Genomic DNA, 70,410 nt, shown 5'->3' with positions numbered 1-70,410 from the left:
AGAAGTCGAATAAGTTTATCTTGAATATGGAAGATAAGAGGTCACGTGAGAACTTTTTCAAAAATGGTCAGATAAGCTTAACAAACACGTTGGAAAGATCAAACATTCGGAATACTTCCCATATCTGATATTTTCTCCATCTTATCTTGATTAACAAACACTCCTTAGTAGGTTGGAATCCCAATTTGTGAGGCCCATCATCATACAATTAATTCAACAACTTGTTTTGTTCCCCATAAGAAACAGAATTTTTTTTTCATAATTGAATATATATAAGATAAAAAAATAAATATACACAATCAACGCTAAAACATACTCCAAACACAACAGCAATAACCAAGACAAAGTTAACACACACTACATTCAAGCGTTAGGGCTCCACATTCTGAATAATAAGAAGTCTAGAACTCACAAAATACTATTAAATACATTTGGGACGTAGGTGCCAAATGCGAACAAAAGCTAACCCCTACAATGACAAGGAAGACTAGATAGTGGAAAGATAATTTTAAATCGCAATCTGAATCAAGTACACCAGTTAAAACTCTGCATGCTTTTAACCATTGAAAACAACTATTGTTGTGCTCACACTATATGAAATAAATAAGGGAATTGTTGATAAGTAAAAATAATTTAATTATTAAAAATTATTATTTTAAGTCTTTATTATGATAGAATATTAACGCATGCATGTATGAACACATTAGTTTTTTTTTTTTTTTTTTGGTGACACCACGCGAATGACTAGTTGGTAGTATTTGAATGGACATTTGTTGTGCTCCATCATCAATTAAAAAATATAATATTTGATCTCTAATGTACAAAAAAAATAAAGATTTCGTATATTAACTATTAAAAATTATTATTTTAAATTATTACATTAACTAAAAGTAAACAAAATTATTATTTATGCCACATACAATATATACATAGAAAAAGAAAGTGTCATGTCATAAGAAAATCATGTTAGCGATATACATTAGGTTAAAATTTGCATTGATGGAAAAAAAATCAAATTACCCATAGCTTAAATAAAATCCTAAATCCCAAAATTTAAATATCTAAATCACTAACCCAAAAAATATTACATTTTTTTGTTCTCAATTACAAAATATAACAAGACTAATCTTCATATTTTCTTTTTGTTGAACTTGATTCCATCGTTGTCTCACTCTTTTGTTTATATCCTCTTTTGTGTCTTATGATAAAGAGTTAAAATAACAATTTTTAATAGTTAAAGTATGAAATCTTGACTTTTTATACATTAAGGATCAAATGCTATATTTTTTAATTATCAAATGAGCACAATAAACCAATTATCCTATTCAAATAGAGAGTGATTTTGTGCACCCACTTTTAATGAAGGTGCACGTAACCTCTATCAATTTTGTGGGCCCCTATTTCTCTGATATTTTTTTCTCTTATGCTCTCTCGTTTCTCTCCTATCTCTCTTTCCCCTTCTTTTCCAGCAAGCCTCTCGCCACCTTATTGCGCACCTATCGTCGTTGCATTCTCCCTCGCCGCGGAAAGGAAGGATGCATGGTGAGGGAGGATGCAACGATGAGCAGATCAGTGGTGGGAGAAAGGTGGTGAGAGCAAAGAAAAGGGAGAGAAAGGGGAAATAAGAGAATAGAGGAGAGAAACGAAGACCCTCTTGACTTTTTTACCCCCCCCCCCAAAGTGACAGAGATGACGTGCACATCCATTAAAATAAGTGCATAAAATCGTACTTATTCAAATACTGTCAATTAGTCATTTGTATAGTGTGTCACTTACAAAAATAAATATAATTATACATACGCTAACATTCAATAACGATAAAAATTTTAAATAATAATTTTTAATAATTTAAATACGAAATTTTAATATTTTACATATTAAAAACATATACTATGCTTTTTACTTATTAAACCTTTTCAAGTTATAACTACTTTCTCAGGTAAATTATACCCAAGGTCACCAAACTTTGGTGTTGTTTGCGAAGTGATCATTATACTTCAATTTTTTGTAAAATTATCACAAAAATTTAAAATATTTTGTAATATAGTCACTAAATTGATTTTTCAGCAAGCCTCTCACTAGAGTTGGTGATGTGGCGTTGATGTGATAAATAATAAAAGTCACATGCTAATTGTACAATAACAATTAATGAAAATCTATCACGTGTCACTAACCCAAATCTCCAAAAACCCTTTTTCCTTCCCTCATCTCTCTTTATCTTCTCTTTTTCGACAACGATTGCTATCTCCTTATGATAGTTGTTCACCACGGTTGTACTTGTCGTCCTTGTTCGCCTTCAACCCAGCCACTGATGCCTCCTTCTTCTTCTCTGTCTCTGGGTCTTCATACAAATGTTAACCCATTTTATATGAAATCCTTAAAAAAACTAAATTTAGCTTGAATCCCTCCATTTTATCTTTTTCTCCACAAACCCAAGATCCGAAGATAGCAAAAAAGTGGTAATGTGAGATGACAGTATTCGGACCGAACCAAAGACTAAACATTCTAGATTCACACTGAAAACCAATTAGGGTTTTCTTTAGTTTATATCTTCTGGGGTTTGACTCGTAATTGACTAATTCTGGCATTTGTGAGTCGGAAAAATCATCAAGAAATCGAGAGAACTAGCGGGACTGTGTTTGAGTACCTGCCACGCCAGCACTATCTGACTGAAGAATGAAGAAGCCTTTCATTCCCAGCGACGACATGGACACGAAGGCTAAATCCCCTCCATCCCATCTCTCTCTCTCTCTCTTTTTCTCCTTCTTTACTTTGGAAGCCATGCACTGAATTCAAATCGGGATTTTAGCGATAAAAACCGGATGCTCAAGTGCCGCATGGCTTCTTGAAGCAAATCCCGAGTTATGTTGCATGGAAACAGGAGACGTTTTCGATAGGAAATGAAAATGCAAAAACAACATTTTTCTAAAAAATTAGGAAACGGAAACGCGGAGTAAATTGTAAATTTAAAAAATATAAGAATTTTTTTGTAAATATAATTTTTAATATAGAAAAAAATATAAATAATAAATATAAGTTCCATAATGTATTCAAACAAATATAAACATAAAGTGCACAATACATTCAAACAACCATCAACAATATTTAAAAAGTTATATTATCCTTACATGACTTATATTTTATGCACATGAAATATATTAATTTATATATTTAAAATTTAATTTCTATATCTATAGATAAAAATTTATCCTTACTATTTAAAATCACATAAGCAATTCATAAAATTTAACTTTACGACTGTTTTTATGGTTGCTCTACATATGTTAAGTCTTTTCTTCTCATTATAAAACAAATAATGATGAGTGAAAGAGTGAAGAATGATGGGTTGGAGGAATCTGTGGGAGAAAAAATATTAGATATTTGGGACTAAGAATTAATGAGGATTTGATTCATAGAATCTTGATCTGATTTACATTTCTTTCTACAGAAGGAATAAAAAGAATAAACAATAACAAATAAAATCAAACATATGAAGAAGAAGTATTTTTTTAATTAATATATGAGGAGACACTCATAATATAATAATATATATAGGAATAGGATAGTGGTTGATTCATTTTATATATGGCAGAAAGCTCGATCCACAAACAGATTCAATTTTTTAGGCTCTAGTGCTGTAATCGTGCGCCAGAAATGCGTTTCCAGCCAAGTTATTAAAATTCTGAAACGGCTCACAAGTTTTTGAAAATTACATAAACGGCTCGAAAAACGTTTTAGGCCATTTTTTGCATTTTCAAAACAAGAAACGGTTCGAAAATGCCGAAACGACATCTTCGGGTCATTTCCGTGCTTCACAAATCCCGAGCATGTTCTTGAATTTTGTTCAACCCGAGCCTTGGGTTTAGGCTTAGCCTTGGGTTTGGGCTTTTATATCTCAAATGTTGGGTTTCGACACTTTTGGGTTGCTCATGGTATATAAATAGTTGCCTCCAGAAAATATGTTTAAGTTTATTTTTTAAGGTTTAAAAGTAATTTTGAAATTAAAAATTATCTCGATTGTTTTTATCTTACACTGTAATACCTTTCTACACATACTCTATTGCTAAAGGACCCCGAAAGAGTTGTACACATATCCAGTATTTGTTAATTAATATATGGGGAAGAAAAGGTTAAATATGAAAAGTATTTTGAATATATTTTTTTCAACTTATCTGAGTTTTTTTAAAAAAATTCTCACGTGACCTACTTCTTTTCCAAATAAATTTATCTGATCCTCCCTCTAGATAAATTTATATGATATTTTATTGATATGCTCAAATTATCCATATGCCATTTGTAAGATAATTAATATCATTTAATATATTTTTAAAATTTAAATTTATTAAGTCTAGGAATTTAAATTTGTTAAATAAATAATCAGTTAACAAATACTTATTTACTCATTTAATGCATTTTTAAATTGACATATGTTTTTTGTAATTTTTAAAATTTAAATGACATTATTCTTTTCACCAATTTTTAAAATTTAAATTTTTCTCTCTATATTTTATTATCTAATATAAATTCCTTTCACCAATTTTTTAAATTATTTTATTCAATTTTATATTTTATTATCTATTATGAAAATATATTTTGACAATTTTTAATTACCTAAGTGAAATTATTGTAATTCCACCAAAAATTATTTATATTTTTTGAGTCTTTTTAGAATCTATTTTTGAACATAGATTTAACAAATAAAACACTAATTTTAATTTTAATTTAATTTTATTTTTTTGACAATTCTTGTTAATCATAAAACACTATTTTAATTATAAATTTGTTGTTAATGTTAACATACAATTTTGAATGAATTTGGTAATAGGGATATTTTAGTAAAAAAAAACCTTATCTTAGTGTTTATCATATGTATTAACAAACATATGGAAATAAAATATACAGTTATCGATAGATTTAAAAAAATTTAACAAATAGTCTAATAGAAATCTTAGAATGTTTTCCAAACTTATCTTGATCATTTAATATTTTAGTTCGGAAAGTATTCCAATCTTAATCTTGATACTTCTTTATCTTATTTATTTTAATAAACGATAACATAAGAAATACTATTTTTGTCAAAGAATAAAAGTAAGGGCTGGTTAAGAAATAATCCAATCATTTTCTCGAATTTGTAATTTTATTCAATTCTTTCAATTTTGTCAATTAAATTCAAATTGACTCAATTAAATATAAATTTATCCATTAATTTAGAGAAAGTGTGTTCATGTTAATTTGTCAGGCTGGTGTTATATAATAAAAATATTTGTGGGACCTACATGTACATAAGTAAAAAAAATATAACTTATTGCATATAATTTGTTTATTTTTTTCTTTCATTTTTTTATTTCTTTTTACAGCTTATATATATATATTTTACTTATGTATATATACAAATCCTATAAATATTATTATTATATGACATATGCCATGCTAAGTTAATATGAACACTCTTTCTCTAAATCAAATTAACGCTCCTAATTGAGCTAATTTTGACTTATTTCTCAAAATTAAAAGGATTGAATAAAATTATAAATTTACAAAAAGAATTTAATTATTTTCATGATTAGCCCTAAAAATAATAATTAAGATAATATATTGTAATAGCTACCCTTACAACGTGAGCACATACTTAAATAAAATACCTAAAACTATTATTATAATGAATGGATTTTGAATTTAGTGAAGGTGGTTGAAGAAAGAAAGGGACTATAAAAAATAAAAAATTATGAGAATAATTCACTTAGGGAGCATTATTGAACAAGAGTGGTGACAAGCAACAATGATTGAAGAAATGCACTCCCATGGCACCCTCATTGTTAAAATTGCAATGAATAGCTCTTTATTCTTAAGCAACAAGCCCTTCACTTAAAAGGCATCCATAATCTTATAAATAATGTCTATGTTGACAAATGTCCATTTATTGGGTTAGGACTCCAAATTGTAAGGCCCCATCATACAATTAATTCAACACTCTACTCCATCATACAATTAATTCAACACTCTGCTTTCGTTCCCTATAAATAAGGGAATTTTTTTCTGTAACTGAAGATATATATGTAAAAAAAAAAAAAAAAAATGTACACAATCAACGCTATAATATACCCCAAATACAACATTAACAATCGAGGAAAGCTAACACACACTAGATTCAAGTGCTAGTGCTCCATACATTGGAGAATAAGAAGTCTAGAACCCAAAAAGCACAACCAAATACATTCAGGATGTGGGTGTCCAATGTGAACGAAAGTCGACCCCTACAACCAAACCACAATCTGAATCTAGTGCACTAGGTAAGACTCCTTATATTCCTAACCACTAAAAACAACTATTTTTTTTTTTTTTTTGGGGGGGGGGGGGGGCGGGGGTAAGAATTAAATTAAAATAAAAAATACCATAAAGCGTCAACAGTTTACACTAAGGCATACCTTAGGCACAAAAACATCAAACACTCCACATCGGGACAAAAAAAAAACTAGCAAAACAAATAAAAGAAAAGAAAGAAGGAAATCCTCATGCCAGATCCATGAGCATAGGACGAGCATCATCCAAACAATGCTTAGCCCGAACAAGGGCATTCAACTTCTTCCTTTCTTTCTTGTGCTGCGACTTGGTCTTCATAGAAACATAGTCCAAATCAAAATTGTCAGCTTTGTTAGATGTAGAAACATCCTCCTCAACTTGGTCACCCTTGCCTCGATCCTCAACAACCATTTCACTATTCCCACACAACACCCCCACCATAATCCCCTCCATATCCTCATGTGATGGAATATCCCTATCTTCTTCCATAAGCAAACTAAATCGATTCTCAAGTCGTGACTCATATCTTGAGGACGAGTAGAAATAGCCATGGATGCATGCTCCATGATTACTGGGAGAGACCCTTTCGATGTTATCTTACCTGACATATTTCTCGCTTTCTTGCTTCCCAGAACATGGCCACTAACACTTTCCTTACCTTTTTGGGTTGGGGAAGCCGACACCAAAGAGGACTAGTGTATGGGTGGGGTTGGAGAAGGAACCCTGGGACAACTTGAGACTTTGGAACCAAAGACCCTACAATGAGAACAAACAAAGGGCATCCACTGATATTCTACTAGCATTCTCACTAAACTAGGCTCGTCAATACACTCATCAATACCTTTGTAGAGATTGATATGTTGAGGGAATTAAGAAAATACATTTGTTTCAACACAAACCCTCTCAAAACCCATTCGAGACCGATCCTCAATAGTAAAATCTATGTGGATCGATTTACCAAACACATTAGCAACTGTAGGAATCCCCTCTTCATTCCAAACCTCTAAAGGAATATTAAAATTTTTAACCCATAATGACAAAGACATATGCGTATCTTGGGAGAGATCCATACCCAAGTCCCAAATTTTTAAAATTAACGGCCTATTAGCAAAGTGTTAAGGGCCACCATCAAACACTCTCATCATATTTTCCTCCCCATTAAAATGAAATATAAAGCAACCCGAATTGTTTGAGATTATCTCAATAAGGTTGTATTGATTCCACAACCTCTTCACCAATAACTGCGCCATAGGGAATGACAGACGTTTGTCAATAAAATAGCTCACCAAAGTGTTGCGCCAATACCGAAGACCTTGCTCAATAACTTCATCTGAAAATCGAACTGAGGGGTACTTTGATGGAAAATTCATGGGCAATCGAAGTGAGGGGCACTTTGATGGAAAATTCATGGGCGAATAATGGCCTATTTTTTTGGCAACCGATCCCTACTCAGAGTAACCAAATTAGCCCATGAAGGTTTTAAATTCACATCAAGTTGAGAATTAGCATTTTTTGTCCCATTAAATTTCCAAGACATGCCCTGCACATCGGTCCCATGAATGCCACAATCAGACTGGCCCAGATCCTTCTTTGAAGCACTGTTTGTCGAATAAGCCACTCCCTTAGGCCCATCATCTAGAAATGGCCTGCCCATTTTAACACCAACCCCCATAGGGCTTTCAAGCTTCTAGGCTAAATTGGACGCAGGATGAGCACCACCAGCCCATGACATTGGATTCCTTGAAGTGGGCCGAACTTGAGCATTTTGATCACCGACCTCTTCTTCTCCCTCTCACCCACTCGATTCTACAAACAAATATTGACCACCCAAAGCAGTAGAAAGAAACTCAGTCAATGGGGTAATGGCCCACCTTTGCAATCACAAGAGGGAACAAGAAGATGTTAAAATGCCACCATGGATAATGCTATTCGACCCCCCGAAATGCCACCCTCAACTAAATTACAAATTTATCCATTGAGCCAATTACTAACATACCTTCAATTCACCCTTCATTTTTCTTCTCTCTATCTCTCTCTCTCTCTCTCTCTCGCTATCTCCCACGCGACCCTCCCTCATTCTCTCGCCCCCGTGCTTGCTCGCTTTCTTTCTTCCCCTTTTGATTGTCAAGCTCGTCGTCTCCCACGGTGAAAATCGATATTCGATCGAGCCCAAGGGACTTCGTCATTTCTTCTTCTCTCTCTTACTTCCTCTCGTTCTGGTCATTTCGCTCTCTCTCTCTCTCTCTCTCTCTCTTCCTTCCTCTTGTTCCTTTCTCTCCCGCCCGTGCATCTCATTCCTCTCATCCATTGTAGCTTCCTCTCGTTTTGGGTATATTAGTCGATGGGGATATGGGTGTCAGGTGGTTGCCTCTGATCGCTGAAAATCACCAACCACGGTGGCCGGTGGCGACTGACAGTCTATTTTTGGCACTATTTGGGTTTGGGCGAAACTTTAAGCTTAGGTACCGAAATTCAGTCATTGGATCTTGCTGGTTTTTGGGTACGTTGGTCGATGAACCCTTGGGTATAGGGTAGTTGCCTCTGATCGCCAGAAACCATTGGCCACAGTGGTCTGTGGTGGCTGTCAGTGCATTTTTAAGTTTGACCAAAAATTAAAAATCAGATCTACTAAAATCTAACGGTTAAATCTATCCTTTTTTTTTTTTTTTGTATGCTAACTCTTTTGACTTGATGTTTTTAATTATAGACTCTGATCATGAGAATCTTCTAGCATCGGTGGTTGCCAACGACTGTTGGAAGTACATACATTCATCCATACATTTTGTACTTATTTTAGTTTATATTTTGAATGTTGATATTTAATTATGAATTTGTATTGAAGATGTTGAAGTTGAATATTGAATTTGTATTAAATTTGTGATATTTGAATATTGTGATGGTTAAAATTGAATTGAATTAGTTGAAATTTAAATGTTAATAAATTGAATTGGTTTGTATTGTTTTGTGAATTTTGAATTGAAATTATTAAATTTATTTAAGAATTAAATGGTAAGTAGTTATTGTTAATTTTATTTGAATTTAGATATTTATTAATGTGTATATATATTTTAAATTTATATTAAGTAAAATTTAAATTATGTCAATCTTTTTTTGATAATAAATTGAAGATTTTAAAATAAAAAAATAATTTTAATTTATTAATTATATTTAGATACGTATATAATATAATAAAAATAAATTATGTTTTACATTATAAATAAATTATATTTTTTAATATTTATTTTAACTACTTATATCAAACTTTCTATATAAGAATTTAAACTTTTGAGTTTATGGACCTTAGTAAGATACTCGGGCTTACCTCACCCATGCAAGATTAAAGGGTGGGATGTTGGCTTTAATGGATTGGAAATGATATTATTAATAGTCTCACCCCAACCCTAAAATGGCTAATGCATGGATTTCTTAACATAAAAATAGCATAATTTAGCATATTTGCTATGAGTTGAATACTTGTCAATATTAATTATTTCTTGTCATACGAGATCACTTTTAACTGTAAACCACAGGATAAATTACATTAAAGATCACTAAATTTTGATATATTTTTTATTTTAGTTATTAAACTTTAATTCTTTACAATATGATCATAGAAGTTTAAAAAATTTTGTAATGTGATCACATATAAGATTTTTCAATCACTCTATAGTCAGAGTAGATGACGTGGCGTTGATGTGACAAATAATAAAAATTATTGTGTAATAACAATCAATCAAAAAGTGTCACGTGTCAAATAATATTTTTATTGTTTACAACATCAGCGCCACGTCACCCACTTTGCCTATAAAATGATTGAAAAATCTTATATGTGAGCACATTGTAAAATTTTTTAAATTTCTATAATCATATTATAAATAAAATTTAGTGACCAAAATAAAAAATATACCAAAATTTAATGATCCTTAGTGTGATTTACCCGTCAACCACGTGTAGTGTTTAGATTTTAGATCAAATGTATAAATGATCTTACACCATAAATTACACAATCTTACGCTATAAAAAAAGAGATATGACGTTTTTCACGTAATAATTATTAGAGACTTACGACGTTTTTTTCCTCACTTGCATTGTTTTAAAATAATTTTTTTGTCATAATTTTGTTAAACACGAATTTTAATTATTAATAATTTTCATTGACTATCATATTTTTACCATAATTTATACTAGAAAAATAAATGTGCATGGAGTTAATGGTATCGATATGGTTCAAATCAAATGAAACGGACCAAGAATATTCTGTTAAATATATTAAAAATATATCTAACTAAATAATATTTATATTTTTCAAATATTTTTTTAACCATCAAATTACTAACAAAATTTTTGAATATTTTATATTTATTTATATATGAAAGAAACAAACAATAAATGCAATAAATATTTTTACTTAAAATTATATAATTATATTTAAATTCTTATATTGAGTAAGTTTGATTTAAATAGTTAAAATAAATATTAAAAAATATTATTTATTTTATCTTGTAAAACATAATTTATTTTTTATTATATTATACATATATCTAAATATAATTAACAAATTAAAATTAAAACTTTTTATTTTAAAATCTTCAATTTATTATCAAAAAAAGATTGACATAATTTAAATTTTATTTAATATAAATTTAAAATATATATACACATTAATAAATATATAAATTCAAATAAAATTAACAATAACTATTTACCATTTAATTCTAAATAAACTTAATATTTTCAATTAAATAATTCACAAAACATTTACAAACAAATTCAATTTATTAACATTTAAATTTCAACCAATTCAATTCAATTTTAACAATCACAATATTCAAATATCACAAATTTAATACAAATTCAATATTCAACTTCAACATCTTCAATACAAATTCATAATTAAATATCAACATTCAAAATATAAACTAAAATAATAACAAAATATATGTATGTATGTATGTATGTATGTACTTCCAACCGCCGCCACCAACGCAACCGATGACCACCACTTGTCGAAGATTCTCACAATCAGAGCCTACCATTAGAAACACAAAGTCAAAAGAGTTGACATACAATAAAATATAGTAGATTTAACGGTTGAATTTTAATAGATTTGATTTTTAATTTTTGGCAAAACTTAAAAATGCATTGCTAGCCACCATCGGCAGTCGTGACCGGTGGTTTTCGACGATCGAAGGCAACCACTCAACACCCAAGGGCTCATCGACCAACAAACCAAAAAACTAGCAAGATCCAACAGTCGAATCTCCGTAGATCTAAACTTAAAGCTTAAGCCAAACCCAAATAGCGCAAAAAAATGAACTGACAGTCACTGTCGGCCTCCGTGGCTAGTGGTTTCCAGCGATCAGAGGCAACCAATCAACACCCATATCTCTATCGACTAACAGACCAAAAAACTAGCAAGATCCAACGGCCGAAACTTCGTAGATCTAAGTTTAAAGTTTCAGTCAAACCCAATAACACGTATATACGTATATGAAGTCGCACGGGCGAGCCTAAGAGACATAGGAGATGAAGTGTAAGCACCCCTGCCTGGATATCCCCAACCACCCAGACTACCCGAACGGGAGCGCCTACGGGAGGAGAAAAATAATGAAACACGAGACAAAGACCACCCCGGCATGCATACATGAAAATAAGAACAGCAGAAGCAAAGCTCAAGACATGCATGCACTATGGGTACCTCGCTAACACAGCGGTCACAAGATAAACAAATACACACAACCTCCTGTGCCGACATACACAAGACTCGAGAAAACACCTGGCACAGTATGAAATAATAGAGCAAATTCTACTTAGACATCAGAGTGGATAGGGATTGACGAAACTGCCTGTACACCACACCGACTCTGCCGTTAAAGCTGACTCCCTTGCCATGGCCCACGCTGCGACTACCTGGAATGATGGAAAGCAAAGTGAGTCGAGAGACTCAGCAAACATAAAGAAAAGAAAGGCTGAAGGCTGAACATAACCAGAAAACTCTCCCCAAAATAAACCCCCAGGTACACACAAGTCATGAGACGCTACAATACAATAGTAGAGCATAATAAAAGCACGTACCGGTCCTTGGGGCCCACATAAGACACTTGGCACCCAAGTCCCATACTAACCTGCCGCTGCCCTGAAAGGCAACAAATATCTGCACAAACCTGCGCGCGCTGTCCCAGGCCGGTACTCCCGTCACCTGTATCCGTCGGTACTCCCGACAACCGAGCCATAGGCTCCCTCGGAACGGTACTCCCGTTCGAGAACTAAATACTACCAGTATCCATGCAATGCACATAGAAATGCAATGGCATAGTGAGCATCAACGTGATACAAGGCGCCCATACATCCAGGCATCAGGCCATGCTCCGCCCACATAGTAAACCACACGCCATGCATATGCTCGCGCTGGATGCAACCTAACCAAACTAGAATGTCCGTGTCCAAGCATTCTCAATAAATGGATATCCCATTATGCATCCCGTACCCATGTGCATATCAAATCATGAACAGTAATACAATGTATCTAATCATGTAGTAAATCACATACCGGCAGAGCTAATCAGCAGTGCCCGGCACCGGCCAACGGTCAGTGACTAGGAGAGTCCACCCGACGGTCCACTTTAGGGCCGTACAATAGTCTACCCCAACGTCACCAAACGGTTGACCCTTGCCCCACTGCTAAATAGCTCTAACCAACTTATAAGTAAATCCGAGAAAAATCGTAAATAAAACCCGCACGACTAGGAATCTAGTTTCCCAACTGGGTTCAGCATCATTCTGAAAGGAATGGGGGCGGTACAAACCCCCGTAAGCTCACAACGAATAAAATTATAGAAGTCTCGAATTTAATTTAAATTAGAACAAATGAATAATAATTTAACAAATAAGGTTAGGAGCCGAATTAGAGTAAAGGAGGTGATAAAATACAGGAAATCACGGGGTCTTTCACGGGAACTAAAAGTCAGGAAGAAAGGGTTAAGAGCTTGCCTTTACACGGCCGTTCCTTGCTTTTCTTGCGCACCCGCTGCGAAGTAAAACGTTTAATAGCGATTAATAAATCCATGACTCGCATTAATTAAATCTAACCGCGTAATATAAATAATTTAACAGCCTAAAATCTCACGTAGGCGCACCACAATTAAAATCCCAACGAGTCTCATATTTATTTTAAATTAATTCACACTAATAAAATCCTCGAAACCACCTTAATAAATTAAATTTAAATCAAACGACTCAAAATTTCATAATTAATAAACAAGCCGAAACAGACGAAGGGAGCGTATAAAATACGAGAAATCACAGGGTTTCTCACGGAAATTAAAGAATACGAGGAAAGGGTTAGGAACTTGCCTGAAACTAGCTGACTCCGACCTCTCTCAAGCTCCTGAGGTAAATTAAATCATTTCCTAGCACATAACACATCCGGGACTCAAATTAATTAATTTTAATCGCGTAAAATTTATAATTAAAACATAACATGCTCCTATTAATTTTTACCCACGTACCTGATCACTTCCCATGCCGACAAAATCCCAAAATCCTATTATTTTTCCTTATTTTTCTTTTCTTCTCATTTTCTTCTTCTTCTTCTTCCCTTCTTCTCCCGTGCACTGCTCTACGCGCCTTCTTCTTCTTCTTCTTCTTCCTCTTCCTTCCTTCCTTCTTTCTTCTTCTCCTTCCTTTTCCTCTCTTCCCCGCGTGCTCCTGTTCTTTTTCCTTCTTCCTTGGCGCGCACAGCGCCTGCGCGCTCCAGCAACCAGCCACTGCCGGCCTCCGTTGCCGCCTCCGCGCACCACCGCGCACCTGCTGGCCGCTGCTGCTCGCGTTGCTCCGCCCCCTGCTGCTGCTTCCTCGCTCGGCTGCCATGGCCGAGCTCACACGGAGCTTCCATGGCTACCAGCTCCTTCTCTTCCTCGTTCCATCTCTCTTTCTCACTCTCTCAATCTCTTCCTCTCCCTCTCGATCTCTCCCTCACTTGGCCGAGCAGTCCACTGATCTCTCTCTCTCTCTGTTCTTCTTTGTTTTCATTTGACAGAAAAGTGGCCACTTTGCTTAACCCTTACGCACACGCGCACAGCCACAAAATTTTAACAAATTAATTAATTTAAATTAATTAACTAAATTTAATTTAATTTAATTTAATCTTTTATTGATATTATTGTTATCATTATTATTATTTTTTTTCCAGAATTTTGGGATACTACATGAAGTCTCACGGGCGGGAGATCGTGAGAGAGACAACCAAACTCCAGGGGATAATGCTTGCGTCAGGTCGACCCAAGGGCTATTAGAAGGGAGAAAGAGCGACAACTAGAATGAGCGGAAGGATCAAACGACCAGAACAAGAGAGAGTGAGAGGAAAGTCGCCGAGAAAGCAAGTAAGAGAGAAAGATGAGGCAAATTTTGAAATAATGACTTTTGGACCATTCTTTATATCGCGATATCTTGGTGTCGAGATATTGCGATATCTTGAGGGTGGCACTCGTGGGGTGGGGCTGAATAGTATTATCCCTCCTCCATAGCCTTTCCATCATGGTCGTCACGTGGTTTTGTAGCATCAGTCAAACCGATCAAATGGGAGTAAAACGGCTAATATGGCTCCTTGATATCTGTCGAAGCTTGCGGCCCATTAGCTCCCGGATCCTGAGCAACCCAGATAGACTCCGCACCACCTTCGCTGCCGGCCAAGTTCCTTCCAAACTTCAACTGCTCAGTGATTCCCACCGAACTATTTTCCCCATCAATTCCAGAATCTTCAAAGACCAGATTGAGGATCTACATGCCTTATTCCTAGGCCTCCGGTGAGATGTCTTCACCATCTTCCGACGCAGTGGCAGACTCCTCCGAGTTGGCCCCTACCGAAGCCACCAACGCATAGCTTCATCACTCGAAGATAATAAAAAGTCAATAGCTGGAGAAGGGTCACGAATCACCTCCTTAAAACCTCCAGTAACCGAAACCTGAGACCCAGCTTCCTCATGACCCATACTACACTAATCGAAATTGCTGTAAAGTCAAGTATAATAGGTGTTGCTCATCCGGGGACCAATCTAGCCATGTGAAATCAGTAAAATACCCCAGCCTCGCATCTTGAAACATCTGCTGCATCAACCTATTATGCCGATGCTTCTGATTGGCAACCGACTCCCCTACCACAACATCCCTCAAGCCTGCCGCTCGACCATCCCAAGAATCCAAGAACAGTTGCTTCGACCCGTCTCCCTCTAAATCCTCTCGAACACTTCGAGCATTGATAGGATGTAGCAAAATCGAGGATCCCACCAATGCTTAATTCGGACACTGCCCTAGCGTGAAAACCTTTTCCACCATCTACAGTCGCAGTCGAACCAGGCCAAATCTCAGTCGAAGACACAACAACCTTCAACGAACCACCACCACTAGCATCTTGTAGACTAGGGAAAAGCAAATCCAAAAGATCAGAGCCTGCGATCCAGGCACGCGACCTTGACCCACCCTTCAAACCGCCATTGATTCCTTTCTTGGCCGAGGCAACACCCCTCGATACTGATCTTGCCGGCGAAGCCGGCTGAGATCTCGTAAGAAATAAGGAACTGCTAATAAGTACAAATTTATCTCTTTTTGGATTATGGTCATTATTCGATTTTACTTTGCGCATACTCTCGATTTCAATAAATAATATAAATCATAGAAACAGACTTTGCGTCACTGTACAAGACAAAAAATCAAACTTATAATCTACTCGTACGAATCCCAGCATATCATAACCCAACCACTTGATCAGTGTCCTCAAGCAAAATTTATCTCTTTTTTGTTATAAGTAGAATTTTTTGCTATAACTTTTTTGATAGTATCATAGGTTTGCATCCCGTTAAATTCATAAACCATATGATTGCGATCTAAATAGCACAGAAATGGAAAACAATACGTTTTCGAAACGAAACGAAACGTTGAAATGATATTTTTATAAAAAGATAGGAAACAGAAACACAGGGTAAATTGTAAATTTTAAAAGAAAACTGCTATTGGTACATTATTGTATATAACTTGGGCTACATAATGATGTATCAATGTCTAAAATATTCTCATCCAAAGTGGTGAGGCGCAGTGAAACGAAGGGTATTTATGTCATTTATGTGTCTTGTATAGCCCAAGTTGTACATAAATGATGTACAAATAGCATGACCCATATTAAAAATACAAGGAATTATTTGTAAATATAATTTTTAATATAAAATATTATACAAAATAGTTTAAATAAAAAAAATTATAAAATTTCCTTATATGCTTGAGGTTAATAACACTTCAAAAGGATTCAAGTCTAATAGATTAAAATTAAAATACTAAACTGAAATGACACACACGCGCACACACACACAACACATAAAAACCCAAATTCAAACACTAACAGTAATGAACATAGAGAGAGAGACTTGAGCTAAGCGACAGACGGACTTGGAATCGGATGCAACAAACTAGGGGTGTACATGGTGCGGTTTGGGCAGTTTTTGGCCAAAAAAATGCGCCAAATCGCATATGCAGTTTGCACCTATAATCAGACCGAGCGGTCTGATTTGGTGCGGACAAACTGGTTTGGTGCGGTTTGCTGAAACTTAGTGTTTTGTGTAATTTAGGTGCGGTTTGGTTTGGTTTGGTGCGATTTTTGGTTCCAAAATGATAACAAAAATTTATTTAAAATGGGACTGCTAGTCTGCTACAAAAAATAATCTAATTATTTTATATATTTCATTTTTTATTTTTTATTTATTTTAATTATTAATATAGTCGGGCGGTTCAGTTTGGAACCGAACCGCCAGCACCCCAAACCGCATAAACCGCGGTTTGGGTATTTTTCAAACCTCACCAGACCGCGTCCTTAAAAAACCACGCGGTTCGGTGCGGTTTGATTTGGTGCGGGCGGTTTCCGCTGTCTACCAGTTTTTTTGAACACCCCTACGACAAACGAACCGACAAAGAACGACGACCTGGAATCGGAAGCGAATGACGGACCGACGGTCGGCGACGACGTTAGTTCCAAGAGCAGCAACTTGAACCGAGCGTGCGTGAGTGACAGTGAAGGAGAAACAACCAAAAAGAAGAAGAAGAAAAAGAAAAAAAGAAAAGAGGGAAAATGGGCAAAGATTCGGGCGGCATTCGGGAAGCGTGCGATGTGGGTGGGAGGCTGGTTTTCTGCTTCCGGAATGCAAGGTGACTGTCGTCGAAAACACGTTTCTAGTAAATTTTAGTAAATTGCAAAATGGCTCCCATACATTTTTCAATTTACATAAATGCCCCAAATTCGTTTCAGGTCGTTTTCATTGTCTTCAAAATGAAAAATGGTTCGAAAATGCCGAAACGACATCCTGAATGCGTTTCCATGCTACTTGAATTGCAATATTATCAAACTACGAGAGATAGTAAAACTAACATTCTCAAGCTTTGGACCCTCAATCTTGATAACTTCATCACTTATCATTAAAAATTTAAATTGCAGGTAAGCCAATTGTTTCAAGTTTTTAATTATAGTTTTGAAGGTAAATTCACCGTATACTTAAACTAGTTCATCACCCGTGCGATGCACGAAAGTTCATATGTATTAAATTTATTTAAAATAGACAATCATAATTTTTATATGTGTAAATAAATATGACAATAATAAAAACTTAAGAAGTGAATATAGTAATGTGATACATCTATTTAAAAAGTTAATACATCTCGAGAGAACTACTATAAATTTTGAAAAACCTCTTTAAAAACTACATTTGTCGTTGAATTTGTCTGGCTCCCATCTTGTCACAAATCAAAATTTTCAATCCTTTGCGATTTGTAACTCTAGAAACAGCTACGTATAATTGTCCGTGACTGAAAACTGGTTTTTTCAAGTACAACCCAATATGAGACAATGATTGACCTTGACTTTTGTTGATTGTCATTGCGTACGACACAATAAGAGGGAATTGCCTCATTCGTAGTCTAAAAGGCAGCGTAGGGTCAGATGGGGTCAATGTCATCCTTGGAATAAGAACCTTATGTCCAGCATTGCTGCCTGTCATAATTTTTGCCTCAAGAACATGGTTTCCAGTTCTTGTGATAACCAACCTAGTGCCATTTCATAACCCCACGGAATGATCTATGTTTCTCAACAGCATAACCGGAGTGCCAACCTTTAGCTTCAATTCATGGTTCGGCACGCTAGAACACCTAATTGCATTTAAAAATTCAGGCGTGTGAAGATCTTGTAAAAGATCAACATTACAATCTGATCTGCAAGTTGTGTCTGAACTTAAGTATATATTTGCCTCAGCTGCGTTAAGTGAAATCATGTACTAATTGACAGTCTCCACAACATCAAGAGTCGGTGCTAGTATAGCTCTACCTTGGAGATATTCAGTTTCATTGACATTAGAAGTAAAGTTTGGATACGTACTGTTCATGATTGAGGCAACAGGATCATCTAATGCATTCAACAACAGGTCATCCGGTATATCAATAACCGCATTACCGTCATTCGGACCGCCAATTGTTCCATCCCCTATGCTTGCTATCCATTCAGAAAAAGATTTTAAGTTGATAAAGTCTTCATCAGATTCAACATTTTGGAGCCTCATGTTCTTCGTCAATCTCAATACCTTACAATTTCTCCATAGGTACGATGAATTGATGGTTGCAAGCACGATATCTTGTCTAGTACCTCTTGGAATCACAGGTAATATTTGTCGAAAGTCCCCTCCAAGAACTACTACCTTCCCTCCAAATGGTAATTCATAACTCATTGGGTTACTGAACCTTAGAATATCTCGCATGCTCTTATCCAAAGCCTCAAAACAATATTTATTCATCATAGGAGCCTCGTCCCAAATGATAAGACTACTTCTGATTATTAACTCTACAAGAGGACTTCCCTGTTTAATGTTGCAGGTTGAATCTTCATTCGAATTTAGTGGAATTGCAAATCTGGAGTGAGCAGTCCTACCACCGAGTAGAAGGAGAGATGCTATTCCACTTGATGCTACATTCAACACGATTTCTCCCTTCGATCTTAGAGCTGCGGATAGAGTTTTCCACACAAAGGTCTTGCCAGTTCCTCCATATCCGTATACAAAAAACATACCACCTTTATTCAACCTCACTGCATTCATTACAATGTCATAGACATGTCGTTGTTCATCATTTAGATTAGACACCAATTTAATGTGCTCTTGGGACAAATCATTTCTGTTGTATCGTAATTCATCTTGTATAAGTCTATTTTGACAGCAGGAAAAATATTCTGCATCTGGGAACGGCATTGATTGAAAATCTCGCAAACTCTTTCCACTGCTTCTCAGAGTATCTTTTCTATCTCCACAAGAGTATAACCTTTTATTTCTTCTTCAGTCAATTCCAATTCTGCATATTGTGGACACAATTAAAAAATATTGAAAACGTTGTCATAATACAATTAAATGCTAAATTACACATGTAGCAACAAATATTAAAATATAATTGAATACCTTCATGTTGCAACATGTTTCGTCGGTTGTAAAGTATATCATCAGAGAGGTATTGCCAACATTTTTCCCACACAATTTCGGGTCGAGATAGAGAATCAGACAACAACAAAGTTGCAAAAAGACTTCTCAAACAATGTGCAGATCCCCAGTGACTTGCCTCTACGATACCATCAACATATTCTTTGTCATCATTTAGCAATCCAAGTGCGTAGCAAGCATCTCTGTAAGAACTGTATTGAACATCGCCAATACATTTCAATTCGTCGAAGCTTATTGGCCCACGAACTATATTTAGGAGGCTTCTCAAGTCTCCACAACCTGGAGGTACATAGAATATACGTCCAATAGAGAATCCACGTTTCCTCGTGTGCCATTCTCTGACTGATTGCTTCCAAACAAACTTATTAGGAAATTCTGCATAAGTTAGTTCTCTTGCTTCAGGGTATATTTTGTTAGCATCCATCCATGCAAGGAACATGCAGAATTTGTATTAGATCTCGAACCCAAAAATTCTCCAGGCTGCCTCACATGGTGAAATGTACCTACAATCATAGTACATATTTATTTCGTCAACATTTTTACTTGCATCATCATTCTCGCTGCTTTTGTAAAAAGCTGCAGTAACTCGATCATGTCCTTTGTTGACATATTTGAACAAATATTTGATAGATCTGGATTGCAGGTAAGCCAATTGTTTCAAGTTTTTAATTATAGTTTTGAAGGTAAATTCACCGTATACTTTAAATACCGGGTATTTAGCTTGGATACCTCATATATTTTAAAATTCTCTTAAATATTTCTATTATTTTTCAAATTAGCCATAATTTCTTTTCTTTTTTTGGGTAACAAATTTAAAAATTTGAAACTTTTTAAAAAATATAAAAAGGAGAAAAATGTATTTTCATACTTTTTCAGTAAATTATATTAGAAATGTCATAATCAGGAGAAACAAATTTTTGGCATTAAACAAGCATGGAGTCCAAACAATTAGTGAAGCCAGAAGCCCTCTTAATTGCCTGCAAGCAAAAATAGGTAAACAAATATTTTCTATTTTCATGATACATACAACGTCCTCTTCAATAATTAAAAAAAATATAATATTTAATTTTGATATCTAAAATATCAAGATTATGTATCTTAATTATTAAAAATTATTATCATGATAGATTATTAATACATGCACGCATGGACATGTCTTTTTTCATTGATGATATGTCACATAAACGACTTATTAATAGTATCTGAATAAATTGATTGATTTATTATACTTCTTCATTAATTAAAAAATATAAAATTTGATTCTTAATGTACACAAAAATTAAATTTTCATATCTTAATTATTTAAAATTATTACTTTAAATTCTTACCTTGATCAATAATAAATAAAATTATTATTTACATCACATACAACATACACAGAAAAAAAAAAAAGAATATCATATCATAAGAAAGTTATGCCAAACGAGATATATTAAATTTTATTAATTTACCTTGATATGAAAAAAATCAAATTACCCATAGCTTAAATAAAATCCTAAATTTCAAATATTTAAATCTCTTAATTACTAACCTAAGAAATCATTACATTTTTCTATTCTCAATTATAAAATATAACAAAACTAATCTCCATCTTTTTTTTTTTATTGAGTTCAATTCTATCACTCTATCATTCTCTTATTTACATCATCTTTTGTGTCTTAGAATAAAGACTTAAAATAAAAAAATTAATAATTAAAATACAAAATCTTAACTTTTATATATTAAAGATAAAATATTATATTTTTTAATTATTAAAAAAACACAATAAACCATTCAGTCTATTCAAAAATTATCAATTAATAATTCATATAATGAGTTATTTTTGAAAATAGATGTATTCATATACACGTTAATATTCAATTATGATAAAATTAAATAATTTTTTTAATAATATTTAATATTGACATTTTACATATAAAAAATTACTACCGTACTTTCTAATTATTAAACTTTTTCTTTTTGAATTTATAAAAACTGTCTCTTTCCCTCTGAGCTTTTACTGTAATTCTGGTTTCCAGTTTTCCCACTGGCCGATGACGAATTAGCTGTGAAGTGAGGTGAGGCTCAGAACGTGAAAGAGATTTGATTAAATAAATATATCTAGTAAATATTTAAATTAAATATTGGGTTCCGTGTCTCTGTCACCCATGTCACAATTTGGGTGTTACATTTTAATTCATTTAATAAATATTAAATATTAAAATTAATGATTAAATATTAAAATTAATTAAACTTGTCGGATTTGAGAAGCTAGCAATGACTACTCAAAATTTTTATTTTTTGTGAGGTTGAGTTTGAAGGGTTAGAGGCACCAAACTCATGGTCTTTCAGTTCATGTGACTTCGAAATACACCCTAAGGAAGGGGGAAAGCAAGAATAGAGAGAGAGAGAGAGAGAGAGTTTCTCACTCTGATCTCTTCTTCTTCTTCTTCTTCCTCTGTTTCTTGTTTCTTCTCTTCTGCTTCTTTCATTTCTTCCCTTCCCGTTTAAAGGACACAAAAACCTTATCAATGAATACCCTGCAAGAAAGAAACAGGTTTCGCATTAAATTATTTTTGGAGCAGTAAGTAATCCTTTTCATTAATGTTACAGAGCATCACACTTACGACAATTATCAGTATATGTGTTTAATTTACATTATAATAAAATTTGTTAAACATCATTTATCTTTTCCAACTAAATAGTGTAATTTAACTCTCACATGGACTGATAAATATCATGAGTGATGTGGTGTAGCATTAATCAATCTTTTACTATATAAGGACATCACATTCTCCCAAGTTTTAGCAGCTCTCTGAGCGAGGACCTATGAGAGAGGAAGACATTTCTGAGACTGAAGAGTTCATCGCCAAAGAAACCACGATACAGCCACTGTTGCTCCTCCAGCCAAGAAGATGCTTCCCCACAGCAGCATTCTCTTGCTCTGCATCTTGACATCTCTGTCTCCTCCGATTAGGGCCTCTCTCAATCTGTCTCTGCCCCTTCAGCACCCCAATCCTGAAGCTGTGGTTCAAGAAGTCCAGAGGTATGAACAACATTCTCACTGCATTGCAAGTAGAATGCCACAAATTTCCACCTGGCTTATGAACCCTTTCGCATTTTCTCTCTTGGGTTTCTCTCTGTTCCCCGGAAACTGAAATAGAAAACCCCGCTGGAGTCTGTGGGTTACAGCTCATTCCGGGAATTGGGTCTCTCTGTTCTTACACTGTTTGCTACTCAGTCACACTGTTCATCTGGGTTTTGCTCATTACTGCAGCTTTCCATTTGGGCCTCTATTTTCAGTGGAAACCCCAAACTGGATCCTTGCTCATTTAGAACCTTCATCTTGTCCAGACCAAAACTGAAAAAAAAGTGGGTCTTCCTAATTGGATAACTTTTTAATCTGGGTAAGCCCCTTTTTCTCCAAAAACTATTTCGGATTTTTCCTCATCATAGACTAGAACTTGACAATCCGGGCAGAGAGAGGTTCAATGTATCTGTATATACCTAAAATTTGAGCAGAATGCCCTTAAAAAAAAAAAAAAAAATCTGGGTCTTGCTCATTGGGGCATTTATAATCTGAGCTGCTAGGCTGCTTTTTTCTTTGTTCTTTTAACCAAAAGCCATATGGGTTCTTCTGGTTCTAAACTAGAATTTGACTATTTGGATCTACGGTTTCTTGCCAAATACCTATATGCCTAAAGCAAAGCTGGGGTTTTTCCTCATATTCGAGTTTAGATTTGAGTAAATCTCACAAAAAAGAAAAAAAAGAAACGATCGAATATGGGCATTCCTCATTGGAGCATTTCTAATCTGGGTCTACTTGTCTTTTTCCAAAATACCTCCAAGCTTTTCTGATTGCGGCATTTTCGCACACACGTACCGAGCATCTTTTCTGATTGCGGCATTTTCACAAACACTTACCGAGCATCCGTACAACGCGTTTTGTTTTCTCGGCGCAGGAGGCTGAATGTGTCCATATCCAGAAGACAAACGCTGGAAACCATCGCCAATGTCTCGTCGGAGAGCCGCCTCTCGTGCCTCACCGGCAACCCCGTCGACGACTGCTGGCGGTGCGACCCAAACTGGGCCAACAACCGCCAGCGCCTGGCGGATTGCGGCATCGGGTTCGGCCACGCGGCGGCCGGCGGCAAGGGCGGCGAGATCTACGTCGTCACCGACTCGTCGGACCACGACGCCGCAGAGCCAAAGCCGGGCACGCTCAGGCACGCGGTGATCCAGACGCAGCCGCTCTGGATCGTGTTCGCCTCCAGCATGGTGATCAACCTGAAGTACGAGCTCATCGTCAACAGCTTCAAGACCATTGACGGCCGCGGCGCCGTCGTGCGTATCACCGGCGGCGGGTGCATTACGCTCCAGTACGTGAACCACATCATCATCCACAACATCGAGGTCAGCCACTGCGTTCCCACCGGCCACACAAATATACGCTCCAGCCCAACCCACGTCGGCTTTCGTGGCAAATCCGACGGTGATGGTATTCTTTCTTTTCTTGCCTTATTTTCATTTAATTTTGGATAAATTATATGAAACCGGTTAGGGTGATCTACTACTTATCTTGTGCATTCGATTGCATAAAAAAATCTCTTCATATTTTTAAAATATTATAATTTGACACAATCTATTATTATAAAATTATGTAAAATAAAAATAGATTGTGTCATATTGTAATATTTTGAAAGTGTAAAAAAATTTTTGATGCAATTAAAAACGCAAGATAAGTTACTCATGACTTTGAGTGGAGGATTTCATATAATTTACCCTTTATTTATTAAACAAAGACAACAAAAATGTTAATTCTACTCAATTTTCACATTTTTCATGACACTTTATCCAGTGAGTAAAATTTCAATTTAACTAAATTAAATTGATAGAAATTGTCAGTTAATGAGGATTGGTTCGGTTTAAGTTTAGCATTTCATTTCGATTTGGTTTTATTACTGAAAAAAATCAAAATAATCAAATCAATCAAAATTATCAAATAAAGTCATATTTTACCAATGTTTTAATTATTTTATTTGATTTTTTAGTTTTTTGGTTGATGAAATTTTTTTTTTGTATTTGTTTTTTTAATTTTTAATTTATTGCATAATTTATTATTTAATTTTTTGAAAATATAATTATCTCTTCTTTTTAAAATAATCATATATGAATCTTTAAATATAAAAAATAATGCATATGTTATTTAATATATTTTAAAATATTTAATAAATAATTTTAAAAAAATTAGAATATTTTCAAATTTTATATTGACTATCATAGTCTAAAAAATATTTTAACTATATTAATTAGAGATGGCAAACGGGCTGGGCCGGGCCAAATCGGCCGGCTTAAAAACGGGCCAGCAGATTGTTGGCCCTAGCCCGACCTTATACGGGCCCGCGGGCTCAACTGGCCAGCCTAGCCCACCCAGAGGGTGAGGGCGAGAGGCGCGGGCGAGGGCGAGGACGACAGAGGGTAAGCGAGGACAAGCAAGGGCGACGACCGGTGAGTGAGGACGAGCGAGGGCGAGATAGAGGGCGAGGGCGAGGTGAGGGTGAGAGCGAGACAGAGGGTGAGGGCGAGGGCTGTTTGGGGGGGGGTTGTGTGGCCGATTAGCGGGCCAGCCCGGCCCGCCACCATTTGGCCCGTTAGGCCAAGTGGGCCGGTGCCGGTCGGGCCCCAACGGGCCAAGCCTATTTTGCCATCTCTAATATTAATGATGAGTAATTTCATTTTCATGTAATTAATGAAAAAATGTGACATTTTCATTTAATTTTATTATTGAAACAGGAATTTCCATCTTCAGCTCAAGCAACATCTGGATCGACCACTGCTCACTGTCGTACTGCTCCGACGGCCTGATCGACGCGATCATGGGATCCACCGGAATCACCATCTCCAACAACTACTTCTCCCATCACAACGAGGTCATGCTCCTTGGCCACAACGACAAGTACCTCCCGGATTCCGGCATGCAGGTCACCATAGCCTTCAATCTCTTCGGCCAAGGCCTGGTCCAGCGTATGCCCCGCTGCCGACTCGGCTACGTCCATGTCGTCAACAACGACTTCGCCGAATGGAAGATGTACGCCATCGGCGGCAGCGCCAACCCTACGATCAACAGCCAGGGTAATCGCTACACCGCCCCCACGGATCCCAGCGCCAAGGAGGTAAACCCCTAACCCTAACCTAGTTCTCTTTCTGGTTCTGGTTCTGGTTTGAAAGTGACTGTGATTTGGAGAAATGTGGATTTGGATTGACTTCGTGTAGGTGACGAAGAGGGAGGATACGGACGAGAGCGAGTGGGCGAACTGGAACTGGAGATCGGAGGGAGACGTGATGGTGAACGGAGCGTTCTTTGTGCCGTCCGGAGCGGGGCTGAGCGCGCAGTACTCTAAGGCTTCCAGCGTCGACCCCAAGTCCGCCGGCCTCATCGACCAGCTCACCATCAACGCCGGTGTCTTCGGCGGTACCAGGTAATCGCGCAACCTCTACTTCTTCCAAATACACCGTAAAAGAAAACAACAACAATTTACCTGATTTTGATTCTTCATTATCCGTTCCATAAATCTAAGGGCAATTAGCAAACGAGATGAAGGGTCTCATTGCAACTGACAATACCTGTCGATTGGAGGCAACAAGTCATCAACAAATCTTAATCTTCCAAATTAACGATTTACGATACCGTTTATGCCATTAACGATTTACGTGATCATTGATTTGGCTTGGGGCTTAGGATCATCAATAACGTTGTTTCCTTCCTAATTTATCCAATCGAGGGGCAAGGGGCATTTTCGTCCTTCTAGCTCTCTGTCACCTGGGACTCTGTCGAAAACAACCACCCTGCCCATGGCTGGATCATTCATTGGCCGCATTAATTTGACTTTGTCAGGCTAGTTCTGGTTTCCAAAGCTACCCACTTTGCACTTTCCTACCTGATTTCCTACTTCCACGCAAACGGTGTGGAAATAGTTAATACATAGAGTACAGTATACGGTACATGGGGGGGACATGTGATAAAGAGAATCCAATCCAATCCACCGACGGCAAGTCTGAGTGGTTTTCGGGTTTATCAAACCCTTCCCTGAACCTTTCTTTCTGGCAACAAGCCAACAAAGACATCCATACCGCTGGCTTCAACCGTAAGACTAATTTATATTTTTCCTGCGTTCGGATTAATGTTTTTGACCGTTACCAACCCATGTTGTCCTTTTTACGTGATTTTTTAAAAAAATTGTTAAATAAATTTAATAAATACATTAAAAATAATAAAAAATTAAAATATTTTTTTATATTTTATTTTTTTCAGTCTATATCTTTATTAATAAATATTATCTTAATATGATATAAAACACACATTAATATAGGAGTGTTACAAAATGAATGTTTAAATAGCATTTCTAATTTGAATATCCAAGTCCTTGATCTTATTTAAACACTATAAAGTAGATATCGGAGTGCGGTATATCCTTGGCTGGCAAATTAGTAAATCAACATTATTAAGCGGACATGGGCATGTTATTTTGTCAAGAAATTTTAGAGTGCTTGTGGGTACAGCTGTCCTGTACAATACAAAAGATGTGTTTTAATAGACCATGCCCACAGATTTCGTAGAGTTTCCTGTGTCTTGCTACTGTTGGATATCATGATACCACACCCAAATCTGTATCATTTGAATTTATTTAATTTGTTCCAGGCGAGTAAGAGTAGTAACAAAAGGATAAACAGGGGTATAGAATTATGGGCATGGCCCCCTGCGAGAATACAAGTAAAATATAGGGGGAGATTTTTCAATCAGTTGGGATGATGAATCTGCTTTGTGTTGCCGACTTGCTGTCATGCCTAACACAGTTGGGGCTAAAATTCTGCTTTGTTGGGATAGCGAGCTGGGTGTAGCATGGGGATGAAATGAGGTTTAGACTTGATTATGTCTAGATTTAATTATTTTACAAGGGTCCAACATGGATCCTGGAAGAAAGCATAGTTTAATGAGTTTAAAAAGTGCCATATTTTTTGGGCACTGGGATTAGTTTCCCTCTCTAAAAGAAGCAGAGCGTGGGGCTCTGAAAAGGCAGAACCTGGGCAGCTAATGGTGACGCAGCGTCTACAGCGAGAAGGGAAAAAAGTGTAAAATGCAAACTATGGTTAAGGATTGCTTTTGCTTTTGTACGATAACGTGGCCGACCCAATGTCCCATTGGGGAATCGGAAGGAAATGCGATTTGGACATATACTTTTAATAAATATTTATATTAATTTTTTTATATATTTACATTGATATGATACATAATAATATAAAAATAATACTTCCTGGAGGGAAATACGGCCCCCCATGAAAAGGGCTCTCCAGCCAATAACAGTGGGCCCCCATGAATTTTTCGTCCGTGTTATGCGGCCCCACACCTGCTAATTATGTTGAATGCTAGCTGTTCTAGAAACAGGTTGCTGGCCCCAACTACTTGAGCTTTAGAATTAACATTCTGGTCTCAATAATTTTATTTAAAAACCTTTAGATCATCTGGGTTGTGTTCCTCGATCTCCTATAGTTAGTTCTTTAACCCTTTTATTTTATTGTTCTCTTGGCTGTTACTGTTAGTGTTTTCTCTTTCTGGATAAAAAGGCTTGGCTCTGGCCCTATAACCAGCCCACAGAATCTAGTTTTTACTTTACTCATCATTTTTGCTTCCTAGATTTGGTGAGAGAAAGGAGAAGGTTTGGCTATCATGGAAAACAATAAAGAAAAAAGAACACAATTATGTGAAAAGATACTCCCGGGCGTCATTTCCCTTGTCATTTTCAAGATTTCTCATCTTTTCATAAAAATCATGCAACCTTCTTCCCGAAGAAGCATAAAGATCATGAAAATTTCATGATGAACTTAATAGTTTAAAGGGGCAGATGCCGTCCATATGAGAGGAAGGATAGAAGGGTGGGGCTTCCCAGAAGTGGGAAACAATGCATAAACAATGAAGCATCATGTGTAGTGTAGGCGGTTGATGAAATAGTATATCACATGCAGATGCAGCTGGGGCTGTGGCTGGCATTTGTTGTTGGTGGTGGATAATGAAGGGAGACCCCAAAGCCCAAGTCATTTACAGTTATATTCTCTGCCAAATTGCGAATCTGCCCTCCGGCCGATATTGGTGGAGCCCATGCAATAATTTAAAGTCAGGTCTAGGCCCACATCTGATTTTACTCGACTTGGACAACTGGCTAAACCCGTGTTGGAAAAGATTCTCTCCATTACTCTCTTTCTGGCCCCATATCTGCTGTTTTTTTGTAGAACTACCATTCAGACCTTCGGTAATCTTTGATCCATTTGAACCATTTATAGGTTTTGTCGTTGAACTTGAACCTGCTTTGTAGGTGGGTGCTTTTTCCATTTTTTTCTTTTTTGTTCTCTTTCCTACTTTTCGTTTGCCCTTTCATTTACCACCCCCCCCCCCCCAGTAAATATCTTTGGTCCATTTAGCTTTTCTTAAGCTTATTTATAAAAGAAAAAAAATTGCAAACGAAAACTCCAACTGGATTTGTTCTCAAAATAACACTCCCCTTTCACATCAAAACCATGTCAAGCACACCAGAAAAGATCTGAAGAAAACACTTTCTGCCAAACAAAAACCACTAGAGCAATTTTTTCATTTTGGACAAAAACCACAATTGCAGTTCGGGGGGAGATACTAACACATTCAAAAGTGTTGTTAACACCGAGTATATGTGAAAAGACACAAATACCCTTAAAAAAATCTACAATACAAAATAATTATCATTTTTTATGGGTACTTGTGCCTTTTTACTTATTTTTGGTGTGTTAGCATCACTCTTGGGCATATGTTAATATTGTGATTTTTGGTTTTTGCCTAAAGTCAAGAATTGCAGAAATCACAGCCTTTGGGCAAAAACCAGCTTTGTTTTAATTCATTAGATGTTCATACCAACAGAAAGAATATAGTGTTGGTTCGTTAGACGTTGTCTGGGAAGAAAATGTTATGATACCGCGCGAAAGGTTTTTTAGTTGGAGATGACTTCTTATTATTTCATAATGAAATCTGTGAGCCTCCGTTCTCACTTTCCTTTTTTCCTCTCCTTAATGATTTCAAAGTTCCACACAAGACTAAGCTCTGCCTTCTAGAGGTCATCTAAGTTATCAAGAGTATGGTAGAGAAGAAGGACCAAGGTTTGTTCGTAGATAATATGGAAGGGAGGGGACGTTCTTAAGAATTAGTTTAGAAGTGATATTAATTCTGTCCTTTTAGTTTGTTGAAAATCTGGATGATTTCAAGTATTGGCAACTCTACATCTTAGGGGGGGCTGCAAACAAAAAATAATGTAACCTCATTGTAATATTATCATGCTTCCCGTTTGTTGCCTAGGTCCATAGGAACAGTTTAGAGAAATTTATTGCTCATGTTCCTCCTCCTTATCTTATTATTTTCCTCCCTTTTTCTTTCCCGTGTCAGTATCTGTCTGGCCGTGAAGCTTTTCAAAAGTTTCTAACTGTTTATGCAGCAATTTATTACTATTGCACCGATCATTTCAGTTGGAAAGTTCTGTAGCAAATCTCATAATTGAAATTGGAAATGTGACCGTTCTTAGATTTGGCTCTCCTCCTCACAAGAGCCGATCTTTGGTCGTCTTCTCCAGCGTTTATTCTTGCCTCTATCGGTCTTTTCCTGTAAGCTCCCATAACTAAATGGGATACTCCATTTGATGCCTTGTCCTGTGGCTAAGAGGCCATTTCACATGTAGGAAACACCTTTTGTTTACTGATATCAACTTCCAAGATTATGTGGTTTCCTATTGTTTACTGATATCAACTTCCAAGATTATGTGGAAGTTGTTACCACCTTATCAGTATTATAATGAAGACGAGGGCCTTTTTCTTTTCCCCGACCCAACTTCCTCATTGGATCACTTTGGATCATCCCTGAAAAGATTCTGTAAGGCTGTGCCATGCCAGCATGTAAGGAAGGCCTAAAGACCTGTTCTAGTATAGTTCTTTTCTGTATTTTCCCTTTGCCATCTTCACAACTGAAAACAATGAGAACTTAAAATTGTGGTGTTTCTAGATGAATTTTTTAGAAATAGTTTTTTAAATCAACTAGCTGAAGAGGTACCCAAAAAATAAACTTGGACATGGAATAGATGGCTCAAATTTATGCAGTGGACTCAAATCTAATGAGAAAGGCTTGTGATTATGATAACAAAATGGGCCCTTATTTTGCTTAGTCACAACTGGATGGAACACGGAATTATTGCACCCCAATTAAAGAGAAACATCCTAATGGGGATAGGCGGATAGCGTGTGAAGAAGAGCATCTTTTGAGAAAGGATTATTCTGGCATACCGACGAATTGTTGTATTATTGAACGAAGTTGGCCCCATTTGCACCACCGCCTCTTCATACCCTCTCTTTTTTTTTTTTTTTTTTAATCTTCCGGATTATATAATGATTTTTTTTTTTGGGTTGCCAACAGGGAAAAAAGTGCAAGCATTTCAAACCCGGTATCCGGCGGCGGCGGCGGCAGTGGGTCCGGCGCTGGAGGCGGTGAGGGGGACTTCTTTGGAATGATATTTGCTGGTAGCGCAGCCGCCCCAACACGACCTTCCTCCACAACCACCGCCATCTTCTTGTCTTTTTTAACCACTTCAATGTTGTACATTACAACCAATCACGAGGCTCCCCTAATCCCATTGTTGTTGCGATAGCAAAGCTCTGAAAGCAATGAAAATTGACAATTGGGAAAGTAAAAATGTAATAGGCTGCTTCATTATTTGAATGGTGGTTGTGGGTTCCTACCTTCTTTTCTTATCTTTTTTTCTTTTTTTCTTCTTCTTTGCTTTTTCAAAGTTGGTGATGGCATCAAATTGACTTTTTTGGGCAGATTTGGAAATGAAGATGATAGGGTAAGAAAGGCATGGGAGTGGTTGAGTGGCACTTTCGCAGCAACAGCAAAAAAATCAATTTCAGAGCCGCTGTCGGATTTTATGTAAATCTTATTCTTTTGGATTTCAATTTTCAACCCATTCCGCGGCTCATAACATGGCCTGTCGCCCCACATAATTGCCAAACCGTCCAAATATTTTGTTTGGATAATTGCCTTCGCCTAGATAATCTTTTAAAAAGAACACGCTATCTTCAAACTTTTAATTTTTACAACCTCTATAACAAACATTTTCCCATGCAAGTTGAAGACAAATAGTTTAGAATACGACTCCACTTGTTTCTAAAGTAAATACAAGTTCAGGTTTGGGGGCGATAGTGCAGTCAGAATGTGACCTTTGGTCAAGTAGGTTTGGAATTTAGGATAAATGTACGGTTTAGGATCTAGGTTAAATTTTTGTGATCCGATGTAACAGACTTATGATTTAGGTAGGCTTACAATTTAGCATCTAGGTTAAGTTCATCTGTGATTGGATACAATGCAAGGCGTTTACAAATAATTAAACACCACGAGCGAAAAAACAAAAAGGGAAACACCAACAATAGCTTTAAACCCAATCAAAAGCAGAGATCAACTGAAGAGTGTAACAACCACAGTGGTAGGCTTAATTTCAAGGTCGAGTGTTCAAAAGATGCCACTACTTGGTAAACTTGTTGGCACACCAATTACTACCCATCGCAAGGTTAAAGGGATGGGGCTAAGATACTACCAAAGTGCAGTTACTCAAACGCAATGAACAAAATCCGACACCCTTGGGTAACAACCAAAGGGCTGGATTGAATTTTCGTGTAGGCAGAACATTAGACACGCCTCTGAATAGCTAATGTACTCTAACCTCTTAGACAACAACCATGCTCCCAAAATTTTCAGGGGGGAAAAAAGCATGAAGAAGTGTCTAATTGGGATGGTTTCAAGATTTAGGATATAGATTATGCCAACCACATTGCCCAACATATATAAGAGATGAATTACAGACAAGTATACATAACCACCACAACAAAATCAGATTAAAAATGCCATGAGAGAAAAAGAAACTAATTGAAAAGCAGCTGAAAAGGAAGACAGAATAGCAATAGCAACCCTTCTCTTGCCTAGAAATAGAAATTCACAGAAGAATGCAATCCAAATGGAACCATGGAGTTGAAACGGTAATATGCACACTGCTCAGGCATGTCAAATTGTTTTATAGTTAACAGATTCCATCAACAAAACAAACCAAGCAGAACATGGTCCTAAACAGCACCTGAGGCGCTAAAAAGTTGGATAAAGTCTGCAACTAGTTACCATAATGCTGGTTATAAGAAAAACATTTCTGCAAAATAACACCCCAGAGACAGATAAAGCAGTATTTACAGCCCCTTTATGAGAAACCTAAGATGATATATTTACCTTTCAAGAATTTTTACCAGCCTCCTTTGGTCCCTCCACCACTGCCCTTTCCCCAGGAGCTCCCGGCTGCTTTGCCCCATGGATCAGATTGTGCTCCATCTTCACTAGCTCCTACATCCTTAGGCTGATTCCAACCAGAAGATTGAACCCTATCTGCAGCATTTGATTTGTTCCATGTCCCAGACGTGCCTGCACTGCCCAAAGAAGTACCAGTTCCTTGGTTCCACCCACCTGCTTGGACATCAGAGCCTCCAGTTTCCATAGTTCCTTTTGACGACTTCCAACCAGAATCCAAAGTTACGCTTTTGTTACTTGCTGCTTTTCCCCATGGATCAGATGGTCCTCCATCTTCATTAGCTCCTTTTACATCCCCATGCTGATTCCAACCAGAAGATTGGACCTTATCTGCAGCACTTGGTTTGTTCCAGGTCACAGATGTGTTGCCTGAAGAAGTACCAGTTCCTTGATTTCCCCCACCTGCTTTGGCATCAGAACCTCCAGTTTCCAAAGCTCCTTTCGATGGCTTCCAACCAGAATTCCAAGTTTCACCCTTGTTACCTCCTGCTTTCCCCCATGGATCAGATGATCCTCCATCTTCACGACCTCCTTTGACATCCCAAGTTGGTGGCTGGACCCTATCTGCAGAATTTGACTTGTTCCAGGTCCCAGATGTGTGGGCACTGCCCGAAGCAGTACCAGTTCCCTGGTTCCAGCCACCCCAACTTGGGCATCAGAACCTCCAGTTTCCCTAGATCCTTTTGATGGCTTCCAATCAGAATTCCAAGTTTTTCCTGTGTTACCTCCAGCTTGGTTCCAACTGCCTCCACTATCATTACTTTTCCAACCCCCATCACTGTTTGAACCTTTGCCAAACCCATAGGGCTTGTCCTCGCCCGAAAAATTTCTGCTGCTCCAGTCATCATTTTGATCTCTCCTCCCCCTGCCTCTGCCACCGAAACCTCCTCTTTCTGACCTCTCTCTACCTCGAAAAGCCCCCCTATCAGATCGGCCCCTTCCTCCATATCCTCCCCGGTCTGATCGACCTCTGCCTCCCCCAAAACCTCCTCTATCTGATCCACTCCAAGAAGATCCTCCAGCTTCTTTACTAAAGGAAGAACCACCATCCTGCTTGTTCCAAGACCGTTCTCCATCCTGTTTATTCCATGAAGATCTTCCAGATGTATCCCAAGAACCATCTTTACCGCCATCATTCCAGGATGCCTTAGATCCACTAGACCAATCTTTATTGTTCCACTTCTCAGCAGCTTTGCCCCAAGAACCTTCATGATTTTCTTTACCACTGCCTTTGTCTTGGAAATCCATAGTTTTATTACAAGTGGATCCACCACGTCCCCAACCTGTTGCACCATCCTCCTTTTTCATGTTCGACCAGCTAGAACTCTGACCTCCATCCACACCAGTAGCTTTCTTCCAGCCACTTGTATCAGCTTCTAATTGGGCTGAAGTCCCAGCTGCATTACTCCATTCCTGATCCTTATGTTCTGCTGCAGCCCCAGAGCTATTCCCATCTGTGTTTGCACTAGAATTGTTCCAGCATGCCTTGGTTCCACTTGAACCACCCTTGCTGCTCCACTTCTCTGCAGCTTTATCCAAAGAATCAACTTCCATTCCCTTGCCAATGGTTTTATCTTGAGAATCCACAGCTTTGCCCCAACTGCCTCCACTACTTCCCCAATCTGTTGGACTGGCATCCTTTTGCATGCTTCCATCCACACTTCGAGATTTTTCCCAGCCACCACCCTCTGATTGGCCAGACTTAGCATTACCCCATCCTGCAGTTTGATTTCCTGGTGCAGCAATAGAATCAGTCCAAGCAGTCTTGCTTCCACCAGGACCATCTCTACGGCCCCACTCTGGAGCGGTGCACCATGAAGCTTCACAAAATTTTTCACTGGCATCTTTATCTGGGGAACCAACAGGTTTGCTCCAAGATGATCCATCATTTCCTTTGTCCCATGAGTAGTCTTGACCTTCTTTGCTCCAACCAGAAGACTGGCCACGACCAAATGATCTTCCCCTGCCAAATTGATCTCTACCTCCTCTGTTGCCTCCTCTTCCCCTTCTCCCACCTGAACCACGCCCTCCAAATGTTTTCCTCCCATCCCAGCTTTCTTGTTGATTTGTGTCATCTTTGTTTCCTGTCCCATTTCTGTTCCAACCACCAAACCCTCGATCCCCCCCAGGAGGCTTACCCCAAGTGTCATTTTGAACAGCGCTTCCTTTGGAATCATCTCCCATGTTCCCATCGCCTTGCTTAGACCAAGAAGACCCTCCAGCTTGATTACTCCAGGAAGATCCACCAGCCTGGTTACTCGAAGTTCCAGCACCTTGTCTATTCCATGATGTTCCTCCAGTATTGCCCCATCCACTGGTTTGACCCTCATCTTTTTTTCCAGACTCGTTTCTGTCCCAACCACCAAATCCTTGGTCCCCACCAGAAGGCTTACCCAAACTGTCATTTTGAACAGTGCTTTCTTTGGAATAATCTCCTGCGTTCCCACTGGCTTGCTTAGTCCAAGAAGACCCTCCAGCTTGATTACTCCAAGAAGATCCCCCAGCTTGGTTACTCAAAGAAGTTCCAGCACCTTGTCTATTCCATGATGTTCCTCCAGAGGCAGATGCAGAACTCTTCCACACTTCCTTGCTTCTATTGGCATCATCTTTATTGCTCCATTTCTCTGCCGATTTGCCCCAAGAATCCTCTGAGGTGGTCTTACTGCTGGTGCTATCTTTTACCCAACTGGATCCACCACTTCCCCAACTGTCATTTTGTACTCTCCCTCCTCCTTTGGATTCCTCTCCTGGATTCAAATCAGGTTGCCTAGTCCAAGAACAGCCACCAGCTTGGTTGCCCGAAGTAGATCCAGAAGCTTGCTTACTCCAGGAAGATCCTCCATCCTGTTTGTTCCAAGAAGATCCCCCAGCATTGCCCCATGCACTAGTTTTGCTCTCTGCTGCAGGGGTAGAATGATTCCAAACTGTATCATTTTTATTACTCCCCTCAATAGCTTTCCCCCAAGAATCATCTCTGGTGCCCTTACCAGTATTTTTATCTTGGGATTCAGGAACATTCCCCCAAGTACCTTTACTAGTGTCTCTGTCTTCAGAATTTAAAATTTTGCCCCAACTGGATCCACCACTTCCACTAACAGTTGCACCATCATCTTTTAATACATTCCCCCAGCTTTCAGTTTGACCTCCATCCACTGTCTTGGCTTTATTCCAGTCTCCATCTTTTTTACTGCTACCAGGAACTTTCTCATTAGCCACAGCACTACCCCAAGAGCAACTCTTTTTTGGCGTCACTTTACTCTCCCAAGCAGTGTCTCCCCCATCTTCACAAGTCAAACAAGAATAAAGTAAGAAAAGAACACAAGTTGTTGAAATGTCAAAACACAACCATGGTAATAAATGAACCATACAAACATAATCTGCTGATAATACCTTTAGTTGTATCAGCGTCAACAGTATTAAGAGGATTGGTGATATCAGAATCTGACTGAACCTGTGAAAGAAAATTAACAAATAGTTTGGTTGAACCTGTAAAAGAAAATCATTTGGATGATAAATTTTCAGTAAGTTCAGAACTAACCGAGAAGGCTGACGAGGGAAAAGCAGGCCAAGAGCTCCTGAAAGAAAGTGCCACTAATATAAGCTTGGTTTTCAAAGAAAAAAATATAAGAATAGTAAACCAGAATTCAAGAGTACATGTAGACATACATCTCAGCTACCCATAAATTAAGTCTAGTCTAGTCTTGTTCTTTTTCTTTGTTCTTGTTTTTGTTTTTTACTGAATGAGAAGTCCACCAAAAACAAAGACTAACTAAACCAAAAGGAGGCACAAAAAGAACACAGTTGATGAGTCTACCGTCCAAGAAACAATCTGAAACCATTTAGTTGTACTAACCTTCAACAACCTCCAAAGACAGTTTCTCTGCCTCCAAAGAACCAGAAGAATTGACTCTTAACAGCCATGTATAAAAAGACAATTATTTACGATCTGAAGTATTCTAGAATCTACATATGTATATCTAGATATGGAGAAAACATTCATCCTTCAAAGTTCGCTGCCTTAAGATTCTACTATTTTAGTCCATTAACATCAAAAAACATAAAACATCCATCTACTTTAGCATTCCCACATAAAATCTGCCGTATGACAATTAAGTTATGGGCACTATAGGATAAGCTACAATGAACAAAAGTCAAATTAAGAAACTAGTATGATCTTCCATTAAAGAAAATGGATACTAATAAAAATAGAAAAAATAAACTCAGAAAAACAAACAAACTTGTTAAAACTTTTCTATTTTCCTTAGAAGTCTGGTAGTTAAGTAAAGTGACGGTTTAAGATTCTCACAAATTTAAATAATGACAATCTATAAGCTGAATTTACAAACTTTTTTCCTAATTAGTTAGAAAAAGTCCAGTTTACATAATTGAAAAGATTTACTGGCACATAATTTTAGCACACATGCAATTTTTGCAATAGAACACAAGAGGACAAGCACAAGTAACTGAACATGCAAAATGTTCACTGACCTTTCGGTAGAGCGCCCTCCAGCATCCCATCTTTCTCCTTCTGCAGATGTTCCAGCTCCCACCATCCAATCTTTAAAAATATTTGATTAGATCACCACCAAATGTAACATCCCTCAATTCAAAAAATAAGCATGGTTGATCTTTATGTGTCAATACTAAGAATAAGATTCAATGAAGGGCAATGAATACTTCAAAAGCTTCAAACAAAAGATTTGCTAGTTGAGAAAAGTTTCACCAAAAAAAAAAAAAAAGGGTTGTAATATTATCAAAGACAATTTTCAACAGTAATATTGATATAAAAAAGGACCTACTTCAATAACAAAATTAAGACAATACATAACATCCAAATTATCTTCCACTGTTCTATGTTTCTAACATATCCTTCCTGCTTTCAAACATTTTAGCATCCAATATAGAATTCTTATTCTCAAGTATACATCCATCATAAATGGATTAATAAAATGACTTTTATTGGATATCCCGCATTATTCAAACAACCAATTTTTTGGAATGTTTCAGTGTTTTCCTGCATATTTTGGTCGAAAAGTTGATATTTTGATTTTCCAATAAATTTTGCACTAGTTTCTAAAAAATGAAAATTTGCATTTTTAGAAGATAAAATACACAATTTTGTTACCAAAGCCAAGTAAGGGACTTCAATATAGCATGCAGTCCTAAGGGAGCTGTTTGAAAAAACCTTCAGTTTTCTGTTTTCAATTCATTTCAACTTTTTGTGTCCAGTTTTTATTGCTGGTGGAAAATGAAAACTTACCATACTGCTGACAACTTGGTGCTGAATCCCCCCCCCCACCCTTCCCAAAAAAAAAAAAAAACCCACCACGTGGGAACTGGAGGTTGCCAGAGATCACTGGAGACTCCTCTGGAGAGTAGCCACCAGGCCCAGTGTGGTGGACTCTCCAAGGGTGATAGTGTAGAGTTGCCGGAGTTGAAAGGGGGAGGAAAATGAAAATTGTGAAAACACCTTTTCCTTGTTTCTGAATACAAAATCAACCAATTTTATGTTTTCATTGTCAAAGTAATGAAAATGAAATGATCCAAATGAACCCTAAACTACATTAACTGTACCACTCAATAGTTTCAAATATCCTCAATAGAGAAATTAACAACACAGGAACATCAATATAGGAATTCTGCTGGTTAAATTTGAAAATAAAACAACAATGCACAATAATAAAGTATTATAGGTTCCTACCACTGGAGCGATCTTCAGTTCCGAGCAGATCAAATGGTTTTACAGATTCCGCATCATCTCTTAAAAAGGAATTAACAGCACAAGATGGTCATGATCATTAAACTTGAAATAAATTTATCAAAAAGGTTATAGAGTTCTAGGAAATCATACCCCAAGGAAATTGCAGAGCTCTTTCCACGAACCTCGGACAAGTGCTCACATTTGACTATGAAAAGAAAGCATAAGAGGAATTACAAGGAGGATTTGACTGACCCCACCATCAGAATAGAACAGATATAGGCAATCATCTTAAAACCTGTAAGAATTTTCTGCTGAGAATCAAGCTTTACTGTGACATCAGAACGACGTATAGCCAAGACACGGCACAGGTATCCCTTCAGAGGACCCACCCTAATTCTCAATGATTGACCAATAGAGAACAGTCCATCTTTATCCTCTCGATTGACTGCATGTAATAATAGTTCCATACAGAGAAAAGATGTTAGTATCTTAAATTGTCAACTTTATACAAAAGCATTAACAATTTCTGAACATACAATTGCTATTATTTTCCCTTGTTTCCCAAGGTTTCTTAGGTGACAAGGGGGATTTGGGAGATGACAAGAAATCATCAAAGCCTGCACCTGATTCACCACCCTGAATAAACAAAGAAATATATATTAACAAGAAAAGGGAGAATGAAAGAAAATGAAAAAAAAAAAAAAAGAATTCTGGCTTTCTACACTTGAGTAATAAGAGACCAACCTTCCCTTTACGTGCATCATCAGAAAATTTAATTTTTTCGCACAACTTAGATTTACAACACATATAACCACTATTTTCCTGTTCATTCTCATCATGAAAGAAGATTATTCCTCTATAAATTTGCTTCACAATCCCTTCTCGGCCCTGGAATGAATTACGAAGTAAAATTACATACAAAACATTTCACCAAGTGGACACAGCAACTGATCTTGAAAAATTAAGTTCAAACCTGCAATGGACCTTCCAACACCTTGACAGTATCATTAATTGATATAATCTTCATCTGATGATCTAGTGCAGTGAATTTCTTTTCGAAGGACCCATTCTTTAACTGATTCTGTTCAACAGTCACCACCATGGGTCCTTCTGAACCCTCTTTCAAAATCTGAACCAAGACATAATGTAAGATACTGACAATATAGCAGTGAAACATACAAGTTACATACCTTGAAATTATCATCTTTCTCTGTGCCTACAATAACCCCAAAATCCTTCCGACTGCAAATAAGATTAAATGTTGAAAATGAAAAAATTGAAACCCATTATACCATGTAGTTCAAGATCTCTGGCTTAGAAAGAGTTTGCTCATGAACTTACTTGAAAAGCACAAAATCATGCAATTCAAAACTATTTGCCATGCTAGAGCTTGATGAACCCTCTCCTTTCCCACCATCGCCTTTCCCACCACCGCCTTTCCCACCAGTCTTTTCAAACTTCACAGTGTGTTTTTTCTTTTCTTCACCATAAAGCTGGGTAAGCCACTCTTGACAATTAGATTCCTCTTTTTTAGAAGGCTCGAACTTCAAGAGTTCACCTTCAGAAGGCATTACACTAGAAAAGTTCAATGAATCAATAGACACTTTCTTATATAAATAACCATCCTTCAACATCAGCCCATCAAGAATCTCAAATGCTTGCCCAGTATCACGGTCACGTCTGTATTGGATCAGCGGTCGGAATTCACTACAAATATGCAACAATGTATTGTAAACAAACTCACACAAGTTGTGGCATCCCAAACTCACATTGAAAAAAATGAAAGCACAATACTCAAGTTCAGTAGAGCTTATCAATCTTGGTGCTGGAGTAGCAGTCTTCTTCCTTGAAGCAGTTCCTCCACCCTTAAACATATTATGAAACACATTTCATATATCTGCTGAATAAAATAAATGGTAACATTGCATGCACTGATAAAAGGATATCTGGCACAGGCATTCTCAATTTTCTCTTTTTATTGTGGCAAGAAAAACAAAAATTTGGTCAAGAAAAAATATTTACTTTACTGTTATCAAATATTACTAAGACAACTGAGATGGGAAAAAAAACCAGCTCTTCAAAGTTCTTGTCTTGCTCTCTGTGTCTCACAACATACAAGTATAAACAGATACACCATGCACTTAAAATTCATTCCAGTGAACTTGTTTCCAAGAAACAAAGCCCACCCACCCCCTGGGGAAAAACCCAGAGAAGGGAAGGGGTGGATTCCCAAGATAAGCTTGTTTTAGAGGTTAAATATGAAAGCCTGTTATTCCTTAATAGATTGGCAAAATAATGGTATTCCAATCATTTAGACAAAAAATTTACTTAGAACTGTCGTTTTTTACTATTTATCAGAAAAATGACAGTTTGAGCTAAAACTTATTCTACATACAAATATATACATATACACGTGCATTTTCACTCAACAAAGACATTAAAATACATTTTTGCACCTGGACTAACTTTTACAAATCCAAGGGCAGCTGTACAGATAATATAAGTTCATCTTTTCATTTAAGATGTCTGCATAAATGCATTCCCACTCAGTTTCCTTTTCATTTTGGTTCATGATCCCCCCCCCACCCCCCGTTTCCTTTCAGACAAGAGAGTAAATATTAGCACAAGGAGCACCAATACAAGGGTGACAAACAATTTGTCTATCATTGTACAGTCTTCCCAACCCATAGACATAGTGACATACGGTCAGGATGGTGCATTATTAAATATAAAAAATGTATACAGACAGTAGGCTTGGGCAAATCCATTGCCCTCGTGTAGTTAACAAGGATGTCAATTAGGCATGCCAAAGAACCCAATCAATATCTGTATATAAACAAGTGCACAAGCAAGGAACTGTTCCTGTCCATGTTAAATTCTTACACTTAAAAGTTGCAGATCATTCTTGATAAAATTTACTGTATCTTGCCACCTCTACTGAATCCTTAATTCAAAATGTACAAGGTTGAAGGCAGAAAGAAAACTTAAAAGAAAAAAAACAGCAAAATCTCATAAAAAAAAATGAGCCAACGGGATCTCTACAAAATTTGCCACAAACAGTAAGTGACCTTGTGACATCACTTATCCATTTAATAACATCTTTGAATGAGAACTATTGAATGACCAATCCAAGGAAGTTTCACCAAAAAGCAAATGCTGAGAATGGCTGCTCTTTCTACTTTATACAAAGCTTTTGAAGAAGACGGAATTTGCTTTTTCTCAAAGAAGAAAAATATCTTTTTTGCACACAATTCCTGCCATCTGCTAAAGTAAAAGAAAATAGTACACCTAGACACAAACACGACAATAATATTTCAGCAAAGAAACACAAATAATATTGGAAACAATATCATAGATAAGAGAATCTTGTTACATATTTCTCAGCCATTGCTTGCATATCAATTCTGGGGATCAGCTTTACTGTGGCCTTTTTCCGTGCATTATTTACAGCTATAACCTACAGAAACATGATTGAAAAGTAGATGATCAAATGTCAACCACCAGCTAGAAAGAGCTACACCAATTCAAGAAAATAAGCAGCGATGACAGAAAAATAAAAACCAACTTATAAGTAGCTTTCACCAATGACTATAGAATAATACCTGTGCTAGGTCTCCCTTGTATTTCCCATTCTTCACTCGGGCCCATGTGCCCACTGAAACTTCATTGCGTTTACTTCGTACAGAAAGCAGATGAGAAACTTCATTCTTTGGGACAGGTGCTATCCGGCTTGAATATATAGTACAAAGCCCCTTGCATGCCTATATTTAACAATATGCACTAGTTTAGCATATCATTGCCAAAATGAGAAATAATGCTGGTGACGGGTGTAACTAAATTTTCCTTTCCCAATAACAATAACCCAAAAGAAAAAGTACCTCATTAACATCAAATTGCCTTTCAGCTTCAATATATATATAACCCTTCACATGGTCAAGAGCAAATGCAGAAATTATTTCTAGCTTAATTCCCAGAGAGTTCAACTCTACATACTTCTGCATTAGACAAAAAGAAGAATGCCTCTCTCGTCCAACCTAAATAGAAGAAGTTGCAGCAATAAATAAAACAAATTGAGGAGATGTGAGGAGATGTGAGCAAAAACCAGAGAAAGCTATTCAGAATACATATAATTGCTAAACTTATACCATGCACTTGACTTTCCAGATTGTCGGATCCATGGAAGAAGGCATGACTGCATTCCCTTCAACCAATCCTTTGGATTCATATGCATCATCGGCAAATGTAACAAAACTAGAGCCTGGTTTATACCGCTCTTCAAGCATTTTTTCTAGTTCTTCCTCACTAAGCTCCTCCTCTTTAGGTAAAAATGGAAGGGCATGAGCTTTCCCAGTTACATTGTCAAACTGTGTTTTAAATTCATCTTCCAGGAAGACTGTTTTCAGAAAAGAAAAGAACAAGTTGTTCAATCTGAATAGAAGATGCAAATGAATATAAGATTTCAACCATTGCAGTAACCAAGTATAACATAAGACCAGAAATTCAGACTCTATTCTTTAAGTCCAAGGGATTAGATAGTTCAGACACAAAAAGTGGGCAGTGAAAAGCTAAGAAGCACATGCAGTACTAGGAAGGTTAAGCAGACACCACAGTTGATATACAATCCAAATGCAAGTTGGACAATCATCCAAATGTGTCAGGTTGATTTTTAAAATTTTCCTATCAAGCACTCTACAGAGAATATGGCCATGATAGGGATCACTGGGGATTTACAATTCCTGTAGCCAACAAACAATAGTGCGACTAAGGCTTATGATTGTTGTTGTTGTTGTAAGCGCTCTATAGAGACTTGAACCCAGGTAGCCAACCCAATCTAGTGGGATTAAGATGTGGTTTTTTTAAGCAATCTACAGCCCACTTGAACAACACCCATGTCCTCCTTGAGATGCAGTAAGTACACCACCAGTTAAACAAATTAGAAGCAAATTACACATTTAAAATTATATGTTAAAAGTAACTTGTAACAATTTGCATAAGCAACTTATATCAAGGGCTAACTTTCTCTCAAAAGTAATCTTCCCGTGCCCAACCACAACCATATATAACTTCAGAAATTTGCAGATGTAATTCATTTATGTTGAAACTTGGCTTCATGGCCATATATCTCAAGCTTATTCCAAGTCCAACATTTTGTTAGCAAATCTCTTGTGTCTGTACCAAAAAAAATGGAAAAATCAAAGTAATTTTGAGGTAAAAAAAAATATAACATCCTCCAACATATTATCATCCTAAAAGAAAGAAGGCTCAGTAAACATTTTTTTTGTTAAAGATATAAAAACTAAGGCAATATTTGGTTCACAAAACATGCCAATCCTGGCCCCAGGGCTGAAAGAAAAAACAAGCAGTATCAAGAAACCTCAAAAAGAAACTGAAAATTTTCAGTATTGGCAATGTTCTTCCAATTAAAGTAATATAAACCTTTGACTTCATCTAAGGAAGCAAATCTAATCACAGTAGTACAAAAAGCAGAACTCATCAGAACAAACAAAAAAGGGCATGTGATAGCAACAACAACAGAGGACCTGAAAAAGATAAGAGAACTGAAACAAACACATTTCATAGGCATACAACCAACCACAGTAGGCAACCCCCATGGAGAAACCTCACTGGAAGTAAAATGATCACCAGTCACTACACATCTGCATCAAACAGGCTCACCCCCCCCCCCCCCCCCCCCTTTCAAAAACCTACTCTTGTCCTATTTCCCTTTGTTACCAGGCATTCCCAAGAGTCCGACTGAAAAAATGCTACATAAACACAATTTTGCTCAAAACCCCACATGCAACCAACAATAAACCTTAGTTTCTCCAGAACCCTGCCGAAATAGCACAAATAACATCTAACAAATTAAAACCCTAGGGCACGCATAAAAAACCCTAGGTACACATTATAAAAAAAACCTAAACAAAAACACTAATGAAATTAACGATGACATTTTCCCCATTTTTTGTTTTACCATCATTGAGATTTCTTTCATCAATGACCATGACCTCGTCCTCATCAATCTCATTGTCTGCATCATCAAAAAACTGAATAACACCACGATTCTTTCTTTTCCTGCGGCTACCGCCAGTATCATTGCTGTTCCCATGCTTTCTCTTCACCAGCAACTCCTTTCCAGCAACTTCCTTGCCCTTCGACAACACCATTGTTGATTGATAATGTGAAGACCGTGAGCGAAGAAGCTGCAACTTTAAGTTGTAATGGCACAGCTATCGATATATAAGCGTGAAGCCTGAATTTTCATTTTGCTCTCAAGTCCTCCTTTTCAGTTATTTCAATTAAGCCCTTCATATTTTCAAATTTTATGTATTCTATGCCCTTCTAAATCACAAATCGAAAACACGTGTTTAGAATGTGTATCAAATTGAATCCATATATAAAAGTGAAATGCCAAATTAAGCTTTGGTTATTTATTATTTAAATAAGTTTCATCAATCACCAAAACTAGAAAATAAATATATGGTAACTTTTATGCATGTTATTTTAAGTAACAGCCAAAGACCTTGTATTTACCCTTATCAAGGGTGAAATATGCAAACTTAAATCCTGTATATTGTTGCACTTATATAGAGTTTTCAATGATGCCTCATAATGGAAAACATAATCAACCATTTGGAATTATTGTCAAATAAAGAACGATGCTACTTTTCAACAAAGGCAAACACTACCATAGCAAAACTGAATGCCTATGCACCAACTAGAAACAAGATTTCAAAGCTATTTTTCTTTATTGAAACATTAATAAATTTGCATAAGACTAGTATAGCAAAATATATATATAAGGACAAGCCTCCAGCTCTCCCAACCTCAATGGACATGTTTGAAGGTTTTGAAGAAGCATCAAGCAAGTGCCAAGACATGTTTGAGAGAAAAATAAAAAAAATCTAATCATTGGTCAGAATGCTTATTTTGACAATTTGACTTCATTCACAATATTAATATGTTATATAATGAATCTAGGTTATTCATATGTCACTATTCCTCAAGTACTATTCATAGCCCTTAATCAACCTACCTTCCAGTCCTCCAACAGGGCGGATCCAGGGATTTTATATAGCGGAGGCACAATTTATTATCTGAAATTATTATTCACAAAATTTATAAATTATAAAACTCCAATCTACGTAAAAATGAATATCTTTCATCTTATATTAATTGAATACAACAAAACATCTTTCTTTAACAAACTAATATGGTTCACATATCTAATCGATATTTTCAAAAGAAAAAAGAAATAGGAATACATACATTAAAAGTTTTTCCACTATAATTATTCTCTACGAGTCTTCATTCTCGAAACAATGTAAGGTTTTCCCATTGTCGATACTATCAAACATTATGTAACCAAGCAAGCGTTTATCCATGAATCTCCCATCCCATTGCAAAATCAAATTTTCACTATCTTTATAGCAGAAGATGTCCTCTCTATCAATGCCCTCTCTAATTTGCCAAATTCCTTCCATTTTTAACGTCAATCATAATGCCTATAACAACAGGCTACAATGCACTCTAATAATAAAATGGGTAAATTGCAATCAAACCCTTATGATTTGGGTCATTTGCACGAAAACCACTTGTGGTTTAAAAATGGCTCTATGGTTTATTTTTTTTGCACGGATACCACCTGGTCATAAACAACATGAATTAAACCCTAACTAAAATAAATAAAGGTAATTAAATTTAAATGCTAATTAAATTAAATTTAACTTTTAAAAAAAACAAAAGCACGCCGGCACTGCTACTGCTGATGGATTCTCACTAGCGACAGTTCCAGCCAGCTGCAAGAACCCAGCAGCAGCAGGAGCACAAGTGCTGCTCCTCCTCCTCTGACCCCTCCCTATTCAATTCTTTGTTGCTGATTGGTAGCAAAAATCTCTGTTGAAGCAATTAATCTGCAACTTACAGCTTCCTTCCAATCTCTCCCTATTAAATTTTTGCTCAATTATGGCTTCTTTATAACCTTCTTCTAACAAATTTATATATTCACACATCAATACTCTTATGCAGACTTTAACATCCTTCCCCCAATTTGATTCTGACCATTTTCTTTGCCACTGGAAACCTGCCACTCCATTTTCAGTTTTCCACTCCAAACCCCAATTTCCAAACCAAAACAGCCTCAATTCACCAACTCACCAGCTTGTTTCATTGAGCTGTACAAGGAGTGATGTCCGGATGCCTGTGGCAGCAAGAATCCCAGCTGCCAGGGCAGCCGAAAGGGCTTCACTGTACTGAGCACTCAAACCCACTGTGGCTTTGAGGTTCATTTCAGACCTGTTGGCACTGAGCTCAAACCCTTTGGTAACAGTGATCGGTAGGAAGAGAGAAGAAGAAGGAGCATTGAAAAAGCAGAGAATAAGTTGGATCATCGCATTGAAGAAGAAGAAGAAGCTACAACTTAATCATACTAATCCCGACACTGAGGCCACAGAAAAATTAATGCTATTAAATAACTACTCAAATGGAACAGAAAAAATTTAACTATAGTAGGTCATAAGTTCTTCGAGTTGAAGTAATGCAACCTTTACTAATTCTAAGGAAGCAAAGTGGATCCCATTAGTTGATTACCCTGTAGTACATAAAGCAGCTCCCTATGTTTAATGAATAGAACAAACAGAAACACGCGTGTCATAACAATAACTGTATAAGAACCCCCCAAAGAAAAGAGAATCGGGAAAAAAAAAGTTACAGAGATACACAAAATGTACTAGGAACCCTCATGGAAAACCACATTGGGAGAAAACTGATCGTCGTTAGCTACGCATCAGCGTCTAACCGTTTCACCCCCCCGCCCCACTCCCACTCCCCATCCCCATTGAAACCTACCTTCGTCGTATTTTCCTTAGAAACGAAGCACTCTCCGGCGTCCCACCCAAAAACACACTACAAAAACACGAACCGAACACACATTTCCCTCAAACTCCACATGCAAGCAACAATAAACCCTAGTTTCTCCAGAACCTCAGCAAAATAGCACAAACAAAATATAACGAATTAAAGCCCTAGCTACACATGAAAAAACTAACAAAAACAAAAATGAAACAAATAACGAAATTTTCATCATTTCTTTTGTTTACCATCGTCGAAATCGCTATCATCGCTGCCTTCGTCCTCGTCGATCTCGTAGGCTGCGTCGTCGAAGAACTGAAGAACACCGCGATTCTTCCGTTTCCTTCGTAGACCTCCGGTGTTGTCGCCGTTCCCACGCTTCCTCTTTGCCGGCAATTCCTTTCCGGCGACTTCTTTGCCCTTCGCCGACACCATTGTCGACCGGGAACTCGAAGATCGTGAGTGAAAGGAGCTCACGCCAGTAACTGATTCTTGTTGGCACACGAGGCGTCAATATAAACTTGAAGCCTTATTTTAATTTTTACACTCGATCCCTCGCTTTTCACTCATTTCGATTCAGCCCCCATACTTTCAAAATTTGTCAGTCAAAAAACACTAGTTTGGTATTTGTATCAAATACAATTGAAATGCAAAATATTAATTATTTAGATAAATTTCAACAATTTAAAATCAATAAATAATTACTTTAAGAAAAAAATTGCTCATACGGCCTTTGAATTTTTAGACTTTCACCAATTTATCTTTTAAAATTTTTCAACTCAAAATTTATTTTATTGTAAGTAAAAATTTTATTAAACAAAATCTCTTTATCATATGTCATACTTCGAGCTTCACAACGAAAATTAAAATATGAATGACTATAACATGATAATATATATATATATTAAACAAAAAGAAAATATATACAAAAAGATGAATCTTTGTATGACCTTATTTTGAAATTTGCACTCTTAATCTTCAAATGTCTTACATTCCTTAGCATTTTAAGATTTTTGATACGAATATCGATATTTTGTGATTAAGACACTCGGTTACTTATCTATAAATACTTGGAGAGGATACAAATATTTCTTGCAATCATCAATTTATTCATATCCCTAAGTATTATAAGGAACATCCACGCTCAAACTTAATTTTATATTTCTTGAATTATTTAATTCAAAGATAAATTTGTTCTAAAAATTAGCATTTCAATGTTAAAGTAAAAAAAAAAAAAAAAACTAGATATTCAAGGATAAAAACCTATTACAAAAAGTTGATAAAGTGAAGTTTAGCAAAAAAAAATATATATTTAGGGGCTAAACTAATAAATCAAAATGTTAAGGGGCTAATTTTTATTTTTTTAATTTCGCCATTTAAAGTTAAAATTTTACTAAGTAAATGTCTCAAACCATAATTGCTGAAATAGAAATATCATAATGTTTTCATAAAAGGTGGTGGATGGGCTACGATGAAGAAATAAATAAGATTTAAAAATTTGCTACTTTTGCTTCATTTTAAGATATTGTTCCTTTTTATTAAAATTAAATTAACAACGACAATCATTCATAAAATGTTCAAAGATCGTTTTAGTAAACAAAAATATTATTCAAATACTCAATTATTATATTTTTGTGATAATTATGTAGAATATTTTAAATAATCGAATTGTATGAATTAATAGAGTACCAAATATAGATGAAAAACGATATACTTGTATTCACCATTTAATAAAATTTTGTATGATTCGATTTGACACTAAATAACAATTACAAATATGGATCTCATATCAAAATTGATCTTAAATAACAAAATCTCCCTTTTATTACTTTTTATATAGGCAGTTGTTCAATGGGACAAACATATAACATGTAGGGCGTCAAATAATCATAACCCAATATTATTATTTAAAGTAGTGAAGATAAGACCTAATCGTAAATAAAATATTTATCTAATAAATTTCACATTATAGGTTAATTAGATAATGGTCTACATTTTGCCTTAACACATACCCAAGTCCAAAAAATCGATGTGTATATCTCATTAACAATTAGTTAAACCATTATTAGCAATATTGTGCACATCTCTTATAAAATAATTGACCATATTATTAGACAATTCTAACTGTTGGTCCCTTAGGGTATTGTCACTCAAGATAAGAGGTGAATTGAGTGATTAAATTTTTTTTCAATTTTAATAAATATTATCGATTAATAATTTTATTGAAAAATATATATTTGATATTAATAATAAATATAAGTCACAAGATATAATAAAAATAAATACAATGAGGCATAAGACAATTTATAGTGGTTCGGTATCTTCATATACATCTAGTCCACTCTTCCGAGGTCTAATTGTCCTTGGAGTTCCACTAAAATAATTTCACCAAAATTTTCACACTATCTCACTTTGGAAACTAGATACACACCTATATTATAACAGGTTCTAGACAATCATAACACCAAGATTTTCTCCCTACCTCACATTGGAAACTAGATTCACTTAAATTTTAATCGATCTAGGAAACTTATACAATCTTCAATAATAATTTTAATATTACAAATAATTTGTCCACACTTGGACACAAATAAACAATTAAGAACAAATTATACAAGGTAATAATAATTAAATAAAAAAAATTTATAACCTCAAATGAAAAAGTTTGGATTTGTCGTAGAAGACTTGAAGAACTTTTCTCCTCTTACCTTGTGACTCTTCGGTGGATGTGCAATAATATTTCAAAAGCCTCGAATTACTTGGATGTTTTGTTTGAAAGCTTTCGGGTGCTTTGGATATGCAATGTAAGTACTTGAATACTCAAAAAATGAGTTTAGAGGGTATTTATAAGCATTTTAGCCACTAAAGAAAGGGTTAATATAAAGTTTGAAATTAAAAAAATATTTATACTTTCTCAAATAATAAAAAAACATGTATCACCTTTAATTTAAAATAAATTTACTTTTTGCATGAGAAATCAATATTTGAAAATTCAAATATAAGCTTTTGAGATATAAATTATTAAAATAAGAAAACATGTTTAAAAACAATCTCTTTTAATTCAAAATAAATTTACTTTTTGTATGAGTAAGAGAAAACATGTCTAAAACTAATTTTCTTTAATTCAAAATAAATTTATTTTTTGCATGAGTAAGAGAAAACATGTCTAAAACTAATTTCTTTAATTCAAAATAAATTTATTTTTTGTATGAGAAAGAGAAAACATGCCTAAAAGTAATTTTCTTTTAATTCAAAATAAATATACTTTTTGCATAAGTAATACAAATATTTATCAATAAATAAAAATTCAAACATAAACTTTTGAAACATAAATGATTAAAAGAAAAAAATATGTTTAAAGACAATCCACCTTTAATTCAAAATAAATTTACTTTTTGTACCCACTTTTAATTCAAACTAAATTTATTTTTTTATATGATAAATAAATACATATATATCATAATTTTTTTTTGTTAATAATCAAAATTTAATTAATATGAACAAATTGCCTCAACACTAACAAAATAAAATCATTAACAATTAATGATAGTGCATACAAAATATCTTTCAACAATTTATATATTAATGTATTATATTTTATGTTATATTAATATAAAAACATGTAATATATTAATGTACAAATATTATTAAAAATATCACAATTAAATGTCCAAATAGAGCTTTTAATTAATAAGCATTGATGCCAATTCTATTGATATTATCATTTTATTTTTAGATAAGTAACACCATTAATTCTTCAATTTTATATTTCATAACAAATAATTCTTATACTTTAATCTATTTTATAACAATTATTAAAATTTTAATATTATTACAATTTAGTCCTATTTTAAAAAAAAAATCGAACTCTATTTAATAAAATTATCGTGTTGTAGATATATAAAATAAAAAAATAAAACATTTTACATGTACATTGAGAATATATATATATATACACATTAGCCAAATATACATTTTAGCTTATGTATTTGCATATTTTTTTCATTTAAATACTTGAACTTTTTTTTTTCTATTACTATCTAAATAATGCTTAATTCATTATCTTAACAAATTTATTAAGGTGTATAATTGACTCAAAATTATATAATTTAATAATGTAATTAAAACAATAAAAAGTTCAGAAATACAATTGATTCAAAATTGTATAATTTAGCGATGTAATTGACATAATAAAAAATTTAAATATCTAAATAAAAAAGCATGCAAGTACAAGAGTTTTTTGCCTATAACATGTGTACACAGATTAGATATATACATAATACATACACATAACATCATACATACACACTTATATGTACATGCATGTACATACACAAATACATATATACATATACATGCTAAACTTATACTTTTGTCCTTGTACTTAAACTTATACAAAATCGGGTCTTCGACCAAACTGGTAAGTTCAACCAAACCCATACATAGATGCCTCTCTTTCTCTCTCTCCCTCTCTCTCGTCCAGATCTGTTCCTTGACTGTTGAGGGTTAGGGAAACCTAGGCTCCCCAACCCCAAGCAGTCAAGGAAACTTGAGCTCCCCAACTTCCAGTGATTGAGGAACAACTAGGGGTCGGGGACCAAGGTTCGGGGGTTCCTTAACCCCTAACAGCCAATGACCATGGTCAGGGAACCCAGCCATGGCCCCCGGTAAGGTTCCCCAACCCCTAGTCGCTCAACTGTTGGGTTCTCGGATCCAGCCACGGTTGGGTCGGGGAACCTAGCTTCCCTATGGTCACGGTCGGGGAAGCCCAACTGTGGTAGTAGCCATGGCTGGGTGTGTGTGTATATATATATATATATGTATATATATGTGTGTGATGACGTGGTAGTGCTGACAAGGATAATATGAGTGATGTGGCGTGGCGTGGCATGACGTAGCAGTGCTGATGAGGCAAATTTAAAGCATCTATTAATGATGAGGAGTTAATTTTTCTAAATCTTAATGAATTATATCCCTATTTTTATCTTATATTAATGTTTAATTTGAATAATTATGCACATTGTATACTATTGTCAGGATGATACGAATAAATTGATATTTGTCAAATAATTGAAGATGTTAAAGAGTCAATCAGATGGTCAACGTTACTACTCAAAATCTAGTACAATTGGGTCAACTATTAAATTGAGTCCTACCAAAGAAGGCCTAAACATTTTAATTCCAAATAAAGCCCAAGCATTTTAATTCCAAGGAAGGCCCAAGCATTTTAATTCCAAAGAAGTCTCAAGTATTTTAATCCCAAGAAAAACCCAAATCCAACATAAAGAAGACCCAAAACACAAATTGTAAAAATCTATTTTTTATTTTTTTTTTTAAATATTTGTTTTATGAGTGTTTCTTTATGTGTGACTTTTAACTAAATTTCATTTAACTTTAGGTGTGTATTTTAGATAAAATTCATTTAATTTTAGTTGTGTGAGTGTCCGTTAGATATAATTATGTCTAGTTGTATAATTGAAATTGTGTGATTTTTATTGCATCTTGTGGGTTATAAATAGCTCATTTGGTTGCACTTGTAAGGAGTGATTATTATTTTTGAATCAAAATTTAGTTGTTTTCTTAGATTTTCTCTTTGAGAATTGTTCTTGTTCTCTCTTCTTTTCTCTCTTGTCTTCTCTTGTGATCTTACTTCTTTTCTTTCTTCTTTTGAATTCTCATGTTATTTATTATTACTTTATTATCAACCACCTAAATGGCCGACTAATTTCTGTTTTTTTAATTCCTGTCAATTAAATTACGTCATTTAAATTCTGTCAATTAATTTTTAAATGAATATGAGTAGCTAAATCCAATTTTAGGTTAAGACAAGAACAGTGTCCAACACCAATGATTCTCAAAGAAAGCTGTGCTTTAAATAAGTGACATTAATTTAAATTTTAGTATGAGTGTGTATTAATTATTGATAAATCACTAGGTTTGGATTGGAGCGTAAGCCTAACTTAGAGCTTTCATGCTACGTATGGAAGTTACTAGAACTGAAAACACTATCATATTTAAATCTGAATGATTAATTTAATTTTTTTATGTATTAATTGCAATCGAATTTATGATAGTTGCTTAAATTAGAATCCCGCATATCAAGTATGTGATTGCTTAAACTAGAACTATCATAATCTCTAATTGCATTTAATAACAGATCTTCATATCTGAAATAAAATTAATGTTACTAATCTTTTCTATTAAAAATTGGGGATCAACGGGTTGGTGATGAGATTGTCTTAACTCAAGTGTTATCCAATTCTATAATCTCAAATTCAGTGTCTATTTTAATTTTTGCCTTGTTTTATTTCCTAGCATCCGTTATCTAAAACTCCACAAAAAAGGGTCGTGTTGCCAATTCATCCAGTTACGTGTGTTTGTGTGTGATATTCTTTTTCTTTTGCCATAAATAAATCTCTCAGTGGACGACTTGGATTCATTCAGAAAATACAAATTTAAATTTGGACTACAACTACACTCGTACACTGGCGAGCATAAACTTCTTACCAAAATAAAAGAAAAAAATCTAATATAAATTTTGTTGTATTTTAATTGCAGGGTGAGAATGCAACCAAATTTTGGCGTTGTTGCCGGGGAGATTAAATTGGTAATTTAGTTGTTTTACTTAGTGTGTTATTGTTGTTGTTTTATTGTTTCAAAAAAAATAAAATAATAATAATAATTAAAAAATATTTTCAAAAAAATATATATATTTGAAAAAAATAAAAAATAAAAAATTAAATTAAAAAATTAATAAAAAAATATTTAGATAACTATTAATTACTGAACAGTGCAAGAGACTACGGTCATGTATGATTATTGAAACATTAATTGATTATTTAGTATCATTATCTGTCGTTGAATTATCATTTTCATATTCTTTATGTCTCAATATTTTAGGATTTCTGTGTCTTCTAATACATTTGGCCTTCCCGATCCTAACAATGAGAGGTTTTCTTTTAACCAAAATCAGAGGGAGAATTTTTATTTGTCGGGCTACGACTTGGATCTTTACACTGATTACCTCAGTTCCTATGACCATTGAAATTATCCTTGGAGCGATGACTCTTTGTTCCAATCTCATGAACCTTTTCCTCCAATATCTCACCGATTCGAGTTAGAACAAGGGGTTAGATCTGATACTTATCAACCTCAGGATGGAAATCTTTTAGAGGACACACATTTTAGGAGTTTATGTAAGGTCAAATGAGTTTTAATGCACAAGTGGCTGCATTTCAAGAACAAACCACTAGGGCCATAGAGGTGATATTTTAGAACAATTAATTGATCTTACACAGACCTTGAGTGTGAGTGAGCCTGGCGAGTTTCCAAACCAATCCAATCAAAATTTCGAAGGGGGAAAATCGTCATTCAATGCACCCATAGGTCAATAGTTGGTCCAATTTACATCCATCTCTAAGAATGATGAGCCAATTGAGAGACTTGATGAACCTAGGATGGTACAAGCAATCATAGAAGAAAAATTGGACTAAAATGATGTGAGAAAAGAAGAAGCCTGAGATGAAAAAGAGAATAAAATTCGAGAGCCAAAATGTGAAGAAGTTATAGGTTTATCCATATTTAAGTTTAAATTTCTATCTTTTAGGCTAGTTTATATTATTGAGAATCAAATTAAACCAGACATGTGTAAGGTGTTTGTGCGAATTAATGTGTCGTACTCTGATATAGTAAAACCAACACCTCTGGATGATATATTTTCAAAATATGTATGTGCATTCATGAGAAAAATCAATTTACATAATTTTGAAAATAACTTTAAAGTGATATAATGAATGAGAGTTATTATACGATTAGGTGGGTAACCACTCATTTGATCCTTAATTGGAAGAAAAGAAAAAAAAAACTCTAAAAAAATAAAATAAAAATATATAATAAAATAAAAATTTGTTTTTTTAAATAAATAAATAAATAAATATATATATACAAAAAAAAAAGATAGAGAAAAAAGGGAGATAGACTTAACACTGATGGCAATCACTTTTCTCGGGCAGTGCAATCACACTGCCCTATAAAGGAAACGACACACTACCCTATAAAGAAAAAGGAGGCACCAAGCGATGAAAAAAAGAAACGCCGAACGTTGAAAAAAAAGAAGTCAGACGTGACCCTACACTCGTGGCACGCCTCGAGCCAAGTGTGGTTGTTGGAATGGTGACTTCCACTGCCTTATAAGAGATCTCGTATCTGTATGAGGCAAGCCACATTTTTTTTTTAGCTCAGTATCATCTCTTTTGTGTTGTTTTCTAATTAGGGCATACATAAAGAATAAACGTAAATGGAAGGCCAATTAGTTTATCGAATCAATACCATATGTATACTATGTGACTCTCAACTTGGGAGCAATATTTGTTACACATTTGCAGCAAGTGAATTTGGCCTAAAATTGGGAGAGCGAAAAATTAATTTGGTATATGAACGGGGAAGTCGTGGATTAAATGGTTGTGTTTCACAAGTTGCACATTTTGGAAAATCATATGTGATAGGTGTAATGCCAATCCCTTTGGCTGATCCACACATTTTCGGGATTACACGCGGTCAACTTATAGAAACGACTTCTATGTCTGAGCATATGATTTGTAATATTTATCAGTCATACGCCTTCATTACTTTATTAGGAGGTTTTGGTACACTTGAAGAAATCTTTTGTATAATCTCCTGGGCCAAGATAAATTTTCATACCAAATCTACTGGACTGTTAAATGTTAACCATTTTTTCGATGGGTTGCTCTCTTTTCTTGATTAGGTTGTGGACCAAAAGTTCATTTCTTTGTCAGCAAGAAAGATTCTTATTTCTGCATCCAACATTAAGGAGTTGTTAGAGAAATTACACGTTTATATTTCACAGTACGATCCTGATGAGTTTCAGATAGATTGGTCTAAGGCAAACAGTAATAAGCGCCAAAGGGGTCTGATTAATTTAGATTTATCATTGCAAGAAGTGCTATTTGTTAAGATGACTAAGTAAGGAGTACTTTTTGTACTCTTGAGACGCATCTGTTTATTTTACAACTTGCAGAATTTTTCTTGGTTGCGTTCTTATTATTAAAAAAAAAAAACTGTGGAATGTTGTTAGGCGAGTCTATGATAAGATGGTTGAGTAAGGAGTACTTTTTGTACTCTTGAGACGCATCTTTTTATTTTATAACTTGTATGAATTTTCTTCGGTGTGAAAAAAAAACTTTATATATATATATAAATAAATATATATGGTATGCTCATTTATTTGTTTTAGCAGATCACAGTAAATCTATGGATTTGTGGAGTTATAGGTATTCATAACAATCCTATTTTATTATTGCAATTCAAGTTGGGGGAGTAAACTCTAGTTATGAATTATCTGATTCATGTTTAACTATGAATTTGCTATTGATTGCTTAGTTTTGTGTGAATTGGTTATCTTTATTTGTTCTTATTAAAAAAAATTATATATTTTAAATAATGTTATCCCTAAAACTTTGGAGTTATACATTGATAGCTGATTAAGTTTGTAATACGAAAAATGAATGCATTAATTTTTCTTTCTTGAAAACGTATATGCATTATAACAGGTAATTTGTATTCATCGGGTATTCAAAAATTAGAAATTGATTATCGATCATAAAGTCAATTAACGACTATTAAATCAGGGATGAAAAGTATATAAATTAATTTGATCTAGAGATGAATAGTAAACATTTTTTATTATAGGTCCTTAAAACCATTCCTTTGATTATTGGAAGGAACGAAAAAATGTTAAGCCTACAAATTATGAGTTTGACCCATGTACACATACAAACAAATAAATATGCATGTACATACACATACATACATATATATATATATACATAGACATGCACAAACATATATACATACAACCTACCTATGCGCGCGCGCAACTGACCAAAACACATTTACTCTTCAAATAATAAGAATAAATCAGCAACCAAAAACGGATGAATAGCAAAAATCGGATCACCTTTTCATGTGGATGGATCGCAAAACGGATCACGTTATGACCCGCTCCCTTCGTTACGGCTACAATATTGTGGCTTGTGGAAACTCTTTTACCTCTTTCTCGCTCCCTTCACGTTTAACTCTTAAAACCTTCGTTCGTTTGATCTTTATTTTCATTTTATCATAATTGTTCGTGGAGCGGTCTCTGTTATTCAGGCTCGTAACTTCAAAAGATATAAAGGTACTGCTTTTGTGCTAACGATAATTTATTTTCGATTATTTGTTATGATTACGAGTGTCAATTTTACTTTCTTTTAACATCTATTTGTTCTCTTATATATCAATGATCTGAAGAATGTGCAATGAGGGTTGTGATTAAGATTTGGCCATCCCATCTAGTGCCCCAACGAGCATAGTTTAGCGGTTGAAATCGTGCATAAATTAGAACTTAAAGAGTTTTAGACTTTAGCTACTATATAGACAGCGTCAGGTCCGTGTTTGATTCTCGTTGTTGGGTTCCGTGATTTATTTCTCCTATTATAATCTTGACATTGAACTCCAGGACCCTTAAAAGTGAGAGAGTTGTACTTTTAAAATCTAAGATTTGATCATCTAGTAATTCTTTTCTTATATATCGATCCTTTATACAATATAAAGTTACAGTTAAAACAAAATGATTCATAATATATAGAAACTAGTTTAACAGGAAGACGAATACTTATCTCAAAACTAAAAATAATCCAGAAATGACATTAGAATGATAAAATAAAGAACACCTAAGAACTACCATTATTGGAGAAAAATGACAAAAAAATTATTAGTATATATATATATATATACATATAACAAAAATATTATTTGGATACTGACATTTGGAGTCACGTACTAATATATTATTATACTATGTATTATATTAATATAAAATATCACTCCAATATTAAAATGAGTGCCTGAATAACATTAACATTTAGCAGAGAGTTGTTAATTTTTATTCTAAGAGTGGTTATATTCCATTGACCCTTAACCCAATAACTTTATATGTATATGAGCTAAATCCATATTTATTCATGTACTTTCATATTTTGTTATTTCCGTAAAACTATAAGGGTTAAATTGGTTTGAAAATGTAAATTTAAAGGTATAATTAAAATAATAAAAAATTTAAATTGTTACTTAAGAAAATTAAAATATAAAAAATAAATTAACTTAAAAATAGTAGAAATCAAATCATGAAAAAGTGCTGGACAAACACATGGATTTCGCCTTATATATATAATTTTTGCAGAGTTACGGTTAAAGGCGTTCAGGAGTTTCAGAAGCCTGTTTGTGTAAAAAGATGGTGTTTTCCGTCAATGGAGTCGACGGCGGATGGGCCCTAACCCTGCAAATCCTCAACGGCCGCTGGTTCATGATGTTTGCTTCTGCCCTCATCATGTCCGTCGCCGGTGCGACCTATATCTTCGGCCTCTACTCCAATAACCTAAAATCCTCCCTCGGCTACGACCAAACCACCCTTCTCCTGCTCAGCTTCTTCAAGGACTTGGGCGCCAACGTCGGCATCCTTCCCGGCCTCATCAACGAGGTCACGCCGCCATGGGTGGTCCTCTCGATGGGCGTTGTCCTCAACTTCTTCGGCTTCTTCATGGTCTGGCTTGCCGTCACCAGTCGGATAGCCAGACCCCAGATCTGGCACATGTGTCTGTACATTTTTGTGGGCTCAAATTCTCAAGCTTTCGCCAACACAGGATCGCTCGTCACATGCGTCAAGAACTTCCCGGAGAGTCGTAGCGTTGTCTTGGGGTTGCTCAAGGGCTTCCTCGGCCTCAGCAGCGCCATCATCACGCAGCTCTACCACGGCATCTACGGCGCCGAGAATGCCAGCGCTCTCATTTTGCTCATCGCTTGGCTTCCCCCCACCATATCCATCGTGTTCCTACGAACCATTCGAATTATCAGAGTTGCCCCACAACCACCGAACGAGCTCCAAGTCTTCCACAAGTTCCTCTACTTATCACTGGCTCTTGCTGGCTTTCTCCTGATCGTCATTGTCGTTCAGAAGATGGTCCACTTCACGCGACTTGAGTACGTCAGCAGCGCCGTCATCGTCCTCATCCTGCTTCTTCTCCCAATCACTCCAGTGATCAAGGAAGAATACAGCATTTGGAAAAGCAAGAAACAAGCTGCGACTGTTCCAGCCCAGTTGAAAATCAGTACCGAGACACCGACGGCGCCACCAACAGAGCAAGAAGTTCCAGTTTCCTGCTTCAAAGACGTGTTTCGGCCACCGGAGAGAGGCGAAGACTACACAATTTTCCAGGCACTCTTCAGCATCGACATGCTAATTATCATCTTCGCATCAATTTGCGGCATCGGAGGCACATTAACTGCCGTAGACAACCTAGGACAAATCGGGGCTTCCCTCGGATACCCATCTAGAAGCATTAGCACTTTCGTGTCACTAATAAGCATCTGGAACTTTCTGGGTCGAGTTGTGGCCGGATTTGCCTCTGAAATTCTCCAAACAAAGTACAAGTTCCCACGACCTCTACTACTCACTGTCGTCCTCTTCTTCTCCTGCATTGGCTACATCCTTATCGCGTTCAATGTTTGGAATGGTCTTTACGTAGCAACAATCATCATTGGATTTTGCCTTGGCGCACAATACCCATTGCTTCTAACTATCATCTCTGAAATTTTTGGGCTCAAATACTACTCTTCGCTCTCCAATTTTGGGGTAGCGGCGTGCCCAGTTGGGTCATATGTGCTCAATGTGATAGTCACTGGTGGTTTATATGACGAACAGGCTGAGAAGCAGATGAAGGCATTAGGGCTTGCTGCGAAGGGCAACAACAACAACATGGATTGCAAGGGAGAGGAGTGCTTCAAATTGGCTTTCATTATAATCACAGCGGTGACAGTGGCTGGTGCATTGGGTTCTGCCATTTTGGTGCTTAGGACTTGGAAGTTTTATAGGAGCGACGTTAATAAGAAGTTCAGGGAGGAGGGGGTGGAGACAGAGGCAGAGGTGGTTGAGATGGAGACAACAGCCGCCGAAAATGGCGATGAACGGCCAGCTAGAGGCCACAGCAAGATAGACGATTGTTAGAGGAGAGGGTGTGATGTTTTGTAATTACAAAATCACTTCTTCAGGTTAGTTAATATGTAGTCTCTTTACAGAATTAATACAAAATTAACATTTTTCTAAGTATAAGAATAAGATTTATTTGAAAATTTTCCAAAATAAACATATAAAAAGAGATAATTTGGATCCCAAAAATGGAAACGGAAACGGAACCGGGAATGAATAAATGGAATCTGGGAATGACATTTAAAAAAAAAAGAAATAAAAACGGAAAAAGTGCATAAATAAAAAATATATACAGATTTTTTTATAAATATAAATTTTAATATAAAAATTTATAAAAAATAAATATTTAATTAAATATAAACTTAAATTTCACCATCCATTCAATAAAATATAAACACAAGTTGATTCTATCTATAATGTAATCACCAGGATAGTAGAGACAGAATTGGAACATAAATGTGTTTTTAAATGGAAAATAGATTTTTAATATTTTTTTATTATTTCAAAATAATTTCTAAATTATGAAAATGATTCAGAAACTATTTTTTAATGTTTCTTGTCATTTCAAGGTACGAAACTTTTGAAATATCGAAACGATACTATATGAGTGTTTTCGTTCATAGGTTACTTGTAAATTTTTTTTTTATTGTTAATTATCAAAAACTAAAAATTCTCATTATAATTAATAGCCTTTCTCCTTTCCTCCCTTTTATTCATATCTCTTGAACGAGAACAAGTATTTTTGTTATAAATTATAATTACAAAAATATCGTGTAAGGACATTTTATTTTGAGTTACCCAATTAATTATTATTTTTTTGTCAATTTATAAACATTATACCCACTTAGAATAAGAATTTATAAATTTACTTAAAATATAAAATTAAAAATTCGTAACCTCAAACATCACACATAAAATTAATTTAAAACCCAATTTCATCTAACTTAATTACAATTGATAACTAACCCAAATCTATTTTTTTTTATTTTTAATTTTAACTATAATTAAAGATGTCATAACAAAAATGTTTTGAAAAGTAATAGTATTTGCTTTTAAAAAATTTAAGAGAATCAAAATTAATATTTTTAATTCATAATATAAAGTTAAAAATAAAAAAAATAAATTAATTAATAAAAATTAAAAAATATTTTCCACACATCAATTTGGGTACAATATTGGGACTTTCGTTGGAGTGCTCCTCCATTAAACTTTCCAAACTATAACACAACTCTATTTATTCTGTATGAAAATGCTACTTAGACTGTTAGGCATTTAACTTTAACATTTAAATCAGCTTAGAATGTCTAGGTTTATCACTGTCTTCCCAGGTACTTGACAAAACAAATATAGCATCTTTGTTAAGAATATTCTTCCATTAATAATTTTTTACCTAATTAGTTGAAAATATAGCATGCCATTTGGATTGTAATACTCATCTTTGTTCTATTTATAAATTTCTACCTAACTAATTTAAATAGTATGACTTTTAGATGGCCAAACTTATATTTTTATCCTTATATTTTTGTATTTTTTTTGTGTAATTAACTGAACTTTTCATTATCTCAATTACATTCTTAGACTTGCATTTTTTATTAATTTAATCTCTATAATTTGATATTTTTTTTGTGTGCCAACTTGATAAATGTTATTTTCATTACACTCTTATACTTATATCTTCGACTCAATTTAACTCATATACTTTGATGTGTAAAATAAAAGAGTAAAATAAAATGAGTTAAATAAAAAATTCATGGGTATAATTGAAATAATAAAAAGTTTGAATTATTAGATGAAAAAAATATCAAAATAAAATATAGGTTTAATAATATAATTAAAACAACAAAAAATTTAGATAATTGCACAAAAAACGTAAAAATATATGAACAAGAATTTAGCTAATTTAAAATTGAACCATTCATCTTTGTCAACAAATGTCAGAATGTTATGTACATATTGTTGTATTCATAAAGTTCTACCTAATTAAGTTGGCAATATGGTATGCATTGGTTACTATATATATAACCAATGGAATTTAGTGGAACATGACGATACTAACACATTGTTCGTGTAGTCCATAATAGAAGGAAAGATGGCGTTTTCTGGCAGTGGATGGGCCTTGACCCTCCAAGTCCTCAACGGCCGATGGTTCATGTTATTTGCCTCCTTTCTCATCATGTCCGTTAGTGGCACCACCTACTTGTTTAGTCTCTAATCTAATAACCTTAAATCCTCCCTTGGCTATAGCCAAACCACCCTTCTCCTGCTGAGCTTCTTCAAGGACGGGTGCTAACGTCGGCATCTTCTCTGGCCTTATCAACTGTTGAGCATTGATACTCAAACCTTAGGGTTTAAATCAGAATATCCCAATCACAAACACACGATAAAACAAAAGGAATGAAAAACTTTAACAGTCATTCATGCGAAACAGAGGTAAATAGAACTGAAACGTAAAAGCAAAAAGAGACGCTCAAGATTTTACCGTGGTTCACCCAAATAGGGCTACGTCCACGTTGAGCTCCAATATAGAGAGCTCACTGCACTAATGATTGAATAAAAAATATACCCACAAAAAACTCCTCAATCTCTTTGTACTTACAGTGGTTCGAGAAACACAAAACTTGCCCAATAATCACTTAAAAAGATTAAGAGGCAAAAAACCCTATCGAACCATATAACTATAAAGCTATACAAACATTTACAGAGAAAAAAAGAAAAAAATCGAAGCAAACCAGATAACCTTAGGTCGGAGACGAAGGGTATCTCTCTCTTCTCGAACCCTATTCTCTTCTTTGATTGATCTTTTACTCTTTCGCCTTAAACGTCTGCCCAGACCATATCCCGAGGAGAAGATAAATAGCGACGATGGAGGGCTGAGATCATGACTCATAAAGCATGGATGGATGGCTCGGATCAGATCGTACAAGCACGATATACAATATTCCAACAGAATAAAAGTAGACGGACAAGTGAGAAGAGAAGAGGAGTAGATAATGCAATCGGGCGCCATCAGAGGGCAGCTGATGGTTGCCACGTGCTGTCCTCCAATTGGCTGCCAGATGGCAGCTCAAGGTTGCAGCACGCGGCCCTCCACCTACTTACCCCAACGACATCGTTTGGGGCTTCACTAATAACATCAACCAAGTCACGCCGCCGGCGGTGGTCCTCTCTCTCGGCGTCGCCCTCAACTTCTTTGGCTACTTCATGTTTTGGCTCGCCGTGACAAAAAGAATGGCCAATCCCAGGTCTGGCACATGTGTCTGTCCCTAGGTCTGGCACATGTGTCTGTACATTTTTTTGGCCACCAATTCCCATACCTTCGCCAAAACTGGCACCCTTGTTGCCTGTGTTAAGAATTTTCCAGAAAGTCGTGTCCTTGTATTGGGGTTACTCAAAGGCTTCATCGGCCTCAGTGGCGCCATCCTCACGCAACTCTACCACAGCATCTATGGCGTAGACGCCAACGGTCTCATTTTGCTTGTCGCTTGCCTTCCCGCTGCCATATATTTTGCCAACCTCCGAACCATTCGAACCATCAAGGTTGTCGGGCAGAAGCCAGACAAGCTCCGAGTTTTCTACAAGTTCCTCTACATATCGTTGGGCCTAGCTGGTTTTCTCATGATTGTCATCATTGTCCAAAACGAAATTCCCTTTAGTATAAGTTTGAGTACGGCATCAGAACCGCCGTTGTCCTCATTATTCTCCTTCTCCCACTCCTTATTATGATCAAGGAAGAATATGAAATTTCTAAGAGCAAGACACAAGCTGGGGATGGCCCAGATCAGTTGAAAGTCATCACTATAAGACAACAGTCACACCACCAGTAGCGGCACCACTGGAGCAAGAAGTTTCGATGTCCTGGTTCAAAGATGTACCTCGGCCACCGGAGTACAATAAGATTTATTAATTTATTATAATTATTAGATTTATAATATAATTAAATTTTTAGATAATTACAATAAGATTTTATTTAAATTATTTAATAATAAAATTTTATTTAAATTATATTATTTTTATCAATTAAATAATTATTTATATTATTTTTATAAATTATATTATTTTTTATTTAATTAGTAAATATTAAAAAAAAAAATCAAGAGACAGGAACTCCCTGCTTTTTTTTAGCCAAATCACCCCCCTCCCCCTCCATTTCCTTCCAAAAATCCCAAAATCCCCAAATCTCACCCCAAATCCCTAAGTCCCCCCTCCCGCAAAATCTCTAACCTTCTTTAGTTAGCTCTCTCGCCCTCACTTTTCACCATCACTTTTTCATCTTGCTCGTTGCCTCATCCTCGCTCCTGCTTTCGCTAACTGCCTCGCCCTCGACCCTGCTCTCGCTCGCTATTTTGCCCTCACTTACTGTCTCGCCATCGCTCTCTTACTCTCACTTTCTGCATTGCCCTCGCCTCTTGTTGTTCACATTCGTTTCTCGCTCGCGGCTCGCCTTCATCTCTCGCTTGCTCACTCTATCACTCTCACTCGCAACTCACCCTCGCTCGCTGCCTCTTGCCCTAGCCTGCGTCTCTCGTTTGCAGCCCTTCACTCTCACTAAGATTAAATTATTATTTTTTATTTTTTGGATATTTATTTTATTTTTTATTTTAAAAATTTGTTTGTTGCTCATGTTAAATTTAGTAAATTTGTAATGTTTTCAGTATTAGTTTATTTTTTTTTGTTTAATTTTTTTTATTTTTCTTTCTTTTCAAGCAAAAAGAAAGAAATTATTTATTTCTTTTATATGTTTTTTCAGAGAAAGAAATGTTATTTGCTGCTCATATATTTTTTATGCTTCTTTCTTTTTTTGTGTGTTATTTTATTTATTTATATATTTTATTTATTTTCAGTAAATTATTGGAAATGTTTGTTAGGATTCTAATTTTATTCTGTTTTTGATTATATTTAAAGTTTAAATATTTAAGTATTAATTTTTAATATTAATTAATTATCTTCTTTTTTAATAATTTTATGTTTGTCAAGATTGTAGTGTTTTTTTTCTAATGCAGTGAAAATATTTTTTTATTTTTTAATTATTATTATTTATTATTATTAATTTTAATTTTTAATTTTATATTTTAAAAATAAAAAATATATTTTATAAAAAAATTTTAAAATAGCGATGGAATATTCCGTCACTAAAATAAATTATTATTTTTTTTATAATTTTTTTTTAAAATAGCGGTAGAAATTTTCGTCGCTAAATTTAAAAAAAAAATACATTTAGTGATGAAAAATTTTCATCCGTTGCTGATCGGTCGCAAAAAAAGATAACGACAATTGCTTCAGCAATGAAAAAAAGTCCATCACTAATCTATCGCTAAATTGATTTAGCAATGAATTTTTAGATTTAGTGATGAAAATATTCCATAGTTAAAATCCTAAAATTCTTGTAGTGAATAGTGACGGTGGCTGGTGCAATTTTTTCGACCGTATTGGTGGTTAGGACTTGGAAGTTCTATAAGAGTGGGATTAATAAGAAGTTCAGGGAGGAGGGGGTGGAGATGACGGGAGAGGTGGTTGAGATGGTGACAACAGCCGCCGAAAATGGCGATGAACGGTCCAGATGCCACAGTAAGATAGACTGATTGTTAGAGGAGAGGGTGTGAATGTTTCGTAATTTCAAAATCACTTCTTCAATTTAATATATAGTCTCTTTACAAAATTAACATTGTACTTAAGGAGGATAAGTATAACATTTATTTGAAAATTTATCTAAATGAACATGTAAATATAGAGTTAATTGGGATCTCAAAAACGGAATCAGAAACCGAAAAAGGCGTAAATAAAAAATATATAAAGATTTTTTATAAATATAATTTATAATATATAAAATTAATAAGAAATAATTATTTAACTAAACATAAATATATATTATATTATCTGTTCAAGTAAATATAAACCCAAATTACTTTTGTGGTCGGAGAATATAAACACCTTAATAAATGGAAAACAAGTTTTCAATATTTTTCCCTTTTTCAAAATGACCCCAAAATGTTTTTTAAAATTACAAAAATGGATCGAAAATTATTTTTTGGTCTTTCTTGCCATTTCAGAGTAGGAAATGTTTGAATTTTATATGATCAAACTCATATTTCCTGCCATAACCAATGGAATTTAGTGGGACATGATGATACTAACACATTGTTCGTGTAGTCCATAATGGAAGGAAAGATGGCGTTTTCCGGCAGTGGATGGGCCTTGACCCTCCAAGTCCTCAACGGCCGATGGTTCATGTTGTTTGCCTCCTTCCTCATTATGTCCGTTAATGGCACCACCTCCTTTTTTAGTCTCTACTCTAACAACCTTAAATCCTCCCTTGGCTATAGCCAAACCACCCTTCTCCTGCTGAGCTTCTTCAAGGACTTGGGTGCTAACGTCGGCATCTTCTCTGGCCTTATCAACCAAGTCGCGCCGCCGGCGGTGGTCCTCTCTCTCGGCGCCGCCCTCAACTTCTTCGGCTACTTCATGTTTTGGCTAGCCGTAACCAAAAGAATGGCCAGTCCCCAGGTCTGGCACATGTGTCTGTACATTTTTCTGTTCGCCAATTCCCAAACCTTTCCCGAAACTGGATCCCTCATCGCCTGTGTTAAGAATTTTCCAGAAAGTCGTGTCCTTGTATTGGGGTTACTCAAAGGCTTCGTCGGCCTCAGTGGCGCCATCCTCACGCAACTCTACCATAGCATCTATGGCGAAGACGCCAACAGTCTCACAGAATATAAACACCTTAATAAATCAGAAACAAGTTTTCAATATTTTTTCACTTTTTCAAAATGACCCCAAAATGTTTTTAAAATTACAGAAATGGATCAAAAATTATTTTTTGGTCTTTCTAGCCATTTCAGAGTAGGAAATGTTTGAAAACGTCAAAATGATACTATATTAGTGTTTTTGTAAATCAAATGTTACATGAAAAAACAATTTTTCCTTATTGTTAATTATCCAAAAATAAAAATTCTCGTTATAATAAATACTTTTTTATTTATTTATATCTCTTGAACAAGAACAAGAACAAGTATCTAAGCCATATATCATAATTTACTAAAATATCTTGTGATGACATTTTAGTATGATTTGCTAGTAATATGTACCCTAATACTAAATTTAGATAACATTTAGTGGGTTTATAATAAACATATTTAATATATATTTATAAATATCTATAAATGCCAAATTTATCTTCATTCATAAACTTTTTAGTTTGATATATGAATGACTTTCTAGATTTCTTATATGAGAGTTTCATTCTTAAGTTGTTAAAACTATGTGACGAGATTCTCCGATGACATAATTTTTTAAACGATTCATGATCTTTTTAGATTAATTAGATGAGAACTCTAATTAGTCAACTATGGACTAACACAGAGTTTACTATCTTGATCAATATGAGTTACTGATAATTAAAGATAGTAAGTCATATACCATATGACATGGAGATGTCTCTCTAGTAAACTTGTGAGTGGTTGTTGGAAAACAACACAATGAATGTGGTTGTAATATCCCATGTTCGTATGAGGTTGCCACGTAATTTCGATAAATTTATAATACCGAAAAATTGATTTGATAATAGTTATAAGTACCGAATCGGCTGCAGGGAAGGCCTCAGAGTAAAATTGTCTAAGGAAAATAGTATGGTTTCGATGAGCGTTTCGAAGTAAGATTTATGATATTGAAAGAAATCGGATCGGGAACAATTTTCGGTATAGCTAAAATGCAGTTGCCATTTAGACTGTAAAACCAAATTATTGTAGGAGACTCTCGAAAAATCAACGGAACACTAAGGGGGCTTCAGTTTTGCGTAATGAGCAACCCTTTAGTGGTTTCGAGATGAAACAAATATCCCGAGAGAATGCAAAGGCGAAATCGTCTATGTCGAGTAAAATTTAAGTTATTAATTATGGATTTTCGATATTAAAATGCAAATTAAATCGATGTTTGAGGGCATGGTTGCAATAAAAAAATTACCTAAGTGATATTATGATAAAATTGAGGTTTAATGTATAATTTTTCTATTATGATAATGTAATATATAATTATATATATAATATATATATATATACATAGGCGTACTGTGTGTGCGTGTGCAATAGCCGCCCATCCCTCTGCAACTTTCTCCTATTCCTTGCAAATCCATCCCCATGCCCTGCAATATTGATGGTCGAATTGAAGTGTCCTTCATGCAAGGAAATATGGGTAAAAAGCATAAGGTGAGGCGATGGAAATTGGCTATAAAAAAGGGGAGGTTGTGAGCAAATGAAAATGAAGAGGAAAGAAATTAAGTAGCAGAGAACAAGTCGATGGCCAAGTGATGCGAGAGAGAGGGAGAGATCGAACTCGGGCTAGGCGATCCGAGAGAGAGAGAGAGAGAGATCGAACTCGGGCTAGGCGATCCGAGAGAGAGAGAGAGAGAGAGTGAGCTGGAAGGGAGGTGGGCTGAAGTCAGCCATAGCTGTCCGCGAAGCAAGCTCGAGCGAAGCAGCTGGAGCGGTCGGAGGCGCTGGTAGCAGGTCGAGGCAGCAGCTATGGGCGTGGTGGTGTGATGCGGTGTCTGGTGAGGGCTGAGGCGAGCAACAGCACAGGTTAGCCATGGCCGACGCAAAGCTGCTGGTCGCGAAGCAGGTGCGGCCAATGGCTGCCGCGGGCAGCTCCAGCGGCGGCGCGACGATGCTGGGTGGTGCGTGTTTGCGTGCGGGTGAGGCCAGAGGCCGATGCAATGGCCAGCGGACGCTTGGAAATGGTGCGAGGCGGCTGCTGGGCATGGCACAGGGGCTGCTCGCGTAGGAGGCAGAGAAGAGAAGGTGGAAGAAGAAGGAGGAGAAGAAGAAGAAGAAGAAGAAGAAGGATGAGGAAGGAAGGAAAGAGAAGAAGAAAAGAAGAAATAGAGAAAAAAAGAAAAAAAATTGAAAGAAGAAGGTCGTGGGTTGCAGGAGAAGTAGAGGAAAAAGAAGGTGAATAGGAAGAAGAAAGAAAAAAAGAAAAAAAAAAAGACAAGAAATAAATGAAGAAAAAATAAAAAAAATAGAGAAAAATTCTGAAAAATGCTGTAAAAATAGGAAATGGATATTTAGTAATTTTTTGGAGATTTCATCAAGAAAAATTGTCCGAGTACGCGTTTGAGATCAATGCATGCATACCGAGGAAATCGGAGAGGCTAAGTCAAGGTAAGTAAAATTCCCTAGAAAATTCTAGAAATTCAAGAATATTGTTTTATGAATTTTTACAGTGAAATATTTGAGAAAATAATTGAGAAATATTTAGTTTGGATTTATTGAGGAAAAATTGGAAGAAATAAAGAGAAAAATAAAGAAAATACAAAATAATTATGGAAAAATAGGTTTTAATGCTTATTTAAATAATTATGGTGATCTTTGAGGCTAAAATTTAAGATACTTGTGCAAAATTTGAGGTTGACACGCAAATCGAGGCGGTGAACAAATTTCAAGGTAGGGCACGAATATCGAGGTAAGTGGTACTTCCCAACTGAATTTAGTTTTACGAAAAATACTGGGTTTGTAAGTGATTTATGTTCCTCGAAAATGCTTTCATCATATTGAAATGCTCGGATATGTATCCATCATGTAAACTGCATACATGACATGTTATGAAATGCATATGTACACGT

The 70,410-nt window shown here is 35.5% G+C and overlaps 5 protein-coding genes and 1 long non-coding RNA gene across 7 annotated transcripts; 2 read left to right on the top strand and 4 right to left on the bottom strand.

The window, feature by feature from the left end:
• Window positions 1–18,608: 18,608 nt before the first annotated feature.
• LOC127797005 (uncharacterized) lies at window positions 18,609–19,571 on the bottom strand. Its single transcript, XM_052329397.1, has one exon. It carries the CDS (start codon window positions 19,569–19,571, stop codon window positions 18,609–18,611), a length of 963 nt encoding a protein of 320 aa, XP_052185357.1.
• Window positions 19,572–22,062: 2,491 nt separating this feature from the next.
• On the bottom strand, window positions 22,063–22,662 carry LOC127798419 (uncharacterized). Its single transcript, XR_008022388.1, has 2 exons — window positions 22,516–22,662; window positions 22,063–22,333 (listed from the first exon to the last, which is right to left on the bottom strand). It is a non-coding gene; the product is annotated as an uncharacterized LOC127798419 (long non-coding RNA).
• LOC127798417 (probable pectate lyase 12) lies at window positions 22,557–31,594 on the top strand. 2 transcript variants are annotated; one of them, XM_052331971.1, is made up of 5 exons: window positions 22,557–22,839; window positions 23,756–24,291; window positions 25,587–25,966; window positions 26,067–26,272; window positions 28,815–31,236. In XM_052331971.1, the coding sequence occupies exons 1-5, from the start codon at window positions 22,709–22,711 to the stop codon at window positions 28,954–28,956; spliced, it is 1,395 nt and encodes a 464-aa protein (XP_052187931.1). In that variant the 5' UTR covers window positions 22,557–22,708; the 3' UTR covers window positions 28,957–31,236. The 2 variants fall into 2 exon arrangements, with proteins under 2 accessions (XP_052187931.1, XP_052187930.1); XM_052331970.1 differs by lacking the exon at window positions 28,815–31,236 and adding an exon at window positions 31,273–31,594 and having other exon boundaries at window positions 22,697–22,839.
• Window positions 31,595–32,880: 1,286 nt separating this feature from the next.
• On the bottom strand, window positions 32,881–33,558 carry LOC127798418 (uncharacterized). Its single transcript, XM_052331972.1, has one exon. It carries the CDS (start codon window positions 33,389–33,391, stop codon window positions 33,143–33,145), a length of 249 nt encoding a protein of 82 aa, XP_052187932.1. The 5' UTR covers window positions 33,392–33,558; the 3' UTR covers window positions 32,881–33,142.
• Window positions 32,908–48,244, bottom strand: LOC127798416 (protein RNA-directed DNA methylation 3). Its single transcript, XM_052331969.1, has 18 exons — window positions 48,004–48,244; window positions 43,051–43,298; window positions 42,784–42,939; window positions 42,508–42,666; window positions 42,279–42,362; window positions 40,700–40,770; window positions 40,247–40,612; window positions 40,096–40,147; window positions 39,879–40,034; window positions 39,650–39,793; window positions 39,442–39,541; window positions 39,201–39,350; window positions 39,056–39,110; window positions 38,906–38,964; window positions 37,693–37,762; window positions 36,743–36,779; window positions 36,595–36,655; window positions 32,908–36,485 (listed from the first exon to the last, which is right to left on the bottom strand). Exons 1-18 carry the CDS (start codon window positions 48,188–48,190, stop codon window positions 33,559–33,561), a joined length of 5,082 nt encoding a protein of 1,693 aa, XP_052187929.1. The 5' UTR covers window positions 48,191–48,244; the 3' UTR covers window positions 32,908–33,558.
• A 10,801-nt stretch (window positions 48,245–59,045) lies between these two features.
• Window positions 59,046–60,815, top strand: LOC127797004 (uncharacterized). Its single transcript, XM_052329396.1, has one exon. The coding sequence runs from the start codon at window positions 59,046–59,048 to the stop codon at window positions 60,813–60,815; it is 1,770 nt and encodes a 589-aa protein (XP_052185356.1).
• The last annotated feature ends 9,595 nt before the right edge of the window (window positions 60,816–70,410 follow it).

Source organism: Diospyros lotus, chromosome 3, assembly GCF_014633365.1.
Source record: "Diospyros lotus cultivar Yz01 chromosome 3, ASM1463336v1, whole genome shotgun sequence".
NCBI lineage: Eukaryota > Viridiplantae > Streptophyta > Magnoliopsida > Ericales > Ebenaceae > Diospyros > Diospyros lotus.
Note: the sequence above shows the minus strand (reverse complement) of the source record. Positions and strands in the feature narration are given on the sequence as shown.

Bases quoted from the DNA above. Each gene is read 5' to 3' on its own strand.
- LOC127798416 (XM_052331969.1), bottom strand. From the start codon at position 48,190: ATGGTGTCGGCGAAGGGCAAAGAAGTCGCCGGAAAGGAATTGCCGGCA. The intron at 40,148-40,246 runs GTAAGTTCATGA...TCTTATTTGCAG, and splicing joins CATGATTTTGTGCTTTTCAA to TCGGAAGGATTTTGGGGTTA. The intron at 39,351-39,441 runs GTATGTTCAGAA...TATTACATGCAG, and splicing joins AAGGGAAAATAATAGCAATT to TCAATCGAGAGGATAAAGAT.
- LOC127798418 (XM_052331972.1), bottom strand. From the start codon at position 33,391: ATGGAAACTGGAGGCTCTGATGTCCAAGCAGGTGGGTGGAACCAAGGA.
- LOC127797004 (XM_052329396.1), top strand. From the start codon at position 59,046: ATGGTGTTTTCCGTCAATGGAGTCGACGGCGGATGGGCCCTAACCCTG.
- LOC127797005 (XM_052329397.1), bottom strand. From the start codon at position 19,571: ATGCCGTTCCCAGATGCAGAATATTTTTCCTGCTGTCAAAATAGACTT.
- LOC127798417 (XM_052331970.1), top strand. From the start codon at position 22,709: ATGCTTCCCCACAGCAGCATTCTCTTGCTCTGCATCTTGACATCTCTG. The intron at 25,967-26,066 runs GTAAACCCCTAA...GACTTCGTGTAG, and splicing joins CGGATCCCAGCGCCAAGGAG to GTGACGAAGAGGGAGGATAC. The intron at 26,273-31,272 runs GTAATCGCGCAA...GGTTGCCAACAG, and splicing joins GGTGTCTTCGGCGGTACCAG to GGAAAAAAGTGCAAGCATTT.